This window comes from Zonotrichia leucophrys, chromosome 1A (assembly GCF_028769735.1).
Source record: "Zonotrichia leucophrys gambelii isolate GWCS_2022_RI chromosome 1A, RI_Zleu_2.0, whole genome shotgun sequence".
In the NCBI taxonomy this organism is placed as follows: Eukaryota; Metazoa; Chordata; class Aves; order Passeriformes; family Passerellidae; genus Zonotrichia; species Zonotrichia leucophrys.
In genome coordinates this window covers 24643417-24715505 of record NC_088170.1, presented here as the reverse complement: position 1 = coordinate 24715505, position 72089 = coordinate 24643417, and the positions used below count along the sequence as shown (strand labels likewise).

General features: G+C 40.2%; 1 protein-coding gene across 1 annotated transcript; it reads right to left on the bottom strand.

Annotated features, from left to right (window-relative positions):
* Nucleotides 1-20227: 20227 nt before the first annotated feature.
* On the bottom strand, nt 20228-70297 carry TPH2 (tryptophan hydroxylase 2). Its single transcript, XM_064701950.1, has 11 exons — nt 70047-70297; nt 67125-67277; nt 64748-64931; nt 64539-64639; nt 61599-61666; nt 55202-55398; nt 53328-53463; nt 48682-48808; nt 28959-29054; nt 20757-20890; nt 20228-20664 (listed from the first exon to the last, which is right to left on the bottom strand). The coding sequence occupies exons 1-11, from the start codon at nt 70149-70151 to the stop codon at nt 20490-20492; spliced, it is 1476 nt and encodes a 491-aa protein (XP_064558020.1). The 5' UTR covers nt 70152-70297; the 3' UTR covers nt 20228-20489.
* Nucleotides 70298-72089: the final 1792 nt, after the last annotated feature.

Sequence of the window (72089 nt, the reverse complement as noted above, 5' to 3'; positions counted from 1 at the left end):
CAGAGCTGCGTGTTGGCAAACTCTCTAGGGATCTGCCCAGCTTCTTTTGCTCTCTCCCTGAGGTCTCACTGACAGCCAACAGCAGGAACAGGCTATTTAGCACTCTTCATTTCTCACAGGACCATGGCTTGGTAAGGCAAACTGTAACTTTTCCATCCCTGAGTCCAGAAACTGTAGGACATGGCAAAAGCAGCAGAGAATTGCTAGAAAACATTTTTTAAATAATCTCTATTGAATCCAGTGCATTTTAGGGGTCTTGTTTTGACCAAAATGCTCTTAAAATCTTGACAAACCATCTCCTTTTCTAAATATACTTCTTCTTCCCACTTCCCCTACATCCCAAGGGGGAAACAGTCTAGGATATTAAATGACATGGACTGAAGCTACATTATAGATATAATTTTTCCTACCAGCAGAGAGAAATTAGAGGAAAAGAGAGGAACACATATTAATTCACGATTCCCTTAGGAGAAATAGCTCCAGCCTCAGCCTCCCCCATATATACTATTACTCCAAGGGTTGCCTTCATTAAAGTATATTCCAAGAGTAAACAAGTCTCTATTTCCTCAATATTGAAAAAACACATTTTAGCTCTGATTCATCTGAATTCTTCTGGCCTCTTCTAGCCCAAGGAAAATCAAGCAAGAAAGCAGCAAACAAACACATCATACTTCTGCCACCTTTACACTGTGCATTTTAATCTTACAATCGCTAAATACTAAAAACCTGTCACATCATGAAGCACTACAAAAAGCCAAGCAGAATGAAAATACTGTGTCACTAGAGATACACAGCTCAAGCTCAGGCTCATGAAGGAAAATATTTTTACATCTTTTCCTGAAAAATTAGACTTAATTGGATAGCCCCTATAGCGGAGCTGCCTCTTTCTCTGCTGGGACTGAACAAACCACTTGCTGCAAGGGATGACTTAGTGTCTGGCAGTGGGATTAGCAATACCCTCTCTGTGTGTTGTGACTGAGATTGGACATGGCCTTTGTGCTAACACATCCTGTGTTTGAGCTCCTGCAGTCCACATGCAGGCAGTTTTTGTGATGGAATTCATTCACAGGAAAGCACAGTCTGCAATGGTTAAGGGTTTGCTTTATGAAAGTTCTCTATTACCACTTACTATGAAATATATAGAAATTGCCTCAGTGCTGGTCAGACCATTTAAGAATTGACTGTTCTTTTTCAATGAATTTAAAAGTGGGACCATTTTTGGAAGGTTTTCTGGTCACATACAGGCAAGATATTAAATTAAATTGGAGAATACTCCAAAGGACCAGCAAGGAGGTAACATGAGCACTTAGATTGTGGGAAATCTTCAGAATTGTTTGAAGACATTGTCAAACCACGCATTAGTCCAAAAATACCACCCTCTGCAGCCCAAAATGTGCCAGACACACATTTCAAGCTATTGCTTAATCCAAGGCAGTCCTCAGAGATCAGTCATCCTGACTACTGGCACACCTGCCCCAGAATGGAGATGCTGGAAGCTGTGTGGTCCCTCAGCTGGAGTCAGTCTGCTGGTGGATTCCCTCAGAGTCCCTTTTGGAGGCAGATGCCAGCAGCTGCAGAGGGAAATTGGCATTGCTGCCCATTTGTGCTGGAGGTGGCAGTAAAAGTGACAAGAACATCAGTCTCAGTGAGCTGAAATGCCCTGTCCTGGGAGCTTGTCATTTGGCACAAGTTTCAAAATCAGAAAATTGCTTCTACCCCAAATAATACTCAGATTAAACTCAGAGAGGGAGGGAAGGGGAGGTTATTTCATATTATGGAAGCTTCTCTTTTAGGTTAGAACTTCTCAGGGGTCACAAATATCAGTCTACAGTATATCAAATATCAAACTACAGTACCTGTAGTTTGCAAACACGCCCTTTACCTGGCTCCAAAACTGCCATGCCATCTTTCAGTTCCACCCTGCTTGCCTCCTCCAAGGAGTAAAGAGCGTTCCAACTCATCCAAATTAATTTGGACCCGATGAATTTCTATCAAACAAAGCTTCCAAAAATACATTTTTAACACTTCTGCTTGAACAATGCAATGAGTAGGAATGGTCGGGAGGACTGACAGAGACCTACTTGGGGAATTTCTCCTGCAAAGGAAATAATTAGAAGGTTGTTAGGTACTTTTGAAGTGCATAACCAGTTTGCAATGCTAGCATCCCCAGACAGTGATATGTGTACAGAGGGTGCTGCATTTGGGATCATTACTCCTCGCTGGCAAAAGCTGCAGCAGCATCTTTCTGACACCAGTTTCCTGCAGGAGACCCAGAGGACGGAACAGCAGTAGATTATAAAATTGCTGTGAGCATAAAGTTATTGTCCTCTCTCCAGAGTCTGACCTCCACAAGCAAAAGGTCCTGAAGGTATAGTTAATAAACTTCAGATCTCTATCCTGCCAGAGAGAATGCTGTCCTGGAAAAGGAGACTTGGATCATACTCCAACTCCAAGGATCATCCACACATTTTACATGAAACAGTCATTGAAAATAACACAGAAATAGCCAACAAGCAGAATGACAAGGTGCTGCCAGCCAGGAATCCCCAGAAACCCACTCTCTTCCCTGTGCATCTCCCTCCTGCCCTACAGAGTCCCCAGTGCACTCTCCTTATTTTAGTACCAGATTGTAGCCTCCTCCACTCTGGAAAGGTCTCTCCTGATACTGCACCCTGTTGTGCTGGGCTCCTCCAGGAGGAGAATGAGGCACTCACTGTGAATATCCTGAGTAGGAAAAGAATTCTTTTGCTGTAACACAGCCTGAGATTTCAAAACAGAATCTCTTTCTATAGCAGAGTTAAAGCAAAGATTGGCGGATTTTTGTGGTGCAAGTTCCTTTACTAAGTGGAAAGCACAGAATGGGTAGGAGCTGGGTCCAAGTCTTTCACCGTCATGCAGAAAAATAAAACCTCCACAACAATATTCCAGATCTATGATGTCATTTTCCTACATTTGCAAACTGCTCCCACTTCATGGCATTTGAACCATGTCTGTCTTCATTACAGAGACTTCCAATCTTCCACATCAATACATTTAATTGTATTGTGTTCTGGTGTCAGCAAGGACATTGTTTAGAGCTGTTATGAAACAAGTCAGTAAAACATATGCCCATTACATAAATTTCTATGAATGCAGCAGAACTAAAACTGTGCCATTATGCTAATACATTATGCTAATAGAAAACATCTATCTATATGTATATGAATAGATATATGTATGTGTGAGTAGCTATAAAGTGTATGTGTGAAATCCAGCCTACTGCTTTCAGTAGCAAAATTCCTGGTGGATCCAAATTGCATAGAATTTCATCTTACTTCTAATAAATACATTTACAGGTATCCTAGCTGAGATTTTGAAGACCACTGGGAGGAGCTGGCATCCAAATTCCACATGGAATTTCAATAGTCTATTCTTTGCTTTAAAAATTTGTGTCTGTGTAGTCAACTGCAAAGATCAGTTGTCGTATTGAACTCCAGGTTGCTGTCAAATTATTGTTCAGTAGCTGCAAAGAATTTCATGTGCACATTTGTATGAATTTTACTTATGAACATGTTTTCCGAAGAAGCACAGCTGTGAGTGCAAATGTGCACATCCTGTCCTGACAATTTGGTCCTCATCTTGGACCTGCAATTTAGCCCCTCAAAAAAACCCATAGCAAACAAACAAAAAAGAATTTAAAAGCCTTTCCTTAGAGTTCCCCTGGAGTAATATCCAAAATATACTGTTGGGTTTATCCCTGATGAAATCTCAAAACAAAACAAGAAAATCCCTTAGATGAACTCCCTGGGCCTGAGCAGATTTAGTTTAATTTGCCACAGTCCTTTGTGGAGCTGCTGTTCCCAGGGAAGCAGCAGGTCTTGATCTTGGCCTCTAACAGATGGCCCCAGCAATATGACAGTAATAGCATCTGACATGTGTTGTTCCAATGATCTCCCTAACTCTCGGAGAAGTATGCAAGCGTTACATACCGTGTGCTGCTTCAGATTGCTATTTTTGGCATGCTTCTGCTGGCATATGTTATGATGAACCATTCACAACATCTTACATTTCCATCATAAAATAAAGGGAAAATAAGAGAGTATGTCCATAAGCCTATCATTTAACCTTGTTCCCAAGGTAACCTTTCCTTCACATAAGGATCAGCACCACCGAAAGCAAAAGCCAAACTGCATTTTGAGGGGTTACCTGTATTGCAGAGGTGGAGTCTGGGGGGTGGAAGAGACAGAGGTTGACGGAAATATTTATGGCCCAGCTCTTTCAGCATTTATACAGTGAAATATAATCAGAGTTTCCTACAACACATATTAAACAGTGGCAATCTACAATCTGAATGGCACCTAGTGATTAAGGAGCTGTGAGGAAGGTAACTAGAGGGGACTGAGTACCCTGTCAAGACGAAGTCTTTCTGCTAATTACAAGGGTAATGAACACATCCCTTTACAAGCCTAGAGGATTTTCTTAAGGAACTTGTGATTTTACTGATTGCCAGGTTTAACAAAATAGGATTTAAGACAGGGAAATTCTTTCAGCTCTGAGCAGAAAAACCTAGCTAAAGGAGAAACATCAAGGATTTTCACTGAGTGTAAGTCACTGAAATGTCTTAGCATCATAAACTACTCTTCACTGCTTTTTTCACAAATGAGCTGCTGCCAAATAGAGGACAGACGGCAACAGGGAAACCCATCTCAGCTGCTTTCCTCCTCAATTTGCAGTTACTCCCCCTACCATTTTTCCCCTTAAAAGCATATCTAACTCCTCATAAAATTATTTATTGTTATTGCCATGTGGGTTATTTATTGGGTCAATGAAGGACAAGCTCCAACAGCCCCCCCTTCCCTATTCCTCCAGGCCCTTACCTCTCCTTGACTTCAGCTGATGCTGCCTCTTCCTCTGCTTTGACTCAGCCTTGCTCAGCTCCATAGCCCCATCTCCCCCTCACAGTCCTGCGCCTTTTTAACAACCTCTTATCCAAAGAAGTAGGAACTCCTTTTAGTGCTTCTGAAGGAGTTCTTCAGTGGAGAGGTGTGAAAAAGCTACAGCACAGAGGGAGAGGAGGAAAAAATCATGGGGTTTGGTTGTTAGCCTTAAAAGAAGAAAGAAAAACAGTTTGTAGCATAGCCTTGAATTTTTCTCTGTCATGCTTCCAGAACAAAGTATCAAAGCTGGAGCACACAAAGTTATAATATTCACCACCTGAAGCATTAGAGAAGAGACTAGATTAGTGTAGCCACTTTTATAATTCTGGGTATAGACTGAGTGAACAGCTTAGAAAAAAGTGGAAACTAAAAGCAAAGGGTCCCATTCAAGTGACATGGAGAAGACTGTCTGACTGCTATGTATTGAAAACCTTTAGGAAAAAGGCGAGGGAAAACTCAAAGGAGAGTGGGGAAGGGGAAGTTTTCTGTAGAAGAACCTGGGCAGGAAAGGAGCCACTGCGATGGAAACACTGGCAAATGCAGACTGCTCTTTGGATACAGGGAAGACTGAAGAGCCTCCAGGGAGCTGCTGGGTGTCACTGCCAACATCTCTGGTTAACAGCACTCAGGGTATTCACAATACTCACTGATGCCAGTTTCTATGATGGCTCAAATTACAGCAGCAGAAAGAGTGGGACAAGGCAGAAGGGCAAGAGACAACCATCCCAGATTGCAGGAAGGATGATCTCAGCTGATGTTGGGGAAAGATTTCTACCTTTAACAGCAGTGGAATATGTGAAGGGGCTGCTCTGAAGGGAGGTTGTGATGGGTGAGGTGGTCAGAGCTCCAGCCCCCATTTGTTCTACTGTCACCAGAGGGGCTTAATCCATCAACCACATGGGGAGGATGGCTGCATGGATGGTCTTCCTTTCCATGGCATTGCTCTTTTTTCCCTCCCTGCATGCCCCTCTAAACCATCAGATAAAACACGCAGCAATACAAGTGGCACTGATACTGAGTGAAACCAGTTGAGTGAGAGGTTGATACTCCACTGAGATGAATGGTCTGGAAAGGTTCACCCTTTTCTGATGAGGCTGTCTGCAGACTCAGACAGCATTATGTTAGAATATGGGAAGATTATCTTGGCAAACAAAATGGTTAGAAATTCACTTGTTTTAACAGAAACTTAGGTTTGGTGCTCTGATGCAGTCATGTCAGCCTTGTTAACTCGTCAAATGGCTGATGGACACATTGCCGTTAGAACATCCAGAAATTTTTAATTTTTTTAATCAGGGAAAGATAATGTCCATGTTAATTCAAATTCCCACTGTACTTCTGGGAGGAATATTCACTCTAAACAGTGATAGTTAGGGTCAAGTAGAAGTAAAACTCAAGTAACTCTGTCCTTACATCAGAATTCATCTTGCTCCCTCCAGTTCTTAATCCACAGAGCCCAAGTGCAGGGCAGAGATTGGTGGCTGGGATCCCCAGCCCAGATACGCAGAGCTGGGTTCTCCTCCTTTAGGCAGAAAACCTCTTATGCCTTTGGTCAATTCTGCTTCCAGACTGCTACTGTATTCAGAGGAGGAGGGAGATTTTTCTGCACCTGAGTTTTGAAAAGGAACACATTCCTAATTTTGTGAAGTTGGTACTCCTGTTCCAATCAAGTCATTCATGACTTTCAGGAGACTTGCTAAGGGACAAGCCTGACTGGAAACCCCATTTTAACCTAAGCAATTTCCTAGTCCTAATAATGAGACTTCTGGGTTTTTCCAGAGATTTAGGCATTGGAAAATACCAGAGTCAATCCTTAGGACCCTTAGGGAATTCAAACACCTTCAGTGGGTAAATTTGAAATGAGAATTTTCCATGCTTTTTGACTTAGGTGTCTACACTTCACTTAAACTACACTTCTGCATCCTCTGTTTTGACATTGATGAGTAAGTTCAGGAGAAGTCCTGTTGAAGAAACAGCTGTTCTCCTACCAATGGGCTGCCACTTTAACACCTACATGAACAGAAAATTGACAGCCTGATGTCAATGCTGTTGATATTAAGTATGTGTTTCCCTGTTCCATAATGAAATTGGAACTTCACTGCCTCATGAAAGCAATGACCAGCAAGATTAGGCTGATGGAAGATGAAAATTTATTGGTTGAAGCAATCAAGAAACATTATACACAGTCTTTGAGTAGCAGGAACATTACTTTGGTTTACAGCTGAAAGGCCTGGTTAGCTGCTCAGCCAGCACCTGACAATCATGTAACTGTATTAGCTAGCATGGGGTCTTTCTATTCCAGCTGGTCAGGAGCTTGCAAAACTACTGTCCATTACAATTATTATCTCCTGATTATTCTATTTACAAGATGCTCTCCCCAGGGGCCCCCTGGACAAGCTGCTGCAGAAGCACCGAATGCAGCAGTTGTGCTGGGAAGGCTCCTACTGTAAGCACACGCCTTGGGCACTCAAGAATCTGCACTGGCAAGCTGTTAGTTTTCACCTATAATTACTAAAATGGCTTGGGATCTGCCTGTCTGTAAGACACTACTCTCCCCAGGTGATGAGACTGTCACAGTGGCACTCAGAGGATGAGCTCAAGCTGTCACCATACCAATTTAAGAAAGGGCAGGACCTGCTTGCAATGATTTTGCTGAAAAGGGCTGCAAGCTTTGATATATTTTACCTTAGCTTGAATAGAAAGGTAAAATTCTCTGGAATCTCTTGACTTTTACAAATACCCCATAAAATCTAACAAAGCTTTTGTCATGAAGTTCTAAAGAGCAGCAGCAGTAAAGAGGAGGCATGCAAAACAGTACCTGTGTGTTGGGCAGATTATTGTTTATCTACATTTTTCTAGTCAACACCTAGTCTGTAAATAAAAAGAACATCACTGGATTAGGCACCCAAATTGGTGAAACTGAAGGCCTAAATCTTTTTGCAGAATTTGAGGGAGAGTTGGTAAGGAAGGAAAAAGAGAGCATTGAGAGAAATAAATCTAATCAATGGCAAGACTTGCACAGGCAAAGATTTTACATTTAAGAGTGGGACAAAAGAGGCCTCCACATTTTCATTAACAAAAGAACTCATCATCTACTATTTCCAAACAATCTGCCCACATACAGACACAGACCAAACACTCAAACTATCAACACAATGAGAAGAAAAAAATTAGCTAGCGCTTAATTTGGTTCAATTTTTTCCTTTGTAAATCACCACACATCTTAGCCTGATATTCATTTTGCCTACAGCTCTCTACCTAATTTACATTCACATGCCAATATACCTGCTATCAAATTTGCTCACACCATTTCCTCGCAGACCCCAAGAGCTGAGCACAGAAAGTTAATGTTGGTAGTTTAATACCCTGAGAAGGGGAATTAAAAGCTGTTCTCCTGGCATCACATTAACCCCAGGTTGTTTGAATATAAAGTATATAGCAAGGGGTGGGTCCCTTGATCCTTATCAGATGGGTGAAATATGCCCACATGTAGAGAGATTGAGATTAGCATGAATTTACATAAACCAATATGGCCCTCTGTGGAAGTGTGGGCTGTAGGAGGGAATATAAGCACATACACACTGCCCACAGGCAGTTGCTATTCAGTGGGAGCAGTCACATTCCTGCCATGTGATCCATGAACAGCAGAGGGACTGGCTTGTTCCAAAAACTGTTTTGGAACAGACTGGCTTTGGAACAGACTTTTGAAATTAGCTGAAGTCTAAATAATGGGGTCAAACAGATTGAGGATATATGAACTTACTGACTTCAGATAATAATTTTTTCATCAATGAAGCCATATCCTTGCTGTATATCCTGCTTCACCGCCTCCAGAACTTCAGGAGAATGAGGTTCCATCTCTGGCTTTCTGGGAGCCCTGCTAATCCAAGAGATTTGAACTATCTCAGAGCAGGACAAAGTGACCTGGCCTTTGGACTTCGGGCTTTAACACACAAAGCACCAAGAAAATTCTTCTGAACTTTTTCACAGTGGGAGAATTTCACAGGATTTCCTTGCTAAGCTGAAGGGGTTGTTAGACTCTCAACTCAAAGCTGCAGTGCACTCTTAGGAATAAACTAGCACCAGCCCTATAAACTTAATGAGCTCTAACTTGCTGTTTTCTTCTGCAAAATTTTACTGTTCCACACAAAATTTTGTTTCAAATAAATTTAAGTTTTCCCACATCCACATGAGAAGGAGGAAAGAAGAGAGATGTCCTGGCGCCACCTCGAGCTGTAGCCTCTCCTGCCCACTCCTGCCCAAGCAAACCAGACAGGGAGCAGGAATTAAAAGGCCACCCACCCTTTGTGCAGTTATGGTTGTATTTGATGGTTTCACAATAACAAAATACAGCCTCCTTACACCTTCACACGTGCATCAGCCCTGTTCAGTCAGCTAAATATTTTCCTCTGAGGATTCCCATGGGGAGAGCTCCCTGGACACAACCCAAGGACATGAGCCACTCTCTGTCATCAGTGGTTCCCTCAGGTTAATTACCTCCTTTAACATAGAGCTCTGAGATCTTCAGGATTATATAAACAATGCCTCTCTCCTTATCTATTGAAGTTCCAATCTAGCCTCTCATCACCGTACTTTCCAGGCTGTAATTGTAACACTATTATTGGTTATCGCTCCTCTGTGAAGTAAAGTAATCTTGACTGCACCAGTTAATCAATACTTGGACCAATGAGCTGAGCCTTTTCTCTGGGCTAGGACAGCAATTGTAATTATGACATGATCAGCTGGCAAAGAATGGTTACCAACACTTGCATCTGACAGAGAAGTGCAGTTTTAAATATCTGTCTGAAGACTCTGGTTTCACAGAGACAGTATTTCTTTAAGTCTAGTTAACTACTTGTCAGAAACCATTAGCTTTAGCTGATCAGTTACCATCCTTCTGAGGAATGACAAGCACAGTCTAGTGGGCTGGCTCTTGAGATTCCTTGTTGGCACCACCGTCCATCTGTCCAAGAGCACTGAGCAGAAGGCATCGCATTTGCAGCGAGGTCACAGGGCATCAAAGGGAAAGGCATCAGAAGGCAGAGTGGAGACAGACCAAAGAAAACTGTATTTTACTACAAGTCCTGAACACTTTGAGGCATCTGGTAGTCAATATGGGTTAGTTACATTATGTTTGCTCTGTTTTCTGCATGAGAACCACTCGTGCAGCTTCTTAGAACCTTGCACAGCAATTGAGACATAGGAGAACATGGAAAAATCTACTCAGAAAATAATCTGGCCTCCTTTTATTTTACATGTACATACATACATACACTGAAAAAATATATTGCCTAGCCAAGGAACCACGCACAAGATTAATTAGGGCAAATGGCAATTTAAACACTGAAGGAAAAGAGATCAGCAAAATATCAGCTTGTTTGTTTGCTTTAATCTTCTAAAAAGACCAAAATAGATTAGTTTTTGTTGAGGATTTTACATGTCCCAGAACTGTGAAATGTCCAAGAATGAAGCACTTAGGCAAATGTGTGAAAGTAGATGTACTGGTATCTTACCAAACAACTTTTTCACAAATTTGTGAGAAAGAAAGGCCCTTTCTGCAGTACCAAAATGAAACCATCTTTTGAAAAGGAAACACAAGTCACCTTGCACCATGCTCCAGGCAACTGAAAATAAGGTTGCTACAGGGAATCACAGGAAACAAGTGCTGTCTACACCAGCTTCTGAGGTGAGAGCGCCAGGGAAATGGAGCAGTCAGTCTCTTGAACTTGCTGATGCTGAAAAGGGAAGTTTTCTGTTTGCACCAGTTGCTTACCAAGAGAGGGGAAACATTTTTTCCCCAGTTTGTGATTTCTGGCCTTTATACCATGCCTAGTAGCCAACACTCAGGAATTCAAGGGAAGCCAGAGAAATCTGCTGTAGCTCCTAAGTCACAGGAATGGTTTTGTGCAAATTCTGCCCAGACAGCCTCAGAGTCACCATAATATATGCTGCTAGCCTCAAAGAGTTACTGCCAAGGACTACCACAGATTTCTTTGGGCAGATTTCTCCTGCTCCTCCATATATGTGATTTATTTCAGAGCTAACCAAATGGCTGATTTCACCTAAATTCAGACAACTGCCAAGCTTTGCCTGGAACTTGATAAAGTCAGAAAGATACAGACTGAGAGCCAACCAACTGAATGGAGGCACGAACTAATGTTACATTTGCAGGAGCTGTAACCAGGACTAACTTTACAGAGAAAAACACTCACAGGTTACGTTCCTTTTCACCCTGTAGTAAACACCTAATTCAAATTTGTTCCTGTTGCCCCATATTCAATCCTGTAATTCAAGAAGAGTGCTGCATTTCTCTGCTTTGCAGGGAGCAGATTAATTGTGCAGTGCAAATCTCACCCATGAAGCCAGCACTGCTGGCTTGCCCAGCAAACCCAGACCCAGACAGTGCTTCCAAAAAGAGCAGCAGAAAACTCACACAGAGACTCAGCAGACATTTAACCCAACACCTCTCTCCCCTCTTGCCCAGTGTCATTGAGGGAGCCATGTAACTGGGGATACTCACTCCTCTTGTGTATAGACACTGGTACTCACAGTTTAGGATTTGCAAGGAATTTTTAAGGATTTATAAGGATTTTTTTAATGAGGATTTTCTTTTCCTTAATAGGCTAGGATTAGGGAACTCTTCTGCTATTGATAATCTTAAATTTCTCTCCCCTACCAAAGTCATGCAGGACTGTCTGTCCCTTTTCTGTTATACCCAAAAAGCAGATACTTTCTACCTGTTATACAAAGTTCCCTCCTGAGTCTCCAGGAACACTGTGCAAAACAGCAGTATGAAATTCCTGCACTTTAGGGGCTCTGAAAGCACTGGTGGAGATGCCATTCCTAACAAAGGCAGCTGCCCACTGCTACCCACCCAACATCCTCAGCCAGATCCCAGACTTCAGCCCCCATGTTAACTGCTGCTGCTGCCATCAATTTAAGTAGCTCTCAGACTAACAGAATTTTTAGCATCAACTTTCTACTCATATTTTATGCTAAGCAAAAGCCACAGACTCAGGTTCTTCCATGAAGTGGCAGTCTCGTCACCATCTGGCCAAAGGGACTACAACAGGCAATTGCTGCTACTGACATCTAATTTTTTTCTATTTTACCTATGCAATTTGAAATAAGACTCCTAAATCCTCAAATTTTCATCTTGTAATCCTTATTAATAGCTTTTATACTCATTTTTATGGCCATTATCTTTTTTCACCACCCCCTTTTCACTGACTGGATTTTAAAAAGCTCTACTGAATTTGTACTTTGGGACTTTGAAAATATATTTCTCCAGAATATCCTTCCAAATAGCCTTGATAAACACTAATAGATCATAAATAATCAAACTTAACATGTAACTAATTATGCTCTTCTGGGAGGCTGGTCCATTCAAACACATTGATCCCATGAGCAAGAGGTGTGCAGCCAGGGCTGGCTCACAAACATTTTGAGATTAAAAACTGAAACTCCTCATAGTCCAAGTGATTTCTATTCTCAATAAAACTGGGGTTAAAGGCAGAAAAATGTCATCCTGTCTTGTAAAGCAGCTTAGCACATTTACTAAATGCCTCTGGGAGAAGCATCCCTTTTTCACCAGAGTTTTATGTGACCAATTCAGCTGTAACAGTTCTGGCTACTTTACTATCGACAATTTGACAAGTGGACTCAAACGAGAAATATTTTGTGATTTCCTTTCACAAACCTAGATGGGGGAAACATTAAATAGAAATTGAAAACCAAGTTCCATTGGCATTTTTCTTTTGGACCTATTTTCCCTGGGAATTTAACTTTATTTTTAGAGGAATGTTCCAATAGACCGCAGGAAAGATAACACTTGCTTCATTTCCCTTCCCTCCAGCCTTAAACATTCAGGATTTATACAGTTATTTTTATTCTTTTCAGATCCTGCAGCCTTGCCTGCTTACAAAGTGTAAGAGGTAGACAGATAATTGTACTATTTCACTAGTAAACAGGGAGCTGAACATGAAACTGAGCTCAGAATTGGAAACCCTGTCAAAGTGTTGGTGAATCATTGTATGAAATAAATTGTTCACTTTCTGTTCAGTCCATTAGCTACAAGGATGGAAAGAATTGCTCTCACAACGCATAATGCTGCAATTTCCTATATTCACTTAGCACTTCCCCTTTCCCTTCTGCAAATCAGAGGCATTACATCTGAGGTTTAATTTGCTGCCTCTAACCATGTTTTCATTCCTAACTTTGACAGACCAAGCTATCACTCAGTGAAAATGCTCCAGCTTTTACATAGCATTCATGAGTACAGTGCTCTTCCTCCCCACTGGAAATAAGGTAATGGCAAGAAAACAGAGAAATAAATAGAGGTTCCTATGCCTGTCCAGCTGCAAACAGACCGCCTTTTGTTTCTCCTGAGCTTTTTGAGAAACAGTGTAACAAAACTGAATTCACATGAATCCCATATCATCTGTATGCCAGATTTTGTGATGGCATTCTGATGAGAAAAATCAATACTTGCCTATAGGTACCACACAGTTGCCCATGCCTTTTCTTTATAAGTCTGAGGGCACCACTAGCTTTTTTTTTTAACAGTCCCAAGTGTTAGGCTTCCTAAGCAACTTCTTATTTAAAGCAGTTCTGCTTTGAAATGGGGCAAGGGAGATTGTGTTGGCCCCACTGAGCACCGTGAGTACCCTGGAAAGCTTCACTCCAACAGTGAGGCTGGGCTTAGCACCTCAGAGCTGTGCACTACCACACTGTGCCCACTGTAACTCCCCCATGGAGCCGCACAAGGCCGCCCAGCTCCGCACAGCGGTGTCCCACCAGGGAAACACCCTGGGTGGGCACAGCAGGGACAGCTCACACAGCCCTTCAGATCCACTACTGGCCTCACAGAAGAGAAGGGACAGTCAAGAATGATGCCCCTCAGAACACCTGCCCAAGGACCACAGTGGGAAGGGGGCATAGATGGATGGTGCTGGTGGGCCTCTATTTCAATTGTTTTTTTAAAAAGCATTAGCCAGGTATGAAATTATTTGAAAAGAAGAGCTATGGAATAAAATTCTTGGAACTTCCCAACCTCTCTCTACTACCTTCCCTGTACATATGACAGTATGTGTTAAGTGATCCCGCTACAGAGACACCCACAGACAAAGCCTGAGGAGTTACTCTGTACAAACAAGTCACAGAAGACAAGCAGTGGCCTTCTGAGGCCTCAGGAGCAGCTCAGAGCAGGAACTCTTCCCTGGGATTAAGACAGCTTCGCAACTCCTGCCCCTGTCAATTAGCTCAGGCCAAGTCTGCCCTTGGGTGCATGAACTGTGATGACCAGCACTGGGAAGGAGCAGTGAATGACATCTCAGAAAACAGCAGACCGTGTTGCCTCTTCACCTTCTGTGCACTGCATTTTTATTCTGAAGACAGCATTTTCTTTTTTAAAATGTCTGCAAATTAAGTAAGGAACAGGCTTTGCATGTTTGACTTAACAGCTCTAGCTCCTGTCCCAGCAGACATGGATCTGTCTCAGAAAACAGTGGCTGGATTGAGACCTGCAGGTAAAATGTAGCTTTTCAGTTCAGCAACTAGAAAATCTATTTTGAGCAAATTCCAATTGAACTGACTGATGCTGGCACTAAAACATCTCTTGGAACATGTGCTGGCTTTGCAGCAGTTGAGATTTTTGTTCCTATCTGATGAGAGATGCTTGCTTTTTCAAAACTCCACCTTCAAATGATCTAGAGGGGTAATCATTAAAAGGGAACTCAACCAAATAGTTCCTCCTGAGAAATTCTGCTGGAGTGGCAAATCCACTGTGTGTATAACCTTAAACTCATTTACCATTAACTGACCTTATTCACATCTCTGAGGTTTGCAATTCACTGCAAGGAGGGTGCTGAAGGAGGGTAGCACTAGGCGTAGCCATCAATTGTAAAGCCCTGGGAAATGCAGCATCACATCTTCAGCATTACTCTACTTTCATGTAAAGTGGCAAGACTGAGTAGGGAGTTTGGTGACAGCTAGAATAGTTTAAGGCAGAAAAGAGCATCAACCATTTCATAATTAACATATCTCTTTATAATTCTTATCAAAAATAAAATAGTACCATATTCTAAAACATTTTATAAGAAATAAAAGTGATTTTATTTGTGTCATGCTGGTCTCAAATCACCCACATTTTCTCCTGTGGGAAAACAGGGCTGTTTGGCTCTAGGGTGCTTTATTGCTGTTCTGTTATCAGGATTGTATTCACACAGGAGCTCACACAGAGCCAGTGATTAGGTACATTTGGGTTGTGTTTCAGGTCATGGGCCAGGTTAACGTGGACTGAAATCTTCCTCCTGCTGCTTCACAAACTCAACTCCTTACCTCCAAAGATGGAGTGTGGCAATGGCAGTTTCCTCTCCATTATTTTTTCTGGACATTTGAGATTTCTGACTACATTAAAAAAATGTCCACCAGAATATCCATCACCCACTTGCATCTCAAAATATGGAACTGTATAACCCATTTCATACTTATTCCACCTGAATAGTCCCATGTGGCCCAAATTCCAAGTAGATGCCAGCACTTATTTTCAGTCTTACCTTAACATCTCAGCAGTTGTCAAGGAAATATAAATTCTTACTCTAAGGTGTTGGAGGGTCTTTTAAAACTAAATATAGTTGTTTTGAATAGATATTACTAAATTCTGATTTTTTTGTCTACGTACCTTTTCTAGAGAACCACATACAAAATATATCAACAGAGATTTCATAGAGCATTTCAATTGAGGATTTCATTGTTTAGCCTTCAAGATCATTTAAATTACAGGAAATTACCAGTAAGAATGCCATGGACATCTCTACAGCCTTTGGTATGACAACTGGAGGTACTCATTTCTAGTAACTTATTTCCTGAGATGTATATTTTTAATAGCTAATAATTCCTAGTACAACCAAGACTTTTCTCTTAGAATCCTGTCTCAAACACACTTTGAAGCCCACAAGAGGAATCTGTCATTGTTGTCCAACTCTTCACTGAGAAGGCAAGAATTTGTCCATGAAACATCTCCAGAGCTGGAGTGACTGATACCACGGAGCATAGCCATTATATAAATATTGCAGAATTACTCCCCTCACAAATGATCTGGAAACATGATCATGGGTCCTACTCAGATACAAGGGAAGCTGTCATAATTCTAAAAAGACACAGACTGTTCTGATAAAACAAGATGAAAAGTTTCCAGGCTGAGAGAGCTCGTTTCCTGAGTAGAAGAGCATTGCACTGATCCTTACCTAACTCTTAATGAGACACTAGGCTGGACAGCAGGTGCAATCCCCAAGTTCCCTGGGAAACTACAGCAGGGGCCTAGACCAAAGTTCGCTTCTGGACTAGAGCAGTGGGTTTCTTTTCCTTGGCAATCAGGGTACTTAGGGAGAGCATCCTGCTCTGTGTCCAGCTTCCACCAAGACACAAGGCTGATGTCTGGCTGGAGCACTCAAGTTCAGCAGCTTGGAAGAGCTCCAAGTTTGCTAGAGTGTTCAAGGGAACACAGTGTTCCTGACAAATTCAGGCACAGACAGAATGAAATACAATATTCTATTTTGCTTATGAAGATGAGCAGCTTTAAACCTTGTTTGTAAAAACTACAAATGTTGGTTGCTCACTCTTGGTCTTCTGCCTCTGGCAGCTGTAACTAGCAGGTGAGTCACACACAGAGCTCTCCCAAATGGCTGATGAACTTGAAATAGAGCACCCCAGTGATCATATATAGGGCTACACTCAGACCATGGATCCTATTCATTCCCTAAGGAAAGACAGAAAGATGAAGAGCCACTCTTTAGGGTTGGTGAAAGACTGAAGGAGGAGGCAAAAGTGTGGTTGACATATAAATACTCCACAGTGGTGGCTGTTGATCATTACTGCTCTTCTGAGCTGTCTGAAGCCTTTTCCAGGCTGGAACTTCAAGATATTGTATGGCCTCTCCTCTGGTCTCAAGATGGGACTGAGTGTGCCTGTCTCTCTCCTGAGAGACAGCAGCCTGAACGGTTCTCTTGAAAAATTATGGAGGCTCTGCAGCCTCCCCAGACAATGTCCCCCACATTTCACTGTTATATAACTGAATGTTCCTTTCCTGCAATTTAAGTCCATTCGTTCTTGAAGTTGGAGAACAGTTTGTCCCTTCCATTTTGCAGCTATTTCTATGTGTTTGAAAAAGGTTATTGCATCTCCCCACAGTCTCCTCTACTCCAAACTATGCAATCACAGCCTCCCAGTTGATCACACAGAAGCCAAGCTGCTGCTGGCTGGTGATAGCTTTCAGTAACTGCTGACTGGACTGGATTTGTACCAGCAGCCTGTAGGTGAAAGCCTTCAGCATCTTTAGTCCTCTGAGCCAGGCTGTCCTTTCAAAGACGGGAAACTTTTTTCTGCAATCCATTATAGTACATCACTGAATACGTACTACAGTACAATAAATTTCTGGAATTTTTTCCATCGCATTAGGATATCCTAACAAGTGGAAAGGAAAAGACACCTTATTTCACGAAAGTGCATTTTAGGGCCAAATTTAAAACAAGATTCCCAACAGATCTTGAAGAGTGGAGAGGGAAAACACAATATTTTATGTTAACACCTTCCACATTCCACCCCCTTTACTGAGCAAATTAAATGAAACGCATGAACCATGTCTTGGTTTGCAAATGAAACTTGGTATTTGTATTTGCTGTCATGTCTCAGAGTGTTGTTTTTCATTTTAGGCTTTGCATGGTAGTAAACACTGCAACGGTTTACATTCATTAAGCTCGGGCCCATTTACTCTGTGCAGGCAAAGCAAGTGCATATATCTCAGACCCATAAAGCATCAGTTCAGAATTACACAGGAAATAAATGAGACTAAGCCAGAAGTCCAATTTCCAGAGTCCAGCTCACTAAAGCTAAACAAGTACCATATATAAATATGGCCTTTTCCAAATAAAACGTTAGTGTAATTTGATAACTGTCAATAATTCCCTCATTATGCCTAAATGAGCTTGTCATCCAAGGAGATTGCTGCATGGCTGATCTTAATTTGCTAATAAAAACCACAGAGAAGAATTCAGCTAAGCTGAAACTATGTGATTCATAAAAGTGCAACAGTGCACTTTTTAAAGCATTTCTTCCCAGTCCTGGCTCCTGACTGGCTGAAGCCCAAAGCCAGTTTGCTCTGCAGCCTGTAAGATGGCAGCTTTGCTATGTAAGAACAATGAGTGATTGTCTCTCTAAATCACTATTATTCCTTGGCCCATTATAGTTAATTTATTTTTAATCATGTTGTATAATAGAAATAAAATCATTGGATTAAGCATATATCTAGCAGTGGGAGCCCATTATCTTTTGACAATGTTCTGTGTCATTGACATTATATCTTCACTGTAGACAGTTTCCTTGCCATCATTAGTCCTAGAATGACTATTGGATTTCAAGGGTTTCTCCCTAATCCATAATGAGATTTACTTTTTAACAGCACAAAACAAAACAAAGATATGCTTCTATTGTTTTACTGCTATGGAATCCTTATTTTAAGCTATTCAGAAAAGTCAAATACAAATCCAGATATTATAAGTATTTAAAGTTTTCTTACATAATTCTGATTCAAGGGAAAGCTTTGGTAACTTTGCAAGCTTTGAATCTTTGTTGCTTATTGTGGCTTTATTTTACTTAAGCAAGCAACAATACCTTGCCAGTTCTTGAACTAAGTAAGAGTTACTATTTCTTGCACAATGATTTTTTCAGACTGGTTAAAGCAAATCTCAGTACAGTCCATTTTCTCCAGAAAGGGCTACAAGGGGTTCATCTGATTCCATGGAAAGAAAGAGGGAGAAAGTTTCCTGCTAAGGTTGCCAGCAATTCCTCTGTGTTAAGGGCTAGCTAACAGTCAGCACTAATGTTGGGAGGTTAAAAACTCCTCCAGCATGCTGATCCCCATGGGATAACTCATCAGCTCTTCGTTTGTACCAACGGCAGTCACAGTTGAATCTAAAAGTAGATTTTTCCACACCCTATTAACAGCAGCATTAGAATGCAGCAGGGACCATCCACAGAAAAAAAGCCTTTTCTGTTATCTCACAGTTATCTTTGAGGAGGTGGCAGACATCCCTGTGAAAATTATCCTTATAGCTTGCCTCTTATTTAAGGATATGCTGGTACTATCAAGTGGTGCCTTTTTAATGCTGAAATTGCTAGCAATATTTAAGAGTCTCTGCACGACTCTTTCAGCTGGGAGAGCAGCTTCAATAGTTACCTATTTTCCATATATGTAGACAAGCTGTGACACTTTCACCCTTATTGACATGATCTGCATAAGCCATGTGGTTTCCATTAAGAAGGGTCCACACAATATAGTCAACTCTCCATTATCTTGCCTAATAGGAGAATAGAATAACCCAGATAAAGGAAAGACATGCATAATTATTACTTCCAGATAAGAGCCGACTCAAATATTTCTGCACTGTCGTCCCCAGACAGAGCTTGTACTTCTGTCAGAGCTTGCCAGCTTAGAGTTTATTAAGTCAGGCATTACCTGCATCCATCTGATACAAGCAAGGCAGCTTGGGTGTTCCTATGATTTAATCACTCCACAAATACTCTAGTAACTGAAAATCATCTCAGCCATAATTAAATAACAACTTCCTTATTCACCCTTTTATATGTTCTGATACTGGCACAGTGTAGACCCAGTCAAGCATGGCCAAGTCAAGGTTGACTGTAGAATAATGAGGAAAGGCAAACTGTGCCTGAAACACAAGAGGAGTTAAGTTCAAGACACAAGGGAATGAAGAAGACATACAAGGATGTAGAAGGACTTTGGATTCACATGTAACAGTGACGTTAAAACAAGTGCTTAATCTCTTATTTCCAGATAGCAATCTCAGAGGAAGCACTCTAGGGACTGTCACAGGTAACACATGTGAACTACAACTACCTTTCTACATGAACTATCAGAGGTTTCTTTTTTTAGTGTCTTGCAATTGCTCAGCCACATTGAACATTTCTCAGTTGTGGGTTCTCATTATGTATAATCTTCAGAGACCTCTTAGTACCAATACATATCCTTCCTAATCTCTGGTAGCTACTGGTACACAAATTGTATTGTTCAGTCACAAGAGACAAAGTTCTGTAACAGATATATGGACAACAGAGTGTCTTTACCATTAGACAAAGAAATAATGTTTTCTTACAGAGAAAATTAAAATGTGGCAAACAATTTTTTTCCAGATTCTTGCGGAAGGGAAGGGATAATGAAGAAATAAACTCAGGCCTAATGAAATCAGCAACACCATTTCTTAAACATTCAAGTGAATCATTTTGTGGAAACCAAACTGTTGCCAGGAAAGTTTTTTAATGGTATACTTGTACATGACATTGTGCTGAAGAATTGATGATCACATTCTGCCACATTCCATGTTTCATTTACAAATTAGCATTGCCTTGGTTTGTCTGCACATTACAGTTAGACAGAGCTACACAATAATGCAAGCCACAGGCCAAGCTGTAAAGGGAAAACTGATGGTTCTGATAAATTAGCCATCTCATGTAACTGGCTACAGAAAGAGCAACTGACAGCAAATCACAGTGCCAAACATATCAAATCCCTAAATATCTGTTCATTTTGCTTAAAGCATCACATACAGTGTTTAGATCACTGCGGAGGTCCTGGACAACATTTTCTATACTCCTGGTATCCTTCAGAATCTCAATGCTTTGCGTATATGGATTGAAATACACAGAGAAGGGACGATTGATTGATTTGGCGAAGTCCCTGAAAGGAAAAAAAGAAAATTAACTTCCTTTTTTTTCCCCAGCCACTAAAGAAGAGAAAATTAGATTTTTGAGTCAGGGAAAATAATTTACCTCATCTTTTCTTTGGCCTCTTCAAAACTCTCTGAAACAAAGTAAACTTCCTGGAAAGTAGTGATAAGGCACTCTTGCAAACAGGTTGTCTTTGGATCAAATGTTTTCACATTGGCCTTGTCAGATAGAGCATGCTGCAAAATACACCACAGGATCTGTTAAACTGGATTTTGATTATGCTGTGTATCTACATCAGCTGCTCCTACATACAGCTTTTATATCGCTGTCCTGTATGTTTCCCACTAATTGGTAGCTCACCTTATTTTACTTATAGCATTTTTTCTGTTTGAACAGTCAACAGAATTTGTTATTTAAAAGGCTCTTACTTATGGGAGATGGTTTTTCCCCTTAATAATAAAATAATAAAGAGGGTGTTAGAAATGCACCTGCCATGAACATACACAGACATAAATGTTCAGATGGAAAAAGAAAAATCATCAAATAACCATTTTTGAAAAATTATCTATACAATTACAAGCATATATTGTCCCCAAAATCTCATTTAACTAGCAGAATTCATCTTCATCTTGGCGGGTAAATTGGGTCTGACTAAACCATTCATGTAATCTGTACTTTACATTTTCAAGTTAAAATCATATAGTATTTTCCTGACAGTAAAAGTGAAACTACATATCTGAAAACCCATTCAATAATGACAATGTATTGCAAGACAGTGAAATACATTACTCTTCTGCCACACAAACTGAGCAATAATGCTTCACATAGTACTGCAAAGAAAAAATAACTAAACAGATATAGATAATTACAAGAGATATTGGGCAGATAAGGCAAATGCTACCCAGACCAGAGATTTCTGATCAGCCTTTCTCTTTCTATGACTTTCACAAGTCACTAGAAAAGAGAGGTTCAGAACTGAAAATCAGGTACTGAGACATTTTCCAGGAAAGTGTTTTCTCACTCCCCTTTCAACTTGAATACTTGGGTTGGCTTTTGCATCTATCTTATCTTCCAGAACACACATATTTTCATTCTCAGTCCTCTGTTACAGAAGTATAAGGTAAGAAAGCAGAGCATATTTAGGTCACCTTTCAACCCTCTTTAGTCCCCTGATACCTATATAGAGTGAAGATATGAATGAAAAGCATAAAGAAATGACAGGGAGGAAGCAGATCCCTGAGGTCCGAAGGTGCCTCTGATTTCTTTACTTTCCATCTGCATGGACATTCTTTATAGTGGAGTAAAGTATTAACCTTAAGGTATTCACAACTTTTATCCTTGCTCTTGCTCATACTCATTCCTAAATCCCTGTGAAAGGCTCTGAAAATATCACACTATCTCTCAACCTGAAGTCTCCAAATAGCAGGACAGAAAACTGGAACAAGAGCCTCTTCCTCCCACCTCCTCTCTCTCCAAAAATAAATACATGAAAAATTAATGCATGGAATCTTAAAATGTCAGGGAATTAACTTTCTTTAGTACATGTATATTTTCCTTCTCACAAGGTTTGCTGTTTCTAACCAGCCATTAGTCAAACAGGTTTGAAAACAAATATAAACAATGCTCTCTCAACCATCATCCTCTTCTAAAAGGACTGCAGGAACAGACTCACCTTATTAGGTCCCTGTCTATATCCCTGTTGTCACTTTCTCTTTGCAGAACCATGTTGTTGAATGCTTATAAATTAAGGCATTTACCTCCTTTTCTCAAAATGAATTTGCCTTTTCTCACTTGGAATTATAATAGATCCCCTGGGAGGGTATCTATAGATAAAAATCTCCTCTTAAGGTGCCTTTGTGCTTCCAGGTGAGACTTGGTGGCTCAGGTGTCTAAAGCACAAAGTTTCAAAACTCTGAGTGGACTGAGTGAGGTTGATTCCTTGCAGGGAATGAAGATGATGATACTGGCCATGATTCCATAGGAACTGACTACTTCTGGCTCATGGATTCTTTGCTGTACTGTGAAAGGTTCAACAGAAAGGGGGACGTTATCAACTTCTCTACTTACTAATGGCCTCTGATGGGCCAGGTCTAGTCCTGGCCTGAAGTTATCAGCATCAAGAAGGGATCCAGCCTGTGGGCTCCAACATTGTGAACAACTGTTCTAGTCACTGAACCCTAATTTTATAAAAGGAGAAACTTTAAAGAGAAGGAAAGGCTGATGCTTTCTCAGGGATGACTACTGAGAAAGCCTTTCTAGTTATTCTCCTTAGATAATCCATATGAAATGACTGATTCTTTCTGGATCCCAGTTTAGTTATACACGAACAGAGCTGCTGTTTCACAAAGCAACTCTGCAGAGAGTGGAACATGAGGACAGCAACACATGTGCACCCTGGAAACCAAGGGTGAAGTATTCAGACATGCCTTCAAAATTAGGTGACAGCAGATGGTTATTCTTAGGATTACAGTTTGGAAACAAAAGATGTAAATTCTGGTGAATTCCCACCCAAGATCCCTGTCTCCCCTCCAAGTTCTTTTGGCTCTTAGATCAAGTAGGAATTGTCTTGGCTACCAAAGCAATGTTTCCATCTTTGCAAGTCTGGATGGCGTCTTCAAATTGCACGGCCTGGCATATGGAACATCTGCAACTGAGGTGATATTCTGACGCCAGTAATGCCAGAGATCAGCAATTGAAATGAGCCTACAGACAAACCTTCAGAGAGACCATAATCTCATGTGAAATAGAATGGTCAAGACACGGACTCAAAGCTGACCAGAGCATTTATCAGAAACTTTACAGTGCTGTAAAATGCTGGTCCTTGGCAATCTCAACATTTTGAAGTACATAAAAAAACAAAAAAAAAAATTGTCTGGTGAGTCCAAAAGCTTTCAGCTTCCAGCCTGTGTTTTTTAAATACATGCTATTCACTTATGGTTTGGTTGGACATTCAGTTCTTTAGTGAACTCAAATAAGTACCCAATATGTATTTCTCCATCAGAAACCTCTATGTTATCCACCTCCAATGAGATGTTAGGGCTAGCACTCATGGAAAATACCTTTTGGTAAAATAGGGCATCTCACCATCATGTGGATCTGTGGTAATGGTCTCTAACAGCCCATTCATACAGACTGTACTGCTAATGCTAGTAGTATTGGTGAGTCTTCTTCAGTTCAAGAAATAAAAATTTGGAGTGAAATTTTTAAATGAATCATCACTGATTCTCAGGAAAAGTAGCACTATCGGACAGATTAAGAAGTAGACAATCATTTGTACTGAAAATAAGCATAACAATAAAGAAATGCCTCCACTTCCTGCCAGATGAAAGCTTCAAAGAGTGATTGAGGTGCCTAACAATAGGTGTTTAAGGGCTAGGCTGCCTGATGTATTGTACTAAGAATGGAAGATACAGCACAGGATCTAAAGAAGCCTTTTACACATTTCTGCGGTGGCGGCTGGTCAGAAATACTAGGGCATGTCAGATGGCACCAGGCATTTACACTGCACAACTGTGAATCGTTTCCTAAGTGACCACTATCACTGACACATGAAAAAAGACTTTGGTCTTGTAATTCCTCCTTTGAGTATAAAAATGGATTGCAATAATACAACTCAGAGCTTTTCAGGTCTGAGAAAGAAAATAAATGAAACAAAACCCAAAAAGTAAAATCTTCAGCTAGAAAGGGGAAAACTTGAGATGAGTTATAAATACTGCACTGTCTGAGAAGTACAGGAGGGCAGAATAGGAACACAGGTGAGAAGCTGTGTGAGTGCCAGTACTGATTTTATCACCTTGTTTTCCCAGGGGGAGTACACAGAGTCTTGAAAAACCTGCTCTTAAATGTTTTCCTGCTTATCTACAAAATGTGTTGTGAATCTGACAGTGTCCTGTATTACCAGAAAATTTTGTTCAATTGTGTAATTTTACAGAAATTCTAGAAAAATATGGAAAATCTCACTATTTAAAGATTCTTAAAATTAACACCTGGGATCCAGGAGTTGTTTTCTTCATCCTCTTCAGAAAACAGAGCCAAAATTTGCATTTTAATATTTTTTTATAAAGTCTAATGCTGGCGCTTCTTAAATTATCATTAAAAAATACAATTGGATACTGTACTTGACTTCAAAAATTTATAGAGAGAGATTTTCAGTCTACCTCTCTGTTCAGTATAGTAGCATACAACAGGGATGTATTACTTGATCTACAGCCAACTGAAGCTGATAGGAGACTCCTTTAATGAAAGAGTTCAAGAGAGCATCATACAAATTAAATGGATTAAAGTTTCCAAAGACATTTGAACTGCTTTTTAGAAACATTTTAATAATTGAAATGTACATTATTTCCGCCTTATCTCTAAGCCCCAAATACATACTGTGTAATAGTGTTAGCTAGAGTTAACCTGACTATATTAGGCAGAACATTTTATAACTACTTACTGTATTATTCTATTCCCCCCAGGCTTCATTTTTAATCTTCTCTTTCTCGTTATTTTGTTGTGCTTTTAATTTTTTTTTTTTTACTTGATGCTTTCATAGCATGCACATAAGGAGATGCATTTTTCATTCTCTGAAATTTTAGGTCTAAATACTGAGTGGGGAAAAAGATTTAATGGGAATCCTATAGTGATGGCTGGTGCACACATTTCTCTAGCTATTTTTTTTTTTTATTTGTTACCAGAACTGTTGACCAGATTTGTGAAGTGGAGCAGTGTAATACAGAAACAGGGATAACTGAACAAGCCATTCAGTCCTCCAAACAACCCAAATATTGCTTGCCATTTCTGCCTTGCAAATAGACTCATGTACTTCTAGAAATTTATGCAAATTATACATAAAATTGGCCACCATTTTATTTCCTGTGCATACTGCTGCATTGAAAAGAGAGCTGATAGGGACAGAAGCTGGAGAAAGGCTTTTCTTCTTGCTAGCAAAAGCACATTAATAAAATATGTCTGTGCAGTCTCAAGGGCACCCTCAGTAAATTTGCTGAGAACACCAATTTGGGCAGGAGCATTGTTCTGATGGAGAACAGGAAGGCTCTGCAGAGGATCTGGACAGGATGGGTCAATGGACACAGGCCAGTTGTTGAGGTTCAACAAGCCCAAGTGCCAGGTTCTGCACTTGGGTGCCATCAAGCCCAAGCAGCAAGGAGTGGCCGGAAAGTGGCCCATAAAAAAAGGACATGAGGGTGCTAGTCAACAGCTGAACATGAGCCAGCAGTGTGCCCAAGTGACCAAGAAGGTCAATGGCATCCTGGTCTGTATCTGCAATAGTGTGGCCAGCAGGAGCAGGGCAGTGACCCTCAGTGCTGGTGAGGCCATACCTCAAGTCCTTGTCCAGTTTTGGGCCTCTCACTCAAAGAAAAACATTGAGGCTCTGGAGGGTGGCCAGAGAAGGGTAGTGGAGCTGGGGAGGGTCTGGAGCACAATGATAAGGAGCAGCTGAGGGAACAGGGTTTGTTTAGCCTGGAGAAAAGGTATCTCAGGGGAGACCTTTTCACTCTCTATAGTTACCTACAAGGAGATTGTAACCAGGTAGGGGTTGGTCTCTTGTCCCAAGTGAAAAGTGACAGGAGAAGTGGAAATGTCTTCAAGTTGTGCCAGGGGAGGTTTAGATGGGACATTAAGAAATATTTCTTCACCAAAATGGTTGCCAAACATTGGAGTAGGCTGCCCAGGAAAGTGGTTGAGTTACCATTCCTGGAAGTATCTAAATGATGTGTGGATATGGCACTTGAGGGCATAACCTAGTGGCATATGTGGCAGTGCTGGGTTAACAAATGGACTTGATCATCATGGAGAACTTTTCCAACCTAAACTAGTCTATCACTCTAAACTCAAGTTAGCAAAACTCAACATTTCAAGATCTGCCTTCCTAGTGGGAGGGATACATAAGTATTTGAGCTTCTATGGGCCACAGCCATCCCCATCTAAAGTATGGCAGAAGTTATTTTTGAAAGGATGTCTTCACTCTGACGCCTGTGAGAAGTATGAGTGTTGCACACATGACAGGGACATGTCATGGCCATGCACACTGAGTCTCCTCCTCCTCCCCACTCACCAATGCTGAAATAGCCAGCATTGTTCTCATCATTTTCAGAGCAATTGCTGCCATCAATAAGGATTTCAGTTACAATCAGGATCTCAACAACAGTCTATTAGCATGACCTTTCTTCAGGTCAAGGAAGAAAATTGCCCTCCCAGTAGAAGCTAGGAGGGAGATTGTTTTCTCAAAAAACAGGAGAAAGTGACAATGGCTTGATGCAAGGCTGTGCACCAAAGTCATGGGTGCCCAGACATCTCCTTCCCAAACACCTCCCTGATAATATTTTGCTGGCAAGAAGCACATTCATGCCAGGATTGCAGTCCAGAAATGGCTTCTCCCATGGTCATTTTATCAGAAAACTTAGTCGATTTTTAAATTTCTTTCCTTAACTTTTACCTTGCTTTCTACCCTGGAGCATATTTCCACAGACTTTTCAATATTTTTCACCTTATGAGTCCCTTCATGGAGTCTATGTCTACCTTTGGTATGCTGCTGTTCTGTTCCCACAGCACAAAAGTGCTTAGTTTATCAGTAACTGAAATTTCTAACTTAAGATCAGTATATGCAAGATCTGGTGAAATTTTGTACCTTATGATACACAAGAGGTCAAATCAGATTATCTAGTAGTCCCTTCTGGCATCATATCTACAAAATATATATGTAGTGTAGGAAAATTATATAATATTGACTTAAAGCAAAATTATTATGATATATATCTGGCCATAACACTGTGCAGATCAATATAGTCCGTTAATGTGCAGATTATTTAGCTTTTAGCATTGCTTTTCAAAATGATTATTTTTTGCATTTATACTCTGAGTTTACTGCTGAGCAAAGAACCCAGATCTGGGGTCACAAATGTGTGGTACCAAATATGCACACTTGACAAGAATAATGCATTTGTTTATGACATTGATGGTAGAAGATTTATTATGTTCTAGACTATTCATTTCTTCTTTTTTATGCCCTTAGATTTTGTAAATGATATGGTAGGTATTTTCAGGGTCATCACCTGGCAACCTTAACTGTTAGTTTAAATAAAAGGTCTGATTCTTTAGAGAATCCTGCAGAGTTTGGGGCGTAGCACTGAATGTTGCTGAGCCAAAGCAAAACACGTGGGGCATCTTCATCTCTTTTCATTCAAACAATTTTGCACTGTGAGTATAAAATATTGCCAGGCAGATATGGAATGTTTCAGTGGCTGGAGTATGCACAGAACTGAGAGCAACTCTAATGCAATCAAAGAAAAAAGCACTAGAGAAGGTAAATTTCTTCAACATTGTTTACTACTGGAAGTATAGCAGTTTCACTAATGAGGTGCACCCCAAATATTCACAGTTACAGGTAAAACAAATAGCAGAAAGAGACTGAGATACTTCTATTAAACTGCCAAGTAGCTCACTGAAAGCCAGCCCTGGAGGGTGGGAAGATGTGGAAACTCAAATAAACAATGCTGCAAAATAGTTTTCAATACTCTTCCATATGTGCCTTCTAAGTCCAAATGTTTACCTGCAAAGCCACTAAGAGTTCATTTGGGTCTCTGAAGATGATACTCCTCCCTCTCTTTACCCTTCCCTTCCCCCTTGCTGAGAGATGTAGTATGTCCCAAAATACTACAGCTGTGACAAAATACCTTTAGCCCATTCCCCATGTTTTCTAGGCATTAAAAGAGGCAATAAATTATCCACTTCAACTACTCACACCATGCAAGGTTAAACACTTTCACCCTTAAAAGAATAGGGCTCTATGTGTTGTGACATAGGCAAGTTCAATGTGAGTTCATATGCATTCCTTAATTTTAAATATGATTAATCATACCAGGACCTTAATGAATGCTGTTCTTTTCATATCAATAATGAATTCACTCAAGTAACTGGATTACTTAGAACAGAATCATGTCTGATTTCTAGCACTTTTTTGTGGGTATTAAAAATACGTGCTCCTCATCCAAACAAAGCTTTTAGAGCCCAAGGCACTCTTACCTGCTAGAACCCTTGAGCCCCCTTTGACAAGAAATAAAAATTCAAACAGAAATCAGTTTTTTAGTTTATAGTTGCTTTGGTACTTTGGGCCTTACAAGTCCATTTCATGCTTCAAGTGCCAGCTGATATTTCAAACAAAGCTTTTAGGTCAATACTGTATTTTAAATACGAGCTTTTTATCTTGAGAATTATAACTGTTATTTGAAAGTCAATATATTTATATACACCTATTTTTTTGTTAAGATTAAAATTTTACTATGCTTTAAGGATACATACCTTTAACTCTCCAATAGAAGACAGAAGTCCTGCCCCATAAGCACGCAGTTGTCCTTCTTGCTTGCAAAGGCCAAATTCAATGGTAAAGAAATAGCACTGTAAAATATACAGATATTCAGTACAAATAGTATAGCTGCAAACAGGCACTTCAGCAATAACAATCATACCATATTCACTTGTCTGTCCCACTTCTTAGAATTACCTACTTTGAACATAATCTCAGATAACGTGTATTGTTGCTGCTAAGTAATTTAAATGTCATGTTCAGCAGTAAGGAAGCTTGGCACAAAAATTTGGGATTTTGTTCTTTGTCTGGGTACACAAGCAGTTCACAGGAATGGCCAGCTAGGAACAGACAAGCAAGATCATTTTTAGGTATCAAAGGTACTGATAGTAACCTACAGAGGTTTTTGAAACCTTCAGAAATAAATGAGATGCCCCAAAACAGAATCCTGCAAGGCAGTTGGTCTGACTGTCTAGGAGCATTTGAAGATGTCTAAGATGTAGTTCAGAGCACTTAGTTTTAAGCTAAAGCTGATATCACTTTAAAGTCTGAAACATACTTGAGTTGAATTAAAATTAATTTACTTATATGTATGCGCTTAAGAGCATTCCTGAGTTGAGGCCTTAGTCTTCACTAGATTTTGTTCTGTCATAACTAAAGAATGAATATGGCATTTGGCTTCTTAAATTCCAGAAAGAAAATTATATTCAGTCAAATGAGTTCACTTGATCAATGAATTCATTTGAACAATAACATAGTTTTTGAGGTCTACATTCCATTAGGTAATGTATCTGACCTGTAAAAGTGATGACAAGCTGCAAAAAGAGATCTGTTAAATCAACATTACAGTATTGTATCTAATTTTGCTGTACCCACCTAACAAAGTTAAATGTTAGGAAGACCATAAGAAGTACTGACAGCCTACTGTTCACTAAATGCTAAAGATCACAGTCACTTCTGCTCTTAGGGTACTGGATTTTACTTTGTTTTTTACCACACATCACATGCTTTTTGATATTAGATCAAACATTTGAGATTAAGATGGTAACTATTCCATATTGTAAACATATGAAGGTTTTAGGAAGTTGAGATCGAAGTTATACAAAAATATTGCACATAAATATACACATATCCCTATATATATTTGTGTTTATTACATCATCTGACAATTTCAGGCTTTGCACAAAGAGGCATAACTCCACTGTACCTAGAAGATTTATATGTCTTTGCAGGAGATATAAATTTAGGATAAGAAATTACCCAATATTTTGTAGTAAATTTTAATCTTTTTAAGTAACTTCAGAATACATCCTAATACAATGTTGGTTTTTTTCCATTAACTTCCTCCTTAATCCCAACTGGATTTCATATTAAATATAGAAGACTACAAATTAACAGCTCTTTTAAGTTCAACCAATCTTTAGAAATTCAAAAATTATTAATTGCTTAGCCTCATAAAAGTTTCTGCACAGCTAGTGATTCATACAGCATAACACTATGCAGAAGGGTATAATAAAAAGAAGAATAAAAACTGATGAGCCCCATGTCTGATCCAAACCTGCTCAGTCAGCTGAGAAGAAGGAACCAGTGGCAGAGACTTCAAACATCTCAAGTCTGATTCCATCACAGTAGTCAAATGCAGAGATATCCATAAAGGAAGGTGAAAGCACAACATCATCAAATAAAACAAAACAAAGAAACAAACCAAAAAAAATCAAATTTCCACCTCTGGCTTTGGTGTTGTCTCAGGGAAATCAAGCTGGCATAAAATTTTTCAGTACATCAGCTGATATCACCACTTAGAAGGTAGGCAAGACAACTGGTTTCTAAAAATATTGTCTCAGGGACAAACACCCAATAAGACAAAATGACAAAGGCATCACAGAAGTAATGAGAGAAGCTGAGAGACCTATCACAAAGACTACAAATTTTGCTTCCCTGCCTGAATATTTTGCCAAAACAGCTATCAGTAGGCCACAGTCCTGCTTGTATACATGCTGACACAGCTAGAAACTAACTACTCAGCTTTACACTTAATTCCTACTAGTATCTTTGAATTTGTCCCCTCTCCCTCAGGGTTCCATAGAGGAATCTATCAGGTAGTAGTTCTTATGCTACTAACATTAACATTCTGACAAACATACAGCAGGATTAGACTCCTGATAAAACACAGTGATCATGCTCATTTTCATTTTTAAAGCCAACAGCAGCTAAACAGGAATCTGGTGTTTATATATTTTAGATCCGTAAGAGCTGCACTTAGTGCCCACATGTGGGGCACCTCCACTGTTGACCTTTCTTAGGCTGAAGACGACCAAACCAATGTCATGCTGCTCCCAGGAGAAAGTCAAATGCCCATTTAGCAATCTATAGGGCCAGCAGAGGGAAGGAGCAGAAACGTTCTCCACTCCTCTGAGGATGTGCACTCTGGGAGCTGGAAAGCACAGAAGGCAGAGGAGCCAACACAGGCACTGGAGAGAGCAATCCCTGCTGTCCCAGGTGAGCAGTACCCACGAGATAGGTAGGACTTGATTCCACTTCCTCCCTGATGGATAGACAGTACTTAGAGAGGGAGCTTCTCTTGCATTGGTTCAAAAAATATTATAATTGTTACTGTAATAAAAGGGAGTCATATTTATGAGCTAGGGCTTGCTGGTGAGAGCCAATCTTTACTATTTATAAGACTTGTAGTCTCAGTATAACTAACTAAAATAAAACACAGAAATGGCAATGTCTCTGCCTACTACTAACTTGTGATATCAAACTGCAGCATTAAGAAAAGCCTTTCAAATTAGAAGCTGATTTATAAATTTGCCACATGCAACAACTACAATTTAGTATTTAAGAGTGCCCTGCTTAGCCAAGAAAGTGCAAAGCTCACCCAATGCTGCCATCTTCAGATCGGTACTCAGCAATACACGATTCCCCCCACAGGTCTACTCACACCTGCAAAGGTTGATCAGTGCACTAGAGTTTGCAGGCTTTGGTAAGTTGTGTTCTTAAGCCTACAAACATTGAGGTAAACTGATAAGGAGCTTAAATATTAACTGTAAAGTGACACTTTTTATTGACCAGACACATAGATAATGTGTCTTTGTATGGTAAACTGCAATTGTGATATTCTGTATTTCACACAGGATAAGTGCCCTGGAGTGGGAATTACTGAACAAAGCAGTGGCTGTTGAGATGAATACATCTTTTGAAGCCTCACCTGAAGACAAATTTGATTATTACACTGCTGTTACATGTAGGCTGGTGCAGGCACAAACAGGATGGTCCAGGCTCTCCTGGTCTGATTTGAAATCTTGGACTTGTCTCTGGCATACTCCCTAGACCGTGGCCCCAGATATTTGGTTCCTCTACAAACCACAGCAATATCTGTACTTTACTTTCAGCTCCACTTCACCTTTGGGGTGAAGTGTGTGTTTGCTACAATTATAGATAGGCTCTTGAAGTAGAAAATGTGGCTTTCCATGTTGTATAAATGCTGAAGTTCTCAAAGAGCCTTACAGTAAAACGCTGCTCTGTTAGTCAAATCAGCAAAATGAGATGAAGAATCAAAATGCCAAATGAGGGATTAGAAATAATTTTTATACCAAGTGACATCAATCAACACTGTGCCAGGAGCACAAGACTGTCTTCAGTATCATTTAATTATATTTCTCTTATTTATTCAAAAATATATGAGATACTTTACAGTCATGCTCATGAAACATTATCTAATGGGTTCAAAATTATTCAACAGATGCATGGAAGAAAACCCAATTAAGGGCTATAAAATACTAATATAGCAGATTTCTTCTTTCAGAGCCCTTGAATCAAAAGTCATTGGCAAGTAAAGCAGTATATCAGGAAAATACCACAATATGGCTTTCGACATATGCTGTCCTGCAGACATCTGCAATTGCCTGGGTCACAGACAAGATACTGGGGTACCTCATCTGGCCAAGTGTATATGTGATTTAAGGAGTCAGATCAGTTGTCCTGCTATTGATAGGAAAGATATAGAGAACGTGAAGCCCTGGCAAACTCCAAACCTGGTCTCCAGGGTAAACATAGTGTCTTTTCTTTGTATTCAGATACTGCCCTGCATTATAAACTGGACTACCATAAGAAAAAGAAAAAATCAGTGACAGCTATGACAGCTAACAGAAAAAATCGTTATTTGAGGGTGCTTAGATATTTTCAAAGGCAGGAAAAAAGGTCTGATAGGCTCAATTCTCCTCACCTGTCTGGTTTCTAAGCCTTTGAAAATCCCTTCTCACACCACATCCTTTTGCATTTGAGAATCTCCCTCCTGAGATCTGTGCAAAAAACTTGTGCATAGTGTTGAGTCCTAGTGTCCCAGAGTCAGTAGAAAATCTGACTTGTTCATAAAAAGGTCTTTCAAGCCATTCCACTTTGCTTCATTTTCTTATGGTATAGCTGGAGACTGATACTTACATCACTTAGCAATTTTCAGCACAAAGTATAGCATGAGATTTTATCTGTTTTCTGAAAGTACCTTATGAAAATGTTGCCAGGATGAGTCCTGAGAACACCAAGCATGTAAAGAGCTAATTCACTTGTGCTCCCTTGTGCCACAAGGGGGGAAGAATGAGAGATTTGTGTAACTGCACGACTGCAGTCCTGGTACACGAGCAGAAGACTCACCACTACATGAACTGCCAACATCATGGGCCTACAGCTCCAAACTGATGTGTAATAGCACAAGCAATCACTTTATATGTATATAAAATTAGTTGCCCTGAAGACAATAGAACTATTAATATATGTAAGTACTTGAAAGACTAGCGCCAAATAAATATCCTTAAGAAAATATATTTACCTTGTTTCTACAGGATGTCGGATTTCAAAGGATATTTGACTGTACCACTCAATTCAAATGCATGTGATATGTTCACAATATGCAGAGATTAATTCCTTTTTCTTTAGGAGTCCTTTGGTATTTTTGCTCTAAAAATATTCACCTAGAGATTAAATCTCTCATATAGTTGTAATTATCTCATAAATAAATAATTATATACCACTGAAAGAATTTTAAAAATCCCATTGTTAGAAATTAATCCTAAGAATTAATGAAATAAAAATGTTTTCATTCCCCCTGTGAAAGGTGCTCAAATTGCAAGTAACTCTCAACTCAGAAATATATGTGACTCTCATTTGTGCTTTCTTTCTTCATTCAGAGCTGGTGCAAATAAATTTTTGAATAGTTGTTTATTTTTCAATCTCAAAAATATCAATAGTCACAAAAAAATAAACCAAAACACAGCTGGCATTTCACATTTGACTGAATTATTCAAAATTCAGTGTGTTGACTGGTATCAGGAATGCTCTACTACAAGAAACAGATAGATGTAACAAAGGTAACCCAGGCAACTGGCCAATACAGCCCAGTGTTGGAGCCCAGACCTCAAGCAATAGCAGCTATTTGACAGCTATTCATGCGGGAACATTATTGAGCAGAAATGCAGGGAGATTTTTGAACAACAAATAAATCTCATGATGAGCTTGTGAATAGATCAAAAGCAGAGGAGTAAAATTCGATAGCCAAGTCTCATTATAGGTGATTCACTTACCTCCAACAAAGGCAGTGACCCTATTCACAACCAACAGCATTTCTAAATAAAAAAAACAAAGTTTAATTCTTCAGATTTACCTTCTTGAAGAATTTTTTTTTAGTCTGGCACTTTGAAAAGCATTTAGGCTCAGTGAAATGAGGTTTCCTTGAGGGATTGCAAAGCGAATATATTTAACAATAGCCTTCTTTTCCCCCTCATCTCGCTTCTTCGCATTCAGACCTTTCACTAAGGGTGAATGCTTGGAACAATCTCTTTCTAAACAATAGTTTGAGTAGATGTGGTGCTGCTCATTAGAGCACTCTGGGACACACACACCAGCGTCCGCATTTCTGACAGTCACAGCACACAGCATCACTACATGCAAATTCCTCTAATGCAAGGCTTGACATACTCAGAGAAAGCATGGCCTATAGTGAGCTCTGGGAGGCTTAACCTCTCGTGAATATTTTGAAATTATGCTTGTTTTTTCAGGAGTTTCTGCAGAAAAATTCATAATGGTAACCAAAATAAAATCACCATCATGCATTTTTTAGGGAGCAGAAAATGTACTGACCTCAAGCAGCACTAGTAAAGAGGTAACACTATACCTCCAACACTGGGGAGCCCAGCCAAGACAAGACAATGTGTATGGCAGCTGCCAACTCTGCAGGTGCAATATGACTTCTCCAGAATAAGATCTGGAGAACACTCCTACTAACAATTTTGTGTCTCTTGAGAGAATATTTCTGTTGTTCATTCTCACATGAAGGAGGCCCTCTTGCTGCTCTAAAGAGCAAGCAGAGAGAGAGGAGGAGGATGAAGCACTTCTGGGATTTTTCTGCTGTTGCAAAAGTTACTTCCCACATAGCTGAAGTCACATAATATCCCACTCCATGTTTGAATTACTTCAGAATAATCTGAACTTAGGTTTGCTCTGTGCAAAGATGATGTCTGTCCAGCCCACTCATTTTATCTCAGTCAAAAACGCTGGAGCTCTTTGAGGGTGAAGAATCAGGAACTTATGCAGAAAATCTGGTGTTTCCTGGCAAGGCAGCAATTCTTTTCCACCAAAGTTAGTGGTCACAGAGATGGTGCAAAAAACCAATCCCACAAAAAGCACACTTGCTCAACACTGCCAGAAAAAGAATTCCTAGGTTTTTTCAACATAATTAACTAACAGTGCTGAAGCTTAGTATGCAGCTAAGAAGATGAGATCACTGAAACTAGAAACTGCTGCTTAGATAATTGTTAAACATAAGTCATTGAAGCCCTAATGCTTTGCCCTTCCTATTTCTCCTTCCCTGTCATTAGATTCTTATCTAGAACAACTTCTAAAACATGAGGGTTTAAGGTTTATTAATTTCATGTGGAGCTATTAAGAAAAAATGATGTGCAATAATGAGCCATTTCCTTTCCACTGTATTTTACAACATATAACATGAATTCACATTCAGTGCTCCTATTTTAGCTGAAGAGAATATTCGCTCATTTCTTTTTCAAGCTGCTGGTTCAAATTTCAGTCATCCAGAGATTTCACACAAGTAACATAACAGGGACAGTGAGGGGGTTTGACATGTTAACTGGGACTACATGAGATGGGGTCCTCTGAAAGTGAATTTAAAAAATAAAAAATAAAAAGCTGAGCATATCACAGCTGTTCACACTCTTCAGTCTGTGCTGCCTCATATGACACATTGGTTCATTAAGATCCTTCAAAATTCATAGGTTGCAAGAAGCGGTATGTCTTTACCGCTTTTCCATTCCTATTTTACCCCTCTTTTTCCTGCTGCTCTTACAGATGAGGACTTGGCACTAACACAAACAAAGCAAGTACAGTCCTGATTTGTTAGGATGCAGGGGCAAGGGCTAGCACTCCACAGTGTTCTCCTCAGCCTTGTGGCTCATGCTACAGCTTGGGGAGTATGATTCCTCCAGCAAAGATCCAGGGACTTGAACAGTGACAGGAGGCATCACAAAAGTGAGAGAAAATTTGAAACAAATACACATACAAAGAGATCATTTGTCAGTCCTTTGCCTGACAGCATACTCATTTTATGGGCCAATGACCCTAGGACTGTTACCCCAAATTGTGAACTGCCTTCCTTAGAAGAATATCCAGAGAATACACAAGAACCACCTCAGACATTTTTCTTCCCCCAGCATCCAGAGCCAGAATCTCTACAGAAGCTTAGCTCAGTTCTCAGGACATATTTATCATAGTTACTCGTAGACCTCAGCCTCAGTCCAACATTTTTTGTCCTTCTCTAAAAAGGCCATTTTCCACTCTGCAGCAAGCATGCTAAGCAGGCAACTCAGAAGAGAAAGCATAAACTTGCAGCACTCCATGAAATACTCTTTAGGATGGGGAGGGAGAGTTCATCCTTTTGAAAATGCTGCAATGCTCCAAGGAAACCACAAAAGGGGAAAACTGGCAGAGGATTCTCTTGTGCTTATCCTGGGAGAAGCTTTAGACAGACTGGCTAAGTAAATCCAGAGATTATCAAGTCGCAAAGGTGAAGCAACTAATCACAGCACAGGCTACCCTCACTTTTTTTATAAGCAGAGAGTTTACTGAACCACTGCCCTGTGCCAGTGCACTGTCAGAATTCATTACTCTGAGCTGTGAGGCCTCTTTAGAAGCCACCCTGGGCCAGCCCAGAGACAGACCCCCAGTGTCCCCCCTAACAGGCGTTCCCCTGGGGAGGGCACCGGGCTGGTGTGGGGCTTCTCCCAATGCCATCCCCTGAAGCAGGCTGTGTCCTCGCTAATTGCCAGCCCAATTACTGCCTGTGACAGTTGTGCTGCAGGGAGTGATGCAGGAGAGCCACTGAGCCTCCCATGTCATTTTAGCCAAGGAGGGGTATGAGCTTCTTGGGTACAGGATCAGCTGCAAAACTCCAAGTGTACCTATTAATGAGGGGAGGCTATATCTTCAGAAAGGGGAGCAGCCTCCTGGGGCTGAAAGCATGTCAGACCTTTTTCAAGTTCTGTAACTGGGGGGGCAAAAATGTATTGAGAGAAGAGACAGGGACAACTGGCCAGTGAAGTTTTAAAATTCTAATTTCAAGGGGAAAATGCACTATTTCTTCACAGTCATTAATTTCATATTTATTTCTGAAGAGGAAAAAGAGGTAGGATTTCATTCCAAAATTACCACCATCCACATTAATTTTCTAAATATTTTAAAAAGAAAATTAAGTTATTATATCTATTTACTGAAAACTGATTTAATAGCTGACTTGTTTTCAAACATGACAGTTTCTAACAGCAACACTGCATTTAAACTCAATGTTCTTTTAATCACATAAATGCCAAGGGACTCCCAAAAGCTTTTGTGACTCTTAATGCATTAACTTAACCTGCTTTGCAAAAAAGAAGCAAAAAAGATAGTAGGCATAAGCACAAAAGTGTAAGTTCTATTCATGTCAAGCTGACAGACAGATCAAAGAAGAAAAGTAGCTCAGGAAATTTTAAATATCTATTAATTTTGCTACTAAAAATATATCCAAATTGAAGATGTTTTTCACAGCCCCAAACAAAATCTTTTTCAAGTATAGTTGAGCACCTTCTTTCAGAACTCTGATTTTCAGTAGTGAGGGCATATAAAATGAATCTATCATAACCACAGAGTAGTCAACTGAGTCACCAGTGACTTACTTGCCATCAGTGTGTAAACACAAAGCAAATCACATGAACATATATTCAGCAAGGTGGAAAAAATATACTGAGCAAATAACCTGTGAGCAGAGAGGTTGTGGCTATTCACTGTACCAAAGTCAAAGTAATTTACAGTAAATTTTGGTCTGGAAGTGACTTACCAAATGTGAAGATCACTCCAAAATTGTCACTAGTGATCAGATTCCCATGGATATGCAAGAATTCTGTGCTTTTATAGATCCTAAATTAATTGCAGATATATAGTATATATCTGTATATAAGCTAATAGGCTTATTCAAAGACGAAAAATTAATCCTATAAAGGTGTTTACATTTGAGGGATGGAAAATGTCTTGTTAAACCGTAATTTTAGCTACTTTTATGTAGTCAAACTATATAATTATTACAATTACAGCCCACTGATTCAAGGTAGGGAACAAAAATCTCTAGGGGAAAAAGAAGAGTAGTACACTTTACAGGGAAAAAAATCATAATCTGTGAGTACCTACTCTTTCGAGCATGTCTTGAAAAAGCACTGAGCTCAAACTGCTTTATCTAGTGCTATTAGTAGATGCCATCTTTGTGAATGTCTATAAAGTAAAAAATATATAATACTTAAAGCTGACAACAAGGTTCTTCAGTCTAAACTAATGCTATGTCTGATGCAAAAGGAAATTAAGAGAATGAGACAGTGCAGGGTTTGTTCAAAGGTGCCTGAAAGGACACCACCATGTTGAAATTCTGTTGACCTTGCACTGCAGCAATTTCAGCCGCAGCTGGAATCAAACCAAAACAACCAAAATTGACAAGGCCCTTCTCTGTAACCTTGTCTTTGGCTTCAACAATGCTTTCAGGTTTAGAGTAGTTGCTTTAACTTTCAAAAATCATCCACAAATAAAGTAAAAACCTTTATGAAATAAGCTCAGAAGGCCTGCTAGCTCTAAGAAGTAGCTAACAGAATTTGTTGCATGCTGTACCACACAAGTTTGGACAAAGGAAGAGACAAAACTGCAAAATCATGTGTCCTGCAGAATCAATTCAATCCTCACAGAAAGCCTCATTTCTAAAAAAGATGTTTTGGAAAGTAAATGATAAAAATTAATTTTACAGCAGCAAATTCTACTTTCATTTGCATGTGTACAATTCTACATCTTCTAAGAGACAGTAACAATATACAGTGGGAATGAGGTTAGCATTTAGCTCACAGACCTAGCTTATTGAAAGCAATAGCAAATTTGCCCCCCGGCCCTCTGTAGCAGCAACATTGGACTTATAAATATAAAATTAAGCTATACTTGCAAAATTATTTTGGTAGATCACCCAAAAGTATCTCAATTAAAAATTTATGGGACCATATTCCATCCAGCACTTTGATGCCATTTTATAGAAAGGTGACGACAGGCATAGGAGCCGCTTCCGAAGTTGCAGCATTAAGGAATGCAGCCCTTGGCATAGTTACAGATGCCAGAAGTATTTTGTCTTACTTCCATGCTTTAATCTGTGCGTACAAAGAAAGTACTCAAACATGCTGGGTGAGATAATTAGACTGAACACATGAGGTATGTCCAGTCCTGTGGTTGTGAACGTTGAGTTGGCATCTGTTCAGCTCTGTACAGGTATGTAGTTTAAGACTCTTTCCATATAGTACTATTTGGGTTATGAATAATAACTACATGTACAAATGTCCTTTTGGAAGCAAAATTACTTACTGAAATATTCCAGAAAACAAAAAGAATAGTTTGAGGACATCAGTGAGGCAGCATCTGGAGTGCTGTGTCCAGTTTTGGGTTCCCAGCATAAGAGAGAGATGGAGTTTCTGGAGCAAGTTCAGCAAAAGCTTTGAAAATAACTCAGGGGCTCAAGTGCATCTCTGTTATGAGGAGAGACTGAGGGAGCTGGGCCTGTTCAGCCTTGAAAGGAAATGGCTGAGATGGGACCTCATCAATGTCTATCAGTATCTGAAGGCAGGATAAGGAGGTGTCAAGAGGAGGTTTCCAGGCTCCTCTCAGTGGTGCCCAGCCATGGGACAAGAGGCAATGGGCAGAAACTTATGCACAGGAATTTCCACCTGAATTTGAGGAAGAACTTTACTGCGGGGTTAACTGTGCACTGAACCACATTGCCTAGAGAGGTCATGGAGTCTGCCTCCATGGGACACATTCAAAAACCATCTGGAACACAACTTTGTGCAACGTGATCCAGGATGACCCCTCTTGAGCAGGGAGGTTGGACCAGATGATCCATTGTGGTCCCTCCCAACCCAACACATTCTGTGATGCTTTGGCTCTGTGATTACACATGACTGTTTTGGTTTCTACCTGAGTGCAGAATCTCCTGGCTTCCTTCTCCTGATGGGGTCACTGATCCCTGAAATGAGGGTTGGGTATGCAGGGCAGCAGCCATGATTGCACAGCACCCTGCACAGGATGCACAGATCCCTGAGCTAAGGGAGCCTGGATCTGGCCCATCCCAACACCACTGTGGGTCCCAGCCAGGTAACCAGAGAGCTGCATTCAGGGAGCTGCTTCTAAGAGAGGCCTCCCTGCAAACACCAAAGCTATTTTTGCCCAGCACTACTCTGCAGCTCTGGCTCCATGGAAAGCATGGGTAAAGCCACATGCCAATGCTGCACCCACAGCATAGGCATTCCCTCAGGCCTAAGCAAGACCTAGACATGGCTGAAATGAGCTGCCACACGCTGAGCTCCTTTACTTCCCCATATACCTGTGTGCTGCTGCTAGAGGGTGTCCGTGTCTTGTACAAATGACTTAAATAATGTGTTACAGTGTGAACAATGCCTACACAGAGCCCAGGATTCTCGCTTTCCTTCTGCATACTGGTGAAAGCACAGGGACAGTCAGGAACAGCAGCAGCAATATATTCCAAACCTTTCCTTTATTGCTCCTTTCCCCCTGATATTTAAACCTTTATTCCGTAACTTATGATTGATTTGCTAGTAGTTGTTACCCAAAATGTTTGTCTTATTGTTGCTCACTGGAAGCTTATGCTGGATACTTCCCTTTTTCCTGGTTACATATGTTCTATAAAGGACACTTTTTATCTTTTTGCTAATACATTATCAACTCTGGGTCAAAAGAGAAAACAAATATGCAAAAAATCTTATCAAAATTCATAGACTCCTTTCAACCATTCCTCAGCCTTTCTCAACTGGATCCAACACTGAATTGGAAGATGCTTGCCACATGCATGCACTCCTAAATTCCACCATTTTTTCTAAGCTATTTTTCAGGCTCACTTTCATTACTACTGTAGCAGAGCAAATGTTCAGAGTGTGAGCTATTGAACTACTGGCAAAGATTACTATTGCAGAATCTGCAATTTCTTAATGAAAATGAAGTTGCTTCTGAAAATAAACAAACGTAATTAGCAAGCCAGTGCTGTGTGAAATTTGCACCATTCTCTTGTTAACCTCTATGTCAAAATGTATTACTTGTGTGCATGAAAATTTGCATTTGCAGTTCAGTAACCTCACAGATTATGATCTAACCACTTTTGGAAACAAAATGCTACAAGAAATAAAAGCAAACCCAGTCTCTGGCTGCAATTTGTTATTTTAATAGAGCCTTTATCCTTAGCGTTTCTAACTGCTTAGGGCTTGATCTTCATAAATCACATTCTGTCTAAAATGAACTATATTATTTCTACAGTAAAGTTTCTAATTTCTTCCCTGCTCCCAATTAAGTCAAATTAGCTCTCTCTTGCATCTAGCTTCCTCATTACAGGGCTGGGTCCAAGGATACGTATTTATTAGTACTTTACAGAACAACAGTGTTTCTAGTTGTTTGTGAGCACAAAATTTTGTCTGTCAGGGCAACATGAGATCCTTTCAAGAAAAAGGTTCCTGACTTGACCAACTGAGCACCCTTGTAACAACAAGTGAGCCCTCTTTCATCTTCTCAGCTTTGAGGGACACAGCATAAAGCATGAGATGTATCTTTCCAAGAGTAACACATCCTATGTTGACCTACTCCTTTCTGATCACATACTGGAGGGACTCATATCCTTGTACAGTGATGCAAGATGGATCCACTGAATCCTACTTTCCTTCTGCGTCCAGCCTATTTCTTTCATCCCTAAGCAACTACTTGTGTCAACTCTACAACACCAGGTCCAGCCTTCCTATCATACAAAAGGTCCCCACTTCAACAGCAAGCGCGTCCAAAACTGACTTGACTCCACAGCGCTACTCCTAATCAAAACTCTAGTAACTGATGTATCCTTTCCCTTTTCCAGTTCCAGCTGGAAAGGATTCAGGGGAGGAATAACACCCTCAATAGCATGAGGAGTGACTAAACAAACAATTGGTTTCCTACCCAGGAAAAGAGAGAGCTAAGCGAGAAAATATGTTCTGTAGTCATGATGGCATACAGAAAACCTCCAGGGATGATTTGATCATTCTCTCTTCATATACAAAAAAACTAGTAGGAATCAGGTTAAAAGCAGCAAAATGAGACAGCTCACCAGACAGCTCACCAGTAGAGCCATAGAGCTCATTAACAAAGTTACTGCAAATGGTACTAAAGATGTGTGTCTCTTCAAACATAAACAGCTGTCTCTGGACAGAAATCCTTTCAAGATAATTAGATACATAGAAGCCACATTTGAGAGAACAAGAGCTCTTCAAGTTCCTGATTGGTGAGAGTCTTGGAAAACATTGGAAAATAATAAGATGTGCTCATCCTGTTCTTCCATCTCCCCTAAGCAGCTATTTATGATGGGCACCAGTCACCAGCCATGGCCCTGACCAGCACAGCAATTCCTACAGACATAAACCTGGAAACAGATGCTCCATACCCAGAAAAAAGGCCTTAGCAGACTGCCACAAATCCTGCAGAAAATATTGAGCATTGGCTCCCAATTCCAGGAATGGAAGTCTTCAATCTGGAGTGCTAATTTAAAGCTAGTTAAGTATCTCTGCTGATATTTTTCTTCTTGGGCCACAAATGTCTGACAGAATGACTGTAAAAATGCACTCCAAGAGACCACTGCAGTATTCTAAAATATTAAATATTGATCCCTGGGATCTACAGTTGTTTTTCTTCCCCCTTAGTCCTCTTTTGTAACATATGTACTATCTTCTCTGCTCACCTTTTTGATTATGCATAATGTAGGAAGGACTTCAATTCAGTGCTTCAGCTGTTTTATTGAAAAGCATTGCTGAAACAAATCCTTAAAAATGGAGACCATTACTTTGTATTAATTCCTTTAAAACATTTTTCAGAGTGAGCCCACAAATTACGGAATGGTTTTAGAGCAGCACTCAGTGAGACCAGCAGCACCTCACCAAAGAAAGTTATTCATTAATAAGTTATGCTTTACTCCTGATTCAAACACACCTTTCTGACTTTATAATGGTCAAGAAAGCTACAAAATTTCATCTGCTTCTGTTCCTTGTTAAAGTTTCAGGTTTCACACTTGGGTGATTTCCAAATGCATCTTTATACAGGTGGTTTTGCCTGGTTGAAGTCAGGAACAGAAACATTGTCCAGGCCGCCTACTGATAAACAGTACAGATCATAGCATAATAGGACAATGTCTGTCTACATGTAATCTATCATACCTGATTTCAGCTTTGTTGTCCTAGTTTTTACCCTGGGAATTGATTCATCTCCCTTAAGTGACATGCAGCCCAAATCAGAGTAATTTCATATGTCTCCTGTAAGCACATCAAAATTTACTCAAGCAGTTTTAAGTTGTATTCAATCCCAGCCACTCTTCTGCTCTTTTATTCACTAAGTACAGGTATGGCTGGAAGTAACACTTTTGCAAGAAACTCCATTATGCCATCACTGGATTTAAGGTACTCACTGTGCCCACTCTTGGTATCTGTCACATATACAGAGCATGCAACTGGGATACAGAAAAGACTAAGCAAAGATTTGAATGTTAAATTTCAATATGCTCAGTGACTGCCATATCTTCTGGGTTATTATACCAGGTTTCAGTTGGCCAATACATAACTATTTTTATATGTCAGAATAGCTTCAGCAGGGGAACTGGTCACCGAATTACAATGATGGTTAGTGCCCTATGAATCATTTCACAACTACAAATGAGAAACACACAGGCGGTCTTGATTTTTTAGATGTACAGTGGAAATGTTAGAAATCTCAGATTTTCCTCTCAGCTCCATTTGCTCATCCATGGAGGAAGACAGCAAGCCAGTTCACAAAATGTACTTTCAGCCTAGCAGTACTGAATAGCCCCTATGGGAAATCTAATCTGTTATTTGTGAATACAAGAGGCTATTCTATCTAGTGAGACCACGAATGTTGAGTCTTCCCTAAGTTACCAAATGCTATTCAGCCTTTATCTGAAATGCTCCTGTTTCTTCCATTCTGGTTATCTCCTCAGCAAACATAATGGAGAATTGTTCTGAATTATGTGTCAGATTTCAGTGTGGGAAAAGGACTTGAATGATGTCAACAAGACCAGAAAATTCTGAGGGAAGACAGGCAGGTAAAGGCACAAGTATTACCACAACCCAGAGAGGTGGTTCTGAATGCTGGTTTTAAGCCAGTATATAACTTTAAAACAATTTTTTTGTGATACATACACTGATAAATTAAATTTAGCTTTAGAAATTTACTGTTGGCCTCAGTCATCATCCAGGCAAGGTAAATTTTTAGATTCATAACAAGCCTGAAATACATTTACAAGATCAAATCACATAAAATTTCTTCAAATTTAAAAGCAATTTTTGTGGTTCTCCATGTAAAGGACAGCCAGAACTAAAGAAATGTCTTGATTTCTACTGTCTCATGCTGTTAAAATACAAGATCAAATATTATCAAGAAAGATGAAAAGGTGGAAGTTTTACAGTTCTAGAGAACTGAATGTTTAAACGTAACTTCCAGTGAGAAATGACTGGGAAAAAACTTAGAGCACCTAATTAGGCCCTAATGACCAAATTCTTAGGCGGAAAGATTCGGTGATGAACCGCATGAAAAAGACAGTCTGCTAACTCTTTTTCTGAACTGCCACCCACTGAATTCACCTGCACAAGGACATCCTATACATATTGCCTCTTGAAAAGGCAACCTGAGCTGTGTTGAAACAACTTAGCAGGAGTCAGGAGTGATTTCTGCCATTAGCAAGATAGGCAGGCTCCTGCTTAGCAACTTGCAGCTTTACAAAGACAGCTCCCAAGCCCACAAATTACAAGTTAACACTAAAATGTAAATCTAGATGCATTTTTTGGCATAATTTTCCTGAAAAAATCTTATGTTATGTGCTGTTAAATGTTGTAAATGATATACTACATAAATTAGTTGAAACACCTCATGTCAAGTCCTTTCTACAGTTTATGGTTTGATAGGTAAGCAGAAAAGACAGCCTTTTTTATTTCTGTACTGTGTGAAAATAGAAAGACCAGACATGCTGAAAAATCAGCTCAAAAGCAGCTTTAGAAAATCAATCAGAACAGGACAAGATATGAGTAACAATGATGATAATAACTAGAACCAATACATGTATGGCCAATATTGAATTTCCTCAACCAGGAACTGCATCATACCACACCCCATGAAAAGAAGTGGCTGGTGCAAATATTTTGCTTTGTTTCAGTAACATAATCTCCATCACCTTTTTTTGTCTGTGTCTTTCCTCTTTCTTACTCTCCTAAAAGATTTTTAATGAAAATGGAATCCCTCAACAAACCGCTACAAAGACAGTCTTTCAGCTCTTTCAGTATTCCACTCTCATAACAAAGCAGAAACAATTCCTTTATTCTTTCCCACATCTGACTACAAGACCCCAAGAGAATGAAGGGGACTTGCATACTGCCTTTTCAGCTCTCTTCCCCTGCAGCCACTCTTCTCCCTCCAGCTGGCCAGCACCAGGGCCCCTGCAATGCTCTCCCATTTAATTCCTACCCTCGATGGGGCTGCACAGACATGACTAATTGCAATTTACAAAACACTTCTACTCTGCCCAGGCACCAGGCTCCAGCTTGCTCTACATCCAGTGTGTCAGCCCTGCAGAGACAAAAATATCAGACATTTCCTTTGCAGCTCATGGCAGGGCACAAAGAGCAGATCTATCAAAGCTGATACACGGTGTTTTTTGAGAGCAGAATGGAGCAAAAGATTATGAAATCACCTGTAATAATTCTTCTCTTTCTGGTCTGAATTCCTAAGATATGTTTTCCTCTCTTCCTAATGCAATTGTCCTCCCTGTAATGGCTCAGCACTTAATGTCACTATCTTTTGAAACAGGTCAGGCTAATGGCAAGCTTGCTTTGGGCATATTGATTCAAGCTCATTAATATGCACAATGTCTCTCCATTCGTTTCTCTATTTACTTTGAAGTCGCCTCTCTGGAACCTGCAATGCTTTTCTGTGTTAAGACTCTTGGCTGGCATTTCTCAGCTTGCTGCGTCTGGTTTTTATCTAGGATGGAAATGGGACTGAATGCTGCAAAAGTTAGTCAATGGCACCTCAGGTGACATTTGGTGCCCAGCTGAATGAATTTCTTGGCCTCCTCACCCTCACCACTGAGAGGTATTCTTTCTACTTGCTCTCAAGTTGGCTGTTTACATTGCACATTTTAGGGCAAGCAACATCTCCACATTTGTCAAGCATCTGCCCCAGGGGAGTGCAGCCCCTCATTGTGCTCCTAGAAAGAAAAACACCGCCAGACTCTTTCTAAATGTTTCTTCCACCTGAAAGAGCTATTTCCAGCATGGGGGGAGAAATCAGCTTTGACTCAGATATCAGATTCTCAGTGTGATAAGGGAAAGTGATTCAGCTGTCTTCTTTTATTTTTTGCTTTATGATTCAGGAGCAGCTCATTGTTCAGATGACAAGTCAGTCATAACTGGGAACTTCTGTGAGGGGGAGGAGTACAAGCATTTATATAATATTCAGAGGCCACTTTATATTAATATCTCTACCCAAACAGGCCAGTACCAACATTTTCCACTGCAACAGGCCCATGTCATCTGAGGTTATTTTGGGCTGAAATATTTGGGCATACCCCCTTTCCTCAAAATACTTACAGGGACAGCCAGTTAGGTAGCTTCTCCTGAGACTGCATGGCAAGGTGGGTCAGTTTCCTACTAAGTCCCTGTGTACATGTGGAAAGTAAATGTGGAAATACACACTCAGCTTTCATGATTCCTCCATACAAACAACAGTGTCTTCTCCACAGACATCCATTAGAAAAACAAGGAACGCACACAGCATTGTATGAGAGGAGCTGGCCATGATCAAGACACAGAGCCTGTCTAACTAAGGACTGAACACAGTTTGATTAAATTTAGTGGCTTCTTCTGGAAGGACCAAGAAGATTCAAATCAAACAGGATTCAAATCAAACAAAGGGGTACAAACACCTTTTTTAGCAGATAGGACTGCAAGCCTCTTCTAAGACTGTGCACCAAAACTTCTGCAGTTTAATTGAACCTAATTTGACTCCATATCCAACAATTCTTTCCAAGCCTTTAAATCTCCACTGTACTTGTATAGAAGAGCAGCAGTATGCTGCAAGATTTTAAAGTAACCAATTCCCCTGCTCGATCTCACAGAATTTTTCAGAAGATAAAATGTTTAAATGTGGAGCATTATAAATGAGGAGTTTTTAAATCCAATATAATTTTTAAAATCATTTGCCACATACATTTTAACAGGAACCACCAAAGGAAATATACAGTAAGTCAAAACAACTGAACAAAGCAAGTGGTAAAGACCAGTGGTCACTAATCCATGTCACCATGCAAAGAGTTACATCCCAGTTACTGGAATATGGCAATAGAGCAGGGCTGACAGGTGCTCAGGGGCAGAGAGTCATCACAGCTTGACAGGGTTCCTCTCACAAAGGTCATGAAGGCTCCAGTCTCAGCAGCACCTAACAGCTTTAACACACAGACAGCTCACACTGTCTGCTGGCCTGTGGCTCACTTGATGCAAGAGAGAATCCATCTCCCAGCTGCTGGCTGAGGCACTTGGTCTTGATCTAGATCTACTGCTGCACAGCCTTGGCTCAGTAACTACATATTCTCCAAGGGGAGCAGCAGGCAAGGATGCAATGTCATCTTAAAATCCATCACACACTGGAATACAATTAAGAGCTGCAAAACTGAACAGTGAGTACAGAAATATCAGTGCCAAGAGCCAAAGTGGCCACCTGTGGAGGAGCTAACAGTCTAGAGATCAGAGCGCACATCAAAATGTTTTGTGTTTTGGGTTTTTTCCAAGTTTACCTTTCTTACTCATTTCCAGCACCTTGAAGCAGAAAAAATTCATCTCAGCTAGTCCTGAAAATTGATGATTATGGAAAATAAAAATTGAAACTGATTACTTAGTGTGATCAGCTTTGGTCTTCTTAAAAACAGTGGAAAAACAACTAAAGCTCTGTGGTTGTCAAACCACAGTTATCTGGAACCTGAAAATGTAGTCAGCTCTAATATGACAATGCAGATCAGTTCATCAGATAAAAAGGAGGAGAGATGAGAGACCATGGCACAAAAAGATTTTGACTCACAGTGGCTAATTTCTGAACATCTTCATCAGATGCTCCCAGTGAAGCAAGTCCTATCTCTTGTGAAAACTGTGCAAATTTGGGATCAGCAAGTAGAGGCACATGTCCCAAGAGTTCATGGCATGTATCCCTAAGGGAATGGAAATGAAAAGAGAGTCATTACAGAAATTAATACCATAATAATTCCATAATTAATTTAACATAAGGCATTTTACAGGGGTCTGACTCCTACCTTACAATGAAACATGGTTTTTACAGTGTAGTTCTTCCCTGTGTATACAGTTTCTATGTGTAGGTAGAAACACACATATTTGCTTCTGTTAAATAGATTATACATCATTTAACCCCAGCTGTTCCATGATTTGCTCATCATTTCCAGATTGAGTGGAAGAGCCTGATCACTACAATCTTTCAGACTTGGTGACATGAAGACTGAACTGCCCCCAGGAAAGCCAGCTGTCCCACAAGTACAGTTTTCAGCTTTTCTGTCTACATTAATCAAAATCCAACACATTCCCTCTTCCTCTTGTCCATTCCTCTTTCTGTAATTGGGTAGCGCTCCACATCAAACATTTTGCCACTTGTCCCCAGAAATATGGGGCAGTATTTACAGAGGGTTCTGTGTGCCTAATTTCCCACTTAGTCATGAAATCCTACTGCAATTACTGGGTACTTTTGTTATGCAGTCTACTTTTCAGCAAGCAGATTTCAGAAAAAGCAGAGAATCCAAGTCATTTCAAAAAGAACAGCTGTTCACATCTGTAAGTGCATTGTTAGTCATGACAAAGTGCAGACATAAGTGTACAAAAAACTGCTAACGGAAGTGCACATGCATCATCTACAAAAGCTTTCAAACAATTTTGAAAGTTTTGTTGCATTTGTTCACAGGAAATAATGGACTTGGTAGTAAAGTTCACTTTAAAAATCCAATCTGACATTTCCTTTGCTTTTGTCTCTTTCAAGACATACCTCTGGTTTTTGTTTTGTTTTTTTTATCCTAAGCTGTAAACAAATGCTTTAAAGGCAGGGAGAAAACATCAAGTTTTCTGCCTTCTACCCAAAATCATCCAATTTGTCTTTTATAAACTATTTTTGTTTGAAAAGTCACAGAATATGACATTTCAGATAAATCATGAACAGAAAAACAACCCTCTGTATAATTTAAAGTCTTCTTACTCAGTATTGTCACCAAGAAGTCTCAACCAATAATAGTAAATAGAAGTTGGTGGTTTGCATCACTTGACTGGATAATCATCAAAACTAATTAATTAATTCTTTAATTAATTCCATTCCAATCACAACATTTTTTTCTGTATTCTCCTACAAGATTTAGGTCACTAACAATGCAAAGGACAGCTGGGAAATGTAGTTAGCAGTCTGACAGACACACCACTTCACAGCACCAAGCAATTCACTGGAGGAACCTGATTTCTCCTACCATCAACTTCCAACATAAAAACGGGTCACAAAGCCCACTCTGTGGAAGCCCAGCACACCAATTCTTACTTCCACCAAGCAGGCTGACACTAATTGCTGAGCATCTGAGCTACACTCCACCAGTTCAGCTATACTTAGCTTTGTATCAGTAGTTCAAGCAGAAGCAAACAATGAAGCTGGCTCCAAGTTCCTGGCTCCAGGTAAGCACACTCATCTGCAGGCAGGTTTCTACAGCAGCACCACTACTAGTGACACCTGAGCTAGTGCATGCCTCTCTATTTTCCTGTGCTGAAGCCACAAGCCCCAGAAAGAAATAAGCAAAGATGACTTATTCCCAGTTCTGCACTGGGACACATGGCCTTTGTTATGTCCACTCTTGCAGACAAAATGAGAACAGACAAAGCCTAATCCCATTAACTTGTCTCTCTTGGCAAGGGGAAAAGAATGAGGAGGCAGAAGATATTTCTCTCATGCCTTTAGTTTGTAGATTCTTCCATTAAAGCAATGCAAAGTAGTATTCTGAATGTGTAGTTACAAAGAGGGGAGCTTAAAGCAAAAAGAATATGAACAAAAAAACCCCAAAACCACAAAATCTCTCAGGCAGAAACATGAACCAGTACTTGGGATTGTCATTGGAGTCTTTTAGACTTCCCTGCCAGTCTGGTCCTTTATAGATAGTCTAAACAATATAATTCTTTGCTTAACTACCAAAGCTGATTCTTTTATTTTGTCTTATTCTGAAAATAATTAAGTTCCTTTAATTTATTCACACACATTGCTCAGAGAAAATAAGATATTTGCAATGCACTTTTCAGAGCAAAAGATTTTTCTTGAAGTAAATTAGTTAGTAAAGCAGAAGAAATCTACATAGCTCTGTGAATGTAGTAGAAACATAATTAAAATCAGGAAGAAATATGTTTTAAAATGCACATGGTAGTGATACAGATCAAACCAAATGAACTCTCTAATTTGTATCTAGCTCTGTAGCCCGGGTGTTAAATCTGACGGAAAGCCCACTGAAGTCAAAGGGAGCCTTTTTACCTGGTTTATATCATTGAAATGCAACATTCACCAGCCAGGACCGGCAGCAAAGCTCATTATGGCCCCATATATCAACCAGAAGATCTCAGGGCATTGCAGCTACTGCAGAAGATGAAGAGCTGTCCCCACTCAAGTCAACTTAATTTTGGCATTGATTTTAAAAAGCATTATGCTTTCACTCTACACTTCTGGTAACACTGTGTGTTCTATGTTATGCTAAGAAACCTAAACACATTTTAAAAGGGATTGTCAAAATTTTCCTATGGAGTTCCTGGTAGTCAGTACACATTACTCAACTAATGTGAACCAGTAGGTTGAGACTATAACCTGTATTTTTAAGTTCAGCCCAAATAAGGAATAAAAATCTTCATTCTAATTCAACTGTTATTATTACTCAGTGACTTCCCAAACGGTATGACCAGAAAGGCTACCCAAGAAGCAGCTGCCATTACTACTAAGGATCAGCTATGATCTACTGCATAATTCTGAGCGTAAGCAGCATCCTGAAAATTGCAGGGCTCTCAAATACACAAATCAATGAACCAGAGAACATCACAAAAAGCACAGACACAAGTAATTGCTTCCTGGAAGATGTTATTGCCTTTATCCTGTTGGAGTTTTGTACCTAAATCTCTTATCAGTAGATGAAAATGTTCTTCTAGTTTGTACTAAGTTAATAAACATCATCATTCTTTTGCTGAACACTGGTACATGCTGCAGCCTGAAACACTGGCTTCCCACAGAAAGGAAATCATCGATGCAAAGCCTGGTACTTTCCTTGCATCATTTATTTTTTTAAATATCTACAGATATTTTTAAATAGACCCGAAGAACTTCAGCCCTTCCTTCCATCCAAGCCCTCCTTTCAAAATTTTCAATTCTATCAATTTTCCTACAAATTTAAGAGATTTAAGTTCTAATTACAGAGGTTATAGAAGTGACTGAATTCCTTCAGGGATCACCAGCTCCTTTCCAAAAGAAACACGCACACAAAGCTAGCCTCAGAGCATTTCTGCAAGGCAAGTACTTCGCCACATTCAGATGCTGAGGAGAAAGGTAGAGAAGTGTCTAACAGCACCATCTGGTGACTCCTGCCAGAATAAAGCTACCACGTTTTTAGATACAGCTTAGTTTGCAGCACCATTAAACCTTTTATGTCCAAAAATATTACTCCATTGTTTCGGCAGTCAGTTCAGGAAATAAAACTTAGGCACGAGTCCAAATGTTTACAGTACTGGAGCTGAATATATATGTATTAATCCTTTGTGTAAATTTGGAAAAAAATCAAAAAAGTAGTCCAAGCAGAATAAACCACAGCTACAATCTCAAGCAAACTGTCTGATGAATGATTCACTGCAAAAAATGTCACTCCTATGGTTACAGGATCAGAGGATACCTTTGGTAAAACTACCTCCACATTATCTAAATGACAGGTACTGTTCTGCTATTACTGCACAGAACAACATCTATAACACAAGACAAGAGATACAATCTCTTTGATCTTCTTTTTCCCCACTTTTAATCAAAAGACCATATACCAAAATATTTCATACTAACTTGCAATGTTGTGTTTTGGAAAAGTTGCAATGCTGTTCCATAAAAGTCATAATTAAAGTGTTTCTTATTTCTGTCATAATTTCCCTGTAACATATCTAATATTCTCTCTTGGTAAGAAAATAGTGCTCCATGTCTTGCTTGTGTTGTGTTATAGGAGAGAAATGAAGTTCAGCTGTGCAACCTGCTCCAATGAAATAAAAATGGGAAGACAGAAGATCAAATTAAAATTCTGAAAGCAGATTTTTTTCAAAATATTCAGGGTTTTAGGTTTTTTCACTACTTCTTTCTAGCTGTCCCAGCAGAAAATAAAATTGTAGACACTTTTTAAAAATTTCTAGGTGAAAACTCCATTTTCCACTGAAATTTAATTGAAATAGTATTTCTGACCCACTGTATAAATAACCCAGTTATTTAAGACCCTTGTAAAAAGTCAACAAAAAAGTCTTTGAATTAAATTCTGGCTCGCCAATGTGCAGGATTTTGTCATCAACAGTGTAAGAAGAATTTCACATTTTGTAAAAAGGTTCCTCTTTTCAATCTTGCCAGATTGAGTTGGTTCCTTTAAGAAAGTGGTGGGTATATTTTTTAAGTGCTAGAGCAAAGGCAGCACTTACGGTTCCGGTGTGTAGAGGGGATCGGAGCCGTGCCGGATGTACTGCGTGCAGTGAAACACTCGGTAGGCTAAGCCAGCTAAAAAGTCACGGGGAGACAGGTATCCAGCAACTGGTCTCACTGTGAAGCCAGACCTCTCTGAAGGGAGAGAGATTATAAAAGGCCACATTACACTGATCTTTGTATCCCTTTCTGGTGACAGATCTGTTGCTAATTATTCTACCAGAAGCGTGACACTAAGAATCTTGATGATCACCAGACATAATTTTCAATTATTACATGCAAGAAGTATTTTGCATTGCTAGCATATGTATAATGAAAACAGCTTGAGGTATTTCAAAGTTGGTCTGAATATCTTTGTCTAGAAAAAAATGCTAAGGTACCATAAGTGATGTCCTTAAAATTTTAAAAACAAAAATTTTTGTCCGGTACCAAATGGGAGAGAAGTTTCCATATTGGAAAATATGCAAAATATGTCTAAAAACTAACAGAACAGAATAGGATTAGAACAAATATGTTTGAGTCAATAAAATACTGATCTTTATATTTAAGTTCCTCAGTGAAATATTTAACAGTGTTCTTTTTTCAGATTAGTCCCAGAGTGAAACAGTTTCAGATTCAGTGACTTCAAAAAGTATGTTTCTCTCAAAAATTAATTCTTTATTCTTTCAAAGTTTTTACAGGACAATGTTTCAAATTTTTCTGCAACAGGTACTATTACCTGCTTTATGTAGTCTGAAAACATATTTCTGAAACAAGTGTGAGATTTTGAATTTCTAGCTAGGGAGAAAAAATCTGTACAATTTGGTATCATTCCTTAGCGACTGTAACTCAGTCGCATGAGAGACCCAGAAGGACACAATCAAATTCAAAGAATAATGAGTCAGCTATTAGCAAATGCAGGTTTTCACAGACAAGAATTATGGACGAAGTGCAGGCTGAGGAAAGTAAGCTTGTCGTTATAAATTCTTTATTTCCTTTAGCTTGTCCATATATATATATATTTGGACAAAATGCTTGGCTAATTATTCTCTAACCAGCACATAAGTTGTTTAATTTTTTTTCAAACACCTGCCTTTATAATATTTTAGTTCCTGAGTAAAAAGTTTAAGAAACAAATATATGTAGCTGAAGGGACCTTTGAGGAGAAATTAAACTCTTAAATTAACTCTTTGGTGGCTTTTCCTCCAGAGCTAAAAACATCTCCATGTCTACCACATTGTCCATATGGGCTGCATTTCCATTACAAATTTACATTTACATTCCAATTTACAAATTAAAAATAAGAATTTATTTTTGAACTTAAACATATAATACACTGATCCTTAAAAAATGAAAGAGAAGCACCACATCACCTACTGTGTCCAACACATCTTTTTCACATACAAATAAAAGGATTAGCTTCATGTAGTCTCGAGCACTCAGGAAAGCCTCATATTCATCAGGCTACACAACAGTGTGTCAAACCTGCCCTCCTCTTTAAATTCAGTTTTCTTGGCATTTGGCTCCCCCTTTTTCCTGCCTGGATATTTGGGGGATGCCCAGTGCAGTTATCAGAAGCCCCCATCTGTCACTAACTCAGGTTTTCTTTCCACCAAACCGAAGGGGTTTTGCCCTGTACAAGATAACATCATGCTTTCACATGTGCAGCTGATTAATTTCTCTCCGTTTCATACTTGCAAATATCTACATAAAACTGTCTTGACTCCAAAAACACTGCCACAGAGAACACCAAAACCAGAATGATACTTCAGTCTAAACTGAAGGCCACTGACAGTGCTCTGAGTCTTTTCGTTCAATATGCTTTGTACTCCATAATAACAAAAAAGTGTTTTCATGAAACCATATCTATTGATAAATCAAATATGAATCTTACCTTTAAGAAAAACAGAAACATCTTCCAGCTGAGGCACATTATCTTCTCTGTATCCACAGTACTTGCTCAGCAGAGGAAAGTTTTTTAAATATTCACGACAAGCATGGGTGGGATAGAGTTTACTGAGTTCCCTAAATACCACTCCCCAAGTTTTAACTTCTTCAGCTGTGTACTCCACTCTTGGAATGGGTTGACCACTATTGGAAAAAGAAGCACAAAATACATCCGAATACAAGCAGACTGTAGGTAGATTGTAAATAGCAATATTTCCACAAAAATTATTATTTAAATAAAGGCAAATGACACTATTAAAACTATTTGAACTATTTTTAATTGACATCTTGGCACTTCTTCCTTAGAATTATTTCTTCATGTTACAATGTACGTATTCTATAATTTCCTTAAGAATTGTTTCTCTCTAAGCAATCTCATTGCTTCTTAATCTTTTTACATGTCATAGTAGAAAGATGGATTTCTTATATACCATATAAGAATACCATACTCCTATACCAGACTAATATTTCTCCACTTACTGCCACTGGTACCTCTGCAAGTGGATGGCTGTAGATCCTGATTCAGTCTAACATGTAGATTGAGTAAGACCTTTAACAGACTGCATTTTCTATCCATTCTTTAAAATACATAATATTCACACGGCATCAAATGCTGGGTCAAGATTAGGCAATTACATAGATGCTTAGAAATGTACGGATCCAATTTCAAAAACGTGTATTTATTGCTTAGACAGTTGCTTACATATCCAGATATGTTTAGAACCCTGAATTCATGCAGGATTATATTAGGAGAAAGCTCATCTCAGAGCCAGCAGCTCAGCCTAGAGGAAAACTTTAAATACATTTCTCATTTTGTTTTGATTCTGCCTTGTTCTTCTGCCTCCTCTTGCTTGCACAGATGTACAGACATTGGAAAGCAGGAGCCTTCCAGGATACCTGCAAATCTGACAGCCAAGATTTGCCTTGAGTAGCTACAGTTAATTCAAAACCGACTGATAGTGTGAACATTGCTAAGAGATCCTTCCAACTTGCACTGCCTTGTATTTAGCTGTAAGGAATTTCCCATGACATGCCATGGGCCATCACCTCATGTCATTAATTGCCCCTTGAAATGTTTTAGTGCTCCTCTGGAATTAATATTCACAATCTAGAACGTGTAATCTCCGCAGTCTGCCTTCTCCTCAGGCATCTTCTCTGGCACTGTAACAACATACAGATTGGCAGAGGGATTCACAGCATCTGCCTCCACTCCATCAGTCCTTATCTCTCACTCTCCTGCCACAGGCCTGGCAATGTGGGCACTCCCTGCCCAGTGCTGCAGCTCCCCCAGTACCACAGACAGCTCCCCCAGTACCAGAGACAGCTCTTCCAGTACCACAGACAGCTCCCCCAGCACCAGAGACAGCTCTTCCAATACCACAGACAGCTCCCCCAGTACCACAGACAGCTGCCCCAGTACCACAGACAGTGGCTGAACAGGCACATCAGGCACGGGCAGCTCCATTGCAGCAGGAGAGCCGCAGTGCTGGCCTCTTGCTGGCAGCTGCTGCGCAATTCATAATCCTGTCTCCACTGTACGAGGTAACAAGGAATAAGCCCTCATGTCACATTTGATTGCTGCTATGCAGTCCCTACATGCACAAGAGAGGATCATCTGCCCTACATTCATTGTGGTTGTCCCCTCATCTTTATTGAAAACTTACCATTTAATCCCCTTGCCTTTCATGATATCAAAGGATTTTGATCCATGGCAGTTATCTGTCAGTCAAAGGCAACTTTGTATGAGGTGCTCGTACTTGGTAGGGACTGCTGAATATCCAATACATGCACTAGTTCCCTGTCAGCCACTTTTGCAGACATGACAAGAATTGCAACACTTTTAGTGAAGTATTTCTCATCCACAGGAGCTGCACTGGGTCTGTGCCCACCCTGCAGTGGGAGAGAGTCCTTCAGGTCTAGTACCTGTCTCCTCCCTTAACAGTTCATCAGCCTTAAGCTGCCTGCCAGCTTGTGGAAAACATAGCATAGCTACTCTGAATTGTACTGTACACAACAGATACAAGCAGGTTGCTACTCCATGCATTTGCTTCTGCCAGAATACCCAGCCTCATCCCTTCTCCTTAGGCCTGACCTCTACTGTTGATACTACCAGTATGGGTCAGCACTGGCACATCAAGCAGGAAGATATGTTTTACCAGTTGAAAAGCTCATGTTTCTATCTAGCATGTCACTAGAAAGGCATAAACACAATCAAGGATCTGAAGCTTACTCACTGCTCACTAAAAGGTTTATAACTTAGTTATTGTTCCAATTAATTCATTAGTACTGAAGTAAGGTTCACTGAACATTAATTCCTTAATAGGTTTCATGGCTAGGAGAGCTGATCTTATTTCCAGCTGATCATGATACTGTTTTCTTTATAGAGAGAATCAAGACAGCCAGACTTGTGGGAGGATCTATGCAATTTTCCCTCACCTCTGCAAACTTGATGTTTCTTAACCTCTTATTTCAACATGCAAGACCCACCTCGCACTCATACATTTCAATAAATCATGGAAATGGCCAATCTGCATAGCCAGTTTCCTTGTGGTTAAGATGACTCTACAAGCTAACCTAATCTGAATTTTTATTTCTTCTTATTAAAATAGGGTCTTTCCATTTTGCCACGGTCATGAGCTATCAACTCATATTATTAATTCCCTCTTAAACATCATATGTTTCCTACAGATTTAATTTTCACAACACTTTTTCAAACTCTAATCAGTCTCAAAGGACTAATTAGCAAGATTAACGCATTTTCACTCTCTTCAGGATAGAAGCTAAGTGAAGGAGGGAGGAATATGGTTTTTTATGGCTTTTTTGGTCCATTTATTTCACACAGCTGATCTTCACTGCTGTGCTCTATTAACATGTCTTTTCCCTTAACAGCCAGCTCCAGCAAACACCTGCTCCTTCAAGTTCACTTGGTAATGCTTTTCTCTCTCTCTCTTCATTACGGACACCCCTTCATGTTCAAGCAAAGCAAAATATCTACCACTATAGAACAGTAGAAATTCATAAAGGAAATGCTGATCTGGGATTTTCAACTCAACTTTTTATGGAGCCAATTCCTTGCAGCCAGATCTCTGGGGTTTTTTAAGGAAACAAAAGTGGGTTGTTGGTTTTTTTACAATGGAAAATGAAAAGCAGAAACATATCGAGCCTCAGTAAGTGATTAGGAAAGTCACTTGCCTGGAAGACACTGAGAGATGTTTATCCACAAGGAGGGCAGCCCTTGTAAAAGAGCTGTTCTTTTTGTGGAAATAAGTTAATAGTCATTAGACACCAGAAGAGAGTGTCACAAGACTTTGATGTAGTGTCAAGACACCTATAGTAACTCTCAGCTCCCCAGTGTGGGTAGCAGAAACAGCCCAGCTGTAGCAGCACAGCTTTCCCTGAGCTGATTTGCCTTTCCTCAGCATGGTTTGGGCTGTGCTGCAACAGGATACTGAGGCTGTGTCCCTGGGCTGTCTCTCCATGGATACCCAGAGACAGACCAACTGTACAGACCAGTAGACACAGCACATCCCTGGGGGTGAGGATAACCAGTGCAGGAGACCTGAAGTATGAATGAGATTTTGACACATGTTAGATAACTGCCCTAAGCACTGGTCTCCCAGTTTTTCTGGTGCCTGTCTAAGAGTATTTGAAGCCTCTTCTTCTCTTTCTTCTTATAATAATAGGACAAGTTTGCAATCTTTTAAAGGTTTGAAAAGATGAGTGGAATGAAGGAGTATATTTGACAAGTTTTGCTGAAGTACAAGATCTGATCCTCAAATAACCTCTGTTTTGAATTGTGTCATTTTTGTAACGTGCCTGCAAAAATTTTTTAAGCCTTCAAAATCTAAAGAAGGAAAAGGTTTTCCTTTCCTTGATTTGTTTTATTTTCTGGAAATATGCAGGATTACTTTCTGTTATTTTGCAAAAAGGTGTTTCTCTTCTGGTTTCAGGGTGGAAACAAAGGCCACACTTTGAAGCAAAAGACCAACTACTGCTCAGTAAGCCAACTGCATCACCTTTCCAGCACTTAGGCAGCTGAGAGGGAGAAGGAAGGAAGATCTTTCCAGCAAGTTAGCAGCTGTGAAATGCACAGCAGTACTGCCACCATCATGGATAAATGGAGAGCTATCCCACTTACTGAAAGAGCCTAAGAGCACACACAGCCTGCCCTCACCCACAGGGATCCACTTGACATTTCACACTGCAGTAAATGACAAGAAGCACTGACTTCACTGCAAGCATTAGACTAAAAGAAAGATAATAAATCAATCAGCTTTAAACAAACATTCTAAGAAAAAAGCTATCTCAATTTACATTTGAAAGCTGGCTAGACTCAGGTCTTACCTGGGCAGCCTAGAGAGCTTCTCTAATAAACACCTGCCCCAGCAGGCAGCAGCTCAGTGTGCTGGATGGATGCTGTGAGCACCCAGCTAAACAAATACCACTGTGGGCAGAAAGAAAGGGGAAAGAACACTGGCACCTAAACGTGTGTAAGACTGGTCATAGCTTAATTACTGCCTCGGGACAACAGTAGAGGAAAAATATAATCAGAATTATATGGTCAAAAGCAGACTAAACCCTTCTGTCCTCCCAGCCTCCTGCAGGCTGTGTAATAGCCCTATACTGAAAAACCTTCAGAAATTCAGTTTTGACTTGATTCCTGACAGGATGTGCCTCCTACAAGTGGGGAAAAAATTGCACGTTTCATATTCTTAAACCACGTAGGTAGAAATCTCAAAGGAGAAAAAATGAAAAACCTAAAGAAGTGTAGAAAAGAAAATGGAAAAGAGCATGGAATTAATATGTTCTTTCCCTTGAGAATGAGGGTTTAAACCTGTTGCAAATAAAACCTAAAGTAGGATTAGAAATAGTTGAGTGCTTCTGTGACAAGAAAATTGCAACACAGTAGGTGTTTGTAGGTAGAACAGCAAGTTTCCTAACTTCCAGAGACTGTAGCAAATTGAAAATACTGACTTGAAATGGGGGGAAAAAAACAGAATGAGAAAACACTTGCAGTGTACTTGTGCAGACAAGCCACCAGCTTCTCTAACTACACAGAAATGCACTGACTAAATTCAAAGAAATTTAGAGCTATATTGGCAAAACCAATAAATGGCATTTTGCAGCATCCAGCAGAATCATAGAATGACAAAATTCTAAGGTTGGAAAAGACCTCTAAGATTGCCAAGTCTAACTGTTACCCAATGCTATTATGTTCACCACTAAACCTTGTCCCAAAATGCCACATCCAAACATCTTTTGAACACTTCCAGGGGTGGTAATCCCACCACTTCCCTGGGCAGCCTACTCCAATGCCCAACCACCCTTTCAATAAAAAAGCTTCCTAATAACCAGTCTAAACCCCTGTGCAGCTTGATGCCATTTCTTCTCATCCTGTCACTTGTTATCTGAGAGAAGAGACCAGCCCCCACCTTACACAACCTTCTTACAGGCACTTGTAGAGTAATAAGGTCTTCCTTGAGCCTCCTTTTCTCCAGGCAAAACAACCACAGCTCCCTCAGCCACTCCTCATCAGACCTGAGTTCCAGCCCCTTCTCTATTGGCATCTCTGCCATATCCAGAGAATGGCATCTCTATTGCCATTCTCTGGATACACTCCAGCACCTCAGTGTCCTTTTTACAGTGAGGGGCCAAAAACTGGACACAGGATTGAAGGTGTGGCTGCACCAGTGCTGAGTACACGGGGAGAATTCCTGCCCTGGTCCTGCTGAACACACCATTTCTGATAAAGGCCATGATGCCATTGGCCTTCTTGGCCCCCTGGATACACTGCTGGCTCATGGTCAGATGCTGCTGACCAGCACCTCCAGATCCTTTTCCACTGAGCAGCTTTCAGCCAATTTTCTCCCAGCCTGCAGCACTGCAGGTTGTTGAGACCAAAGTGCAGGACCTGGCACCTGGTCTGTTGAACCTCATGCAATTGGCCTCAGCCCAATATAGTACATGCATCAAAAAGAAGATAATTATTTTGGGGTTTAGTGAGCTCTTCCAACTATGTAGGGATGCTAGATATGTGTGATTTAGCAGTGCATCAGCTTGTCAGTAAGGCACGAAAATATTCGTAAAGTATTTTCCAAAGTTTAAGCTGCTGGGATAAAATGCTAAAAGAGAGAGTGTTTGCTTTTCAAATGCTTCATTTGCCTGTAGCTGTATCAAAAATAAAAGGGGATTCCAAGCATCAGGTTCATAATTTATAGCCTACACTAAACTAGTCAAAGTTTAAAGGATGACTTTGTCTACTGTTAAACATCATCCTACAGAATTAAGTAGAGCATGAATTCTAACTAGTCAGCAGCATAGGGAAGAATTATGCCAGTACTTACTATTTATAGCTCATGGCAACATCCACAAAGTACTTTCTTCTCTGTCGATAGACATTGTCTTTAAATCCCTTAAGCAAGGAAGAAGAGAGTAATTTACAATAAGAACATAAAATTAGCTGTAAGAATTATAAAATAAATCATTGAAATGTTTCTTTAGTATTTAATTGCATTGTATTTTGATTTACACTGTCTATTGGACTGCAAGAGAAAATAAGGATTTTTCTTTTTTTCTTTTTTTTCTTTTTTTTTCTTTACCAGAGTTCCACAGGAGTTCTTTCAAGAGGGTTTTGTGCATAAGTACAGTCATTCATTCATTCAAGATGTTGAAAAGCAAAACTTTTTTCCTGTCATTTTATCTCACTCATGTTTTCTATGACCTGAACTGAGATCTACACACAGGTGGATAGCACAATAATCTACATGCACTCTATAATCTTTCTTCCCTAGAATCAAGCATCTAAAGATCATATGCAACTCATTTTGAAGATTCTTTTTTCAGCAGTTGCCATCTTAACCAACACATTGGGAACTGAACCATCAGCCCCCAGCACCAGTGAGTTACAAAGGGAGGGCTCTACCTCATGGACTACAGTAGGTTCACACCTTTTCCATATTAAGAGCAAAAAGAGTTGTATAACACATACATGCTGACCAGTTACAGCTCTTTGAGCTACTCAAAATTAGAACAAGATCTCTTCTATATCCATAAAATATAAAGATACTTCAGGTTTGAACTACAAGAAGAGTAAACTATTCTCAAAGTAGAACTGCCAACCCCTTGAAGACAAAAAAGAATTAGAGTTATCTATGTTACCCAGTTAGTAGCCCAGAAAGTGCATCATTTAAGATTCCCCCTGAAAATTAAAATGCTGAAAATTAAAATGTCTTTCTTCCTTAGTGCTCACATAGACATGCAAAACACCGAAACAAATTAAAAGATAACATTGCTTGATTTGAAATACTTGTATGAACTTCCATAAAACTCAGGAGACATTTTACTGTCCCATAACCAAAGCTGTGCTGCTGGGTCAGAGTATGGGAGGATTTCACAGGACTACAGAAAGCCTTCAAACCTCCACTCCTGCACAGAAAATCTTCTTTGACTTGCAAAAAGTTGCTGTAATCTGGGGGAGCCTCTTTGTCTCCTTAATACCTATTGAGGCAAATGTTGAGTTACTCAGCTGAAGCCCATTCAAGAGACCTGGGAAGTGATGGAAGACAGCACAGGGGACTTAAAAACCTGTCAAGTGTAATGAAACTGAGATTGAAATCATTAACAATTATGGAGTGGGTTAAGGCTAAGCTGTTGAATTGGTGCTATCCTTACAGGTTCTGTAACAGGGTAATTCTCTTTGGTCCCCTGGCACATCCATGCCGCTGCTAAGGAACAGGGCAGGAAACTGGAGTGGCCTTTCAAAGGCCAGTCACTGATTTAAGGGTCTTACCCCATTTCTAACATCTAGTATGCTGCATAGGCTAACAAATGGTGTGTAAATTGTGTTTGTAAGAGTCCTCCCAAGTGTAAAATATATATTCATATAATGCAAATGTCTTTTTTTGTTTTCTGTAAATCAGTAGGCAAATTTTCAGCAGAGCGCTCAAGTATTTAATAAAGGTACCAGCTCAGAACATAAAACAGCATCTAATGGCCTGTCAGAGCCATAAACTCAAAGCTGGAATGAGCTGTCTCTACAACCTCTGTTTGAACCAAATTATGGTAAATGGTTGAAGATAATCAACAGTCTTTTCCTTTTGGAGAAAATGTGAATTAAATCCTAGTTTGTCATCAAAAAGTACACGGCAGAAACCAGGATTCAGGAATGTGCTTCCTGACTATGGGCCCTCAGTATGGGAAGGGCTACCACGTGATAGAGGAGGCTGAGAACCAGCAAGGTGATGGTGGTGGTGATGATGATGATTGTGGCCGGTATGTGGACAGGTGACACCATGGCAGTGGGGCTGCCATGGATCTTTGTGCTGGTTTCCATTTGGCTTGTGCGCACACGGGTGAGGATCTGTGCCTGAGCTCCCACCACAGCACAAAATGTGTGCAACAAAAAACAAAGGAAACTAACATCTACAGCTAGAGTTCAATCTGATTGTATTACAAGACAGTCTTATGGTCAGATATCTTAGTTCGCTGCCTACTTCCTTTCAGCTGGAAATTTCTGACAGTACCAGTTTAATCCAGCCTATTTTAGGAATTAATATAACTGTCTACCACCAGTATCTTTCAGTCAAGTCATTCCGAGGTAGAAACTTGGATTTTTAGAAAGGGAAAGTATTTTAACACAAATGCTTGCAATCATCTGCCATCTAAAGACTCAGAGGTTAAACATTTATAGTCATTAGTGAAAATAAATAAAACAATGACAAAGCCCTTTTTTCTGTCTTTTTCACTGAGCATTTGACACTACTACAGATACCATTTGTGCATGCAGGCTTGTCTCCTGCCACCAAAGTCAGGAGATTTTGAGAAACAGTGAGAGACACCTTTCCATTTGCTGCATTCACCAAAAACAGGAACATGTTTCTCTGTTTTGTCTTGTAATTACCGCCTGAGTGCCAAATAATTCCTTCATAATTCTTTCTTCTCTATTGACAATAGCAATTCTTACCCAAGAGCTACTTCTGGCAGAACTGAAGGTCATATTGACCTAAATTCTAAAGTTTGAAATCTTTCTATCAGCCAAATACATCTTTTCTTTTTTTAAAACACAAGCAGTACAAAAGGGGATATACTTGCTAAACACTGAATAAGTTCAGTGGAAGACCTGAATTCTGTGTATCTTTCTACAGAAAAGGAAAATGAATTCACTGAAACTACCAAAGAGAAACCAGTCCTCATCTTGTGAAAACAATCAGCAGTCAATAGGCTTTTAACTGGACTGGCAAATAACCCAACAAATCATCTGCAGGACAGTTTTGTGTTACACTTACGGGGTGATCAGCATCCAGCTCAGATCCATACATCAAAACTCTCTGAGAGCATTTGTCTAACTCAGAGATCTTCCTGGGGAACCAAGGGACACAATCGAGATCTGCAGGAGACAGAATGCAAATTGAATGCACTGGAGAGTAAGATCATGGAGATACCTGTGCAAAACATCTGTCAGCATCTAAACCAAGTGGTACACAAACAGCCTTGCCTTCTTCATCAGTCCAGATGTTTTCCGGTGGATTGAGAGATACTATATTAGTTTGAAACTTGAGCAACTGGATCAGTTCATTAAATTCTTTCTTACTGCAGTCACAGTCCACAAAAATTTCCACCTCTGAATTCCTTCTCTTTGATTTTCGTGATTCAATATGAACCATACTCACGTGTTTTTCCTGTGGAAAGATGAAACAGCAAATGAAATACAGACATACATAGAAGAGCAATACTGGCACATTCCTCAGGAAAGTTTTTCCAGTTAGTAAAAGGCCTTATTATTGAAAGTACTCCCTTTTTCTATTTACAGGATTAGTTAGTGACACATATTAAATATTGATGACAAAAAAAAAACTTACATGAAAAGTAAAAATAAAATTATTATTTTTAATGAAGAAAACCAAGTAATGATTTCATTTTGTCTACAAAAACAATCTCTTACAAAGGACAGTATAACACTTTTTTTTAATTTAATGCAAATTTATATTTATCTTTGCTATAAATATTAAATTCTAATGCAATTTTAATTAGAAATTTGCATAATAATAATGTTATTTTAAATACAATTGAATGTGCTTCTTTAAACAGATGTTATTAAACATACTACTTGATGTACCTAACTACATGAGGAAGAAAATATTTTTATGAGAATAGACACATATCAATCCTCACCTATCTACGATGCAATTATCAATAACAGCAAGTGTTAACAGCAATATAATTAAAATCTAACTCAATTTATTCTCTATTTCCATGTCCCTATCAAACCCAAATCATGCAACAAACATCACATCAGTGTAAATACTTCTAGCATGAAAATTTTCCTATGGGGTCTCTTTCCCACCACAACTGCTGGTCAGCCAAGGGTATCATGCAGAGACAGATAACCATGATCTGCCATGGCTGACCTGATCTAGAGCGACAGCCTTTCTTCAAAACATGAGGTTGGATTAGATGGCTGTTCTTAACGTGACTGATCTCCTATAGACTCTGATTTTTCCTTTTCCTTGCTAGACAGAAACTAGCCATTACTTTTCACAATTATTCTTGCACTTACTCAGTGAAGCCAATAAAACATTTGTTGACTTCCAAATGGGAAGAAATTCATGTCTGTATTTCCAATTGCCTGCTGTATTTTACATAAATGTCCATTGCAGGTGGAGGTGTCCTCTGGCAGAGCCAACAAGCAGTGTCTGCTTTTACACTTCTGGATATACAGACATAGTTCTTTCACTAGCATGCTCCATAAATGTGTATGCAGTGTAGCAACTCAAGCACATAACAAATTCAATTTTGTTTTCCCTAAGTTGAGAACAAAACCCTGCACTCCCTCGTGCAATACTGAAATCATTGACTACATGGATGGGGGTGGAGATCCCTGCCACATCTTCCAGAGTGCATTCTATGCTTATTCCCAGGAAGGGGTTTAAGCAGATGTTCAAATCCAGAATTTCAGCTATGAACCCATACCAGCATTTTAGCCAGAGCTGCACCTGGACACTTAACCCTTAGAGAACAGCTGCATGAAAACACAGCTCCTACTGCAACTTCTGTTGACTCACTTAGGTTTCCCCTCTTTTTGTCAAATACCCTGCTTCCTGGCAGGCTCCCTCCTGTGGGTCAAACTCTCCTCTTTTTCTTGGCTGGAGAATCTATGTGTGCAACCTACAGCAGCCTTGGGAACCTGTTTCCAGAGCCAGCTGCTATGAGTGAGGGCTGGTAACACCCAGTGGTCCCACACTTACACGCTTTTGATGGTTTGGCCTGAGAGGCAGGCTCCAAGCCACCTACTAACGTTCTCTTCACTGCACAGACTGAACAACTTACGACTTTTATCATGCACAGACACATCTCCAGGCATTCTGACCAGAAGTCTGACTGACAAGCACTGACTGCATGGAGATGTACGTGGGAACCAATACCTCACACTTTGCATCCCAGTTAAACACATAAAACCCTGACCCTGCAAACACTTAAAGGTCTCTCTAATTTCAAGACCAAGAAAGGCTGCCACCAGTATCACCTGATTGTATTAGATTCCAAACTGCTCTCTGAGAGTGTCTCCTTTCATTGTGGCCTGAACAGACAACTTCAAATCTAATTTACAGTGTTGAGAATCACATCAGAAACCTAAAGTGAACCATGTGAAAATCAGCATCACTGTCAAATTTTATTTCAGAAAATCCTTCACAAGCCCAAAATGCTTTGTTCAATGATCCATAAAATTTTAAGTTACTTTTATTCAGTTCTGCAGAGCGAGTATAGCTGTGCTCCATTCCTCCTGCCACGGTCCATTAGATTGATATCAACAAAGAGCCTGACCTCAGTAGCTGTCCTCAGTCCAGCCAGCATAAATGATTTGTGAGCTTTACCTGGAAGAGTCTGAGAGCTTTCACCAATCCACCAACTTCATTTTTCAAGGAAAACACCACAGCTGTCTTTCCACCTTCAGATGCAGATTCACCTTTCCCATTGCCCTTATTCCCTTTCTTCTCGTCATTTTTCCCAGAACTTGATCTGTTTAGCTACAAACAGATAAAAAACACGGTCATCTCACATGAAAACAGGCAAGAGAAATTTCCCACAAGATAAATTTTTGCTTGAAAATAGCTGAACAGAACTCATCCTGGCTTCATTTGAAAGAAAAGGTCGTGTTTTACTTGAAATCAGAATCACAGGTTAAAGGCAGCTGCTAGAGAAGATTGTATAAGAGGCCATACAAAAAAATTAGGAGCCTAAGAAAAAGCATAAATGGGATACATATATGATGGCATTATTTGGGCAATGCTATCATTAGAAGTAAATGTGAAGCAAATGAGGACAGTCTGAATTACTGGCAAAGCCTGCAGATCAGTTATTGAAACCTGAATATTGCCTACCTAACCTGTACCAGTCAGTTTATGAAGATGTGCACTGGTCTGTACTCTTGTATTGACCGTTGTAATATTAAAGCCAAAATTTCACATTCTCCGTCATAGTACAATTAATGCTATCATGTAATGTAATTCATCCTGAGAAAACAAAACCTCTGCTGATTATACAAACGATAACAGAAATGCTTAGGCTGCAACACAGACTATCAAGTTGGAAGGAACCTCAAGGATCAGCTGGTCCAACTGTTCTTGGCAAAAGCATGGTCTGGTCAAGACGACCCTTGTCACGCCACATCTTATAACTGTCCAGTGCTGGGGAATCCACTCCTTCTCTCAGGAGATTATTCCAATGGCTGATTGCTCTCATTGTGAAAAAGATGAGTTAGCTGAGGAGCTCAAAAAATACAGAAAATTGCAACATCCTTGGCCACTCTTACATTCTTAGAATTTGTGAGTCCAAGACTGTTTTAAGCAAAATTTCAGTCATCATTTTCCAAAAAATGTTATTTTATCAGCGTAAACCTTGTTGAAATTCCAACAGTACAGCCTTTATAAACAATTTTTATATCATCAACCGTGATTTTCAAAAAGCACCCTGCATTTTCCAATACTTAGGCTGCTACTCCTGAAGAAATTAAGTCTCCAGTGAGATGCTAACTGCTTTGTTATGATCCATAAAAAATATGCAGATATACATTAAAAACATATACTATTTCAATGTTTCAAATGGATTAAATTGTACTTCAGTAAATTCTAAAGCAGCTTACAGAAAATAACCAGAAAATTCAGCTTTTTAAACAGATCTTTAACACTCTTTACACAGCACAGGTGAAATCAGCCACATTTAAACCAGGTACAGGACATGCTAAGTCCCTGTGGTCTTTTCTCACCATTTAATAGAACACAAGGAAACAATCTGGAAAGCCAATTTGTCTGCAGAATGATATATTAATGGTTTCACACATGTTTATTTTTTGGCAATTGAACTTATATGAGTCTGCTCCTACCTAATATGATAGGAAGGTTGCCCAGGGATAGTTATGGGGAAGGTCACTTTTGTTTTAACTTCAGTAATATCTAGGATTTGGATAAGTCCTTTTCACATACATCAAGCACACAGCCTCCAGATGGAGTGACAAAGGTGCTGCTTTTACAGCATCTGTGGTTTTTCCAGAATCTCAGTACTGTCAGTTCCTCTGGAAAACAAAGGCACTCAACACTTTCCAAGCCCATCACAGGTTCCCTAATACTCTCAAGAGAGCATTACTCAAAGTGATGACTGAAAGACCCTCTCAAGAATTTGAAAACTAAAATTGACACCTATTTATTATAAGCCCAGTAGAAGAGGATGAACTTGAATTTTATTAGCCACGTTCATTAGTACACTTTTAGTACACTTCATAATTAAACAATGCCTAACAGATCAACTTTCCTAATGAAAGTTTCTTAATTATCTGGAGCAAGTGGAAGTCCTCAGGAAAAGAAGTCATTCACAGTAGAACTCAGTGAAGAAAGTAACTCAAATATAAATACAGTAAAACAAATTTATTCCCTTTAATTCAATGTTTTTAATAGAAGCTGAGCATGTAGAAATAGGGCTATTTCACATTTTACTATGGAGAGTCGGCCAATTTTAAACTGGTACAAACCCCTCTACTCTGTTAGTTTTACCCAAGTGATAAAAATTTTCATCTGTTGGAAAACTTTACTGGAGTCACAGTCTTTATAATCCTAAATATTTCACATATACAGAGCAGGTTGCTTTATTTAATCACACTTACGTTTACCTGTTAGTATACAGAAGTTTGTCCCATGCTTGAAACCACCCAAGCACCTGTTGCACCCATGTCATCACCTTGCAGGGAACCATTTCCATCTCCTACACGGTGATCCCCCCTCACGCAGCGCCCTGGCACGATGTCCCCACGTGTCCCTGCACCCCTGCCCGCCAGCAGCAGCGGGAACACAGCAGCAAATCCACCGGCACCAGCGCAGAGTGGGTGCGCGGGATTGGTGTCTTGCCAAAAAGGCTTTACAGACCGTGCTGTGAGCCCTACGAGCGCCCTGAAAAGGCAGTCCCTGCTGATGCGTACAAGGGCTTTCAAAAATCCAAGCATTTAAAACCATATGAGCTGGACCCGATGCTTTTTTCTACTATTCCAGTAGCAATACGGTTCATTTCTGCAGTAAGGCTTCTATCGGTCATGAAACTTTTTCTGTTACTTATGACACTTTTAAGGCAACGTTTAGAACGGGGCCCGATTCGACAGCAAAGTTAGTTTCACAGGCCCCTGCAGCTGCCGAGGGACCGCTGACCTGTCCGTGAAGCGAGGGGCATGCACGGCTGCCCGCCCAGCAGCGGCCCCGGCGGAACCCGACCCCCGGAGGAACCCGACCCCCCGGCCCGGCCCCGGCACTTACGGCGAGGCTGCCGGCGGCGGGGCGCTCCTCCGGCAGGGCCGAGTCCAGCGAGAAGCCCCGGCGCGCCCAGTACTTGCTGGAGAACATCATCATGGCGGGCTGCATGGGGCCGGCGGCGGCGGGGGCAGCGCCGCGCTCTGCCAGCCTCGCTTCACCCGCTGCCTTTATACGCCCCCGCCGGGCTGATGGAAGCACGATATGGGGACACCCGTCTCCGGGTGACGAGAGCCGCCGGCAGGCGGACGCCCACGGTCCCCGCTCACCTCAGCAGCCGGGGCGGGACAGCGGGACAGCGCAGCGCGGGGAGTGACCCCGCCGCCTCACGCCGGCAGCAGCCCGGGCAGGCCCCGCTCGGAGCCGCCGTCCCCACCCGCCCTGAGGCTGCTCCTGGCGGGTCCTTCGCCCTCCCCTCACACCTGCGCCTGCCGGGCCGGCCTGCGCCCCCGCCGCGGCACCAAGGCACGGCACGGCTCACGGCCCCGGGAGCAACAGACTCGAGAGCGTGGGGACAGCACGGCAGAGCACTGCAGGAGCTGAGCTTCAGCACAGCGGAGTTGTGCAGAGACAACGAGAAATGCTTTGGTGTAAAAATCCATCTCGGATTTTTACATAAACGGAGGTTTAAGTGAGCAGAAGGCAACTGCCGAAACTATAACTTGACTGCAGGGTTAAAGGAACCCTATCTCCCAAATTTACTTGAGAAATTTAGGATTTCTAACTTCTCTTTCATTGTAACATTCATTTTGTGACGTGCCACCGTCACCTGCCATCCCAGCTCCTCCTCATTTCTTTCATCTTCCAAAACCTCTCCACGACATCCTTAGAATACAGAGGTTACCTAACAGCATATAGCACTGAACAGCACATCTGAATCGGGAGCACTATGTCAGTTTCCCTCAAATACCAACTCAGTTTTCTCAGTTCCAACACAGCAGGGGAAACTTACCGCTTCCTCTTGGAAAGCGCCATCGGTGACTTGCCCTGAGCCTCCCAAAAGAGAGGCAAACTAGCTGAATGCAAAAGCTGGCTGCACAAGACCCGTCGTATTATTAGCTCAGTCTCATATCCTAACTTATCAAGAGATGTTCCCTGTCCTGTTTTCTCATTATTTTTGATGATAGGAAAGCAAGCTGGTGTCTTTGGACTTTGATATTCCTATCTGCTGTGCGTGAGATACACAGACCCAGTTCCTGCAGTTGAACAATTTATGAGGGAGGTTGCTTAGCACTTTCTGAATGCTCCAGTGACAAAACCAAACATGACTGGGCTGCCTTTCCACCTACAGGCAGGACAGAGCATGATTTTATCTGGTGTTAAATCCTGGCTCTGCAGCTGGGACATCACACGAATCAATGACCCTGCTGCTCTGGAGCCTTGTTATTGTTGCCCCTCCGTGCAGTAACCAGAGCACAGCAAAGGTTTTGTCCCTCGCAACCTCTTCAGCAAGACTCCTGAATGCAGAACAACCAAAGGTGCATTGTGTTAATATCTGTTAATAACAGATAGGAGGACTCCAGCTGTTTCACCCATGCTGTCTGCCCATGTGTACCACAGAGAGATTCTTCTCCCTAGATGGGAGTTCTTCTTTGGCAACTTGTATTTTGTAGGTGGACTTTGCCATACCAGCACCAGATTAAAAGACATTTATGGGCTGAAAATGTTTATTTCTTCTTTGTTCTGGTATATGGCTCTGGGTATATTGCTAAACTAGAAATTTTGTTAAAGCAACTATTCAAAAGTACCTGATCTAGAGCATGTCAGTGTCACTCAGCAGTGCTATTTCATCTTGGGAAACAGAGTTAATGCTGACAGTAAGAAATGGACAAGCTTTCTCTTGTTACTAAAAGGTACCTGATCACCTATAATCAGAATTCAGAAACTGCAAGGTCCTCTCTACACACACTTTTTTTTTTCTCTCATGAGATAGCAGAGTCACTGTTGCCTGAAGTCCTCAGCTATGCACTTTTTAAGCTTAAATATTTGCAGAATTCTCAAGTGAAAATTGAAATCTAAAGAAAATCTGTGAGAAGTTTTCCAAGTTTG

Excerpts from the sequence above, each read along its gene's own strand:
- TPH2 (XM_064701950.1), bottom strand. The coding sequence starts at position 70,151 with ATGCAGCCCGCCATGATGATGTTCTCCAGCAAGTACTGGGCGCGCCGG. Across the intron at positions 29,055-48,681 it reads ATGTTCAGAAATTAGCCACT|TGCTATTTCTTTACCATTGA; the intron begins GTGAGTCAAAAT and ends TATATTTTACAG. Across the intron at positions 20,665-20,756 it reads GAGGCCAAAGAAAAGATGAG|GGACTTCGCCAAATCAATCA; the intron begins GTAAATTATTTT and ends TTTTCCTTTCAG.